Genomic DNA, 63,872 nt, shown 5'->3' on the forward strand with positions numbered 1-63,872 from the left:
TAATTTGGGATTGAGTTGGAGGAACCTTCTCAATATTTTCAACCAACTTGGTAGTTAAATAAAATTTATTCCTTTGTTGTAGGAAAAAATTGGCTTTATGCAAAAATAAACTTAGAGCTTTCCACCAGCCAAATATGCATGTAGTGATAGCTATTATTCATCATTATCCTATGGTGTGAATTTGCCAGTACATTGAATGTACTGACCTACATGGCTGCAACGTATCATGTTGCAGGAATATTATGACGAGTAAGTGATACGTTAGGGTTACGATTTCTACACTCAACTTTCCCATTGGTGTTGATGGGAATCCACAACCTTGTTGTTACTTCCGCTATTCGGATTGAGGTAATAGTATTTACGTTACTTTATACATGTGATTTAACTCTATTATAAATCCTCAAGTTCGGTGTGTGTCAGCATACCGATCCAGGGATGACACTTAAGCAGAGAGACTTGACCGTCTGAGGTCGGGTCGCTACAGCAGATGAGGAGGTAATGCAGGTGGGGGAAGCGGCGGCTGGCGGGTGTCTGTAGCGTGGCAGGCTTGCGCGCCCACGTGGAACTCGCGTGCCTCCGCGTCCACTTTGCTACATCCGCGTTCGCCTGACCCGGCGAAGGACGGGAGAATCCCGACCGGCTGAGAGGGAGGGTGTAAGAATATATGGCAATAAATACCCCAATAAATGAAAGTAAATAGGAATAATGTTTGGGATAGAAAAAGATTACTTGAGCAATAAATAATTAAAAAGAAACAAGAGGTAGTATTCGCCTCACCCACATGAAGAAGTTTCCTCTCGCACTCTCCTCTTCCATTGTATTCCAATTCCATCGACTTTCCAAATAGCTTCATTTAGCATAGTATTTGAACCAACAAACTCTAGATTGTACTGACACAACATTGCCTTTTAAAATAGCATCAATTTGTGGTAGACACACTTTTAGCATGTTATTAGAATCTCTAGATTGTATTGGTTCAATAAAAAATAAAGTGTACTTGCGGCCTCATTTCTATTTGATCATGAAGAAAGGCGATTTTTGATAAATACACTACATAATTCTATAAACACAAGGCTAACTATCCTCACAAATGCGCATGCCATGGTAATGGCTGTTACAACCATCGGAACCCAATTTGGGTCGGTGGTGTCCGGTATCCAAGGCACACTAAAAAAAGAGATATCTAGGCCGAATATCCTCTTTTAATTCTCCCTGGCTGGCAATGACGCGACGGCCGGTGGGAGAAGTGGCGGCCGGCGGGTGTATTTAGCGTGGCCGGTTTCCAGATGAAGCGCAGACCGATGCCGTGGTTGTTCGTCTTGTAGGACCTGCATGCGTGATCCTACAATAATTGTTACCATCAAAATGGTGCTTCATGTACCTAGCTGCTGTGGGTAACTAGTTTGGCATCTTCTGTTTACCCAAGCATGCTGTCATTCCTCTGCAGAACCAACCCGGGATGACTATCTTCAGGAAGATGCTCTCTGGTTCCATGCACCTTAAGTCGGATGACTGGGCTAGAAGTAACTCAGAGGGTGGCGCTAATGCGCTCACCACCTCATATAGTAAGTTCGTAGTTTCATTCCCCGTTCCTCTATTTCCTTCTTTTCTTTAGCAATGCTCCTGTCACTGACAGATCGTTTGCTGATCTACTTCTTGTCCTGGCAACTCACTTCAGGGGCTCGTCTAGCAATGATAAACCAAACACTATTGTTGACGCTTCAGCCGAGGCCATAGTTCAGTACCCTAAAAACGGAGGCAACCTGCACTGCTTCACGATGCTTAGCACTTGCGCTATTCTCGACGTGATTGGATCGGACCCCCTTACAACAGCGTTGCTGGCAGGAACTGCGTGTACTACAGCGAGTCTCGGTTCTGAAACACAGCTAGTGTGTGTTTTCTTCCACTCTTCAATTCAGCTTAGGAAGAACATCTAGATGCTTGCTTCTGCTCGCTGACGAAAATGTCATCTGGTTTCAGGAGTGGTTGGCGCACGATACTCCTGGCTATAGGAGATCCCGAACATCTTAGGGATGAAGGGTGTAACAATGCCGTTGCAATTCGTCGTCTAGGAACCTGCATGACCATTGTTACCATGATCTGAACAGTGCCCCGTCTAGCTTCATTTAGCATTGTATTTTAACCAATATACTCTAGAGAGTAGTGACACAACATTGTCTTTTCAAATAAAATAAATTAGTGGTATACACACTTTTAGCCTGTTATTAGAATCTCTAGATTTTATTGGTTCAATGAAAAATAAAGTGTACATGCGGCCTCATTTCTATTTTGATCATGAAAGAAAGGCGATTTTTGATAAATACACTACATAATTCCATAAACACAAGGCTAACTATCCTCACAAATGCGCATGCCATGGTAATGGCTGTTACAACCATCGGAACCCAATTTTGGGTCGACCCACTTGTTCCGATGGGTCGGTGGTGTCCGGTATCCAAGGCACACTAAAAAAAGAGACTCAAGTACCGATCCAGGGATGACACTTAAGCACAGAGACTTGACCGTCTGAGGTCGGGTCGCTACAGCAGATGAGGAGGTAATGCAGGTGGGAGAAGCGGTGGCTGGCGGGTGTCTGTAGCGTGGCAGGCTTGCGCGCCCACGTGGAACGCGCATGCCTCCATGTGCACTTTACTGCATGTGCATCCGCCTGACCTGGCGAATGATGGGAGAGACCCAAACGGCTGAGAGGGAGGGTGTTAGAATATATGGCAATAAATAACACAATAAATGAAAGTAAAGAGGAATAATGTATTGGATAAAAAAAGAATACTTGAGCAACAAATAATTAAAAATAAACCAGGGGAAGAAGTTTCCTCTCGTGCTCTCCTCATACATTGTGTTCCAATTCAATCGACTTTCCAAATAGCTTCATTTAGCATAGTATTTGAACCAACAAACTCTAGAGTGTAGTGACACAACATTGTCTTTTAAAATAACATCAATTAGTCGTAGACACACTTTTAGCATGTTATTAGAATCTCTAGATTTTATTGGTTCAAAGAAAAATAAGGTGTACATGCGGCCTCATTTGTATTTTGTGCATGAGGAAAGGCGATTTTTGATAAATACACTACATAATTCTATAAACACGCGCCTAACTATGCTCACAAATGCGCATGCCATGGTAATGGCTGTTGCAACCATCGGAACCCAAATTTGGGTCGACCCACCTGTTTCGATGGGACGGTGGTGTCCTGCATCCAAGGCACACTAAAAAAGGAGATATCTAGGCAGGAGATCCTCTGGCTGGCAAGGTGGTGACCGTCGGAGGGAGAAGTGGCGGCCGGCGGGTGTCTCTAGCGTGGCTAGTTTCCACATGAAGTGCAGACCGATACCGTGGCGGTTCGTCTTCTAGTACCTGGATGTGTGATCCTACAACAATTGTTACCATTTGAATGGTGCTTCATCTAACTATTTGATGTGGGTAACTAGTTTGGCATCTTCTGTTTACCAAAGCATGATGTCATTCCTCTGCACAACCAACCCGGGATGACTGTCTTCAGGAAGATGCTCTTTGGTTTCATGCACCTTAAGTCGGATGACTGGGCTAGAAGTAACTCACGGGATGGTGCTAATGCGCTCACCACCTCATATGGTAAGTTCGTAGTTTCATTCCCCGTTCCTCTATTTCCTTATTTTCTTTAGCAATGCTCATGTCGCTGACAAATTGTTTGCTGATCTACTGCTTGTCCTGACCACTCATTTCAGGGACTCGTCTAGCAATGATAAACACAAACACTGTTGTTGACGCTTCAACCGAGGCCATATTTCTGTACCTTGAAAACGGAGGCAACCTGCACTGCTTCAAGGTGATTACCACTTGCGCAATTCTCGCCGTGGTGGGACCCCCTTACAACAGCGTGGCTGGCAGGAACTACGCGTACTACAGCGAGTCTAGGTTCTGAAGCTCAGCTGGTGAGTGTTTTCTTCTAGTCTTGAATTTAGTTTATGAAGAACATCTAGATGCTTGCATCTGCTCGCTGAAGAAAATGTCCTCTAGTTTCAGGTGTGGTTGTCGCACGGTACTCCTGGCTCAAGGAGATCCCAACAACTTCTTTATGAAGGGCGTAACGATGCCATCGCACTTCATCCTCTAGGAACCTGCATGACCATTCTTACCATGATCTGAATAGCGCTCTGTCTAGCTTCATTTAGCATTGTATTTTAACCAATAGACTCTAGAGAGTAGTGACACAACATTGTATTTTCAAATACAATCAATTAGTGGTATACACACTTTTAGCATGTTACTAGAATCTCTAGATTTTATTGGTTCGAAGAAAAATAATGTGTACAAGCGGCCACATATCTATTTCGAGCATGAAGAAAGCCAATTTTTGATAAATGCACTGGATATTCTATAAACATCAGGCTAACTCTCCTCATAAATGCACATGCCATGGTAATTGTTGTTACATCCATCGGAGCCCAAATTTGGGTCAACCCTCCTTTTCTGATGGGTCGGTGGTGTCCGGCTGTCCTGACCACTCACTTTAGGGGCTCGTCTAGCAAAGATAAACACAAACACTGCTGTTGTCGCTTCATCCGAGACCATAGTTCTGTAGCCTGAAAACGAGGCAACCTGCACTGCTTCACGACGCTTACCCCTTGCACTAATCTCGACGTGATGGGACCCCTTACAACAGCGCTGCAGGCAGGGACTGCTCGTACTATAGAAAGTCCCGATTCTCAAATACAACTGGTGAGTGTTTTCTTCCAGTCTTGAATTCAGTTTATGAAGAATATCTGGATGCTTGCTTTTTCTCACTGACAAAAATGTCCTCTTGTTTCAGGTGTGGTTGACACACGGTACTCCTGGCTCAAGGAGATCCCCCAACAACTATCGGATGAAGGCGTAATGATGCCGTGGCACTTCGTCGTCTAGAACCTGCATGACCATTGTTACCAAGATCTGAACGGCGCTCCGTCTAGCTTGTTGTAGATAACGGTTGTAACCTACGAAAGGCAGGCAGTGATTCAGTCCAACCTAGCTCTGACCAGGCTAGCAAGATCTTATTTTTACCCTTATTCGTAGGGGTTGAAACTATCTCCTGTGGTGCGCGATATTCTTCTCGTGCGTTGTGGTTTTCACGTGTACAGTCTAGCATGGTCCAAAATCAGAAACATTTCTGTTTGTTTTCAAAAAATGAAAAATAGAAGAAAAATAAATATATTGGGAAGCAAAGCATTGGACAGACACATGTGATATGTGGCGGTAGATGGCCTACCCTGCCTGGCAAGGAGGCAACACGGGTGGGAGAAGCAACAACCGACAGGTGTCTACAGCGTGGTAGGATTGCTTGCCCACATGGACCACGCGCGTCTTTGCGTCCAGTTTATGGCACGCGTGTCTGCCTGACCTGGCAAATCTGGGGAGACCCAAACGACAAAGAGGGAGGGAGTAGAAATGTATGGCAATAAAGAACCAATATATGAATGTAAAGAAGGAATAATGTTGGGGATAGAAAAAAATACTTGAGCAATAAATAATCAAAAAATAAACCGGAGGTAGTATTCGCGTCACCCAGAAGAAGCAGTTTCCTCTTGCGCTCTCCTCTTCCAGTGTGTTCCAATTGCATTGTCTTTCTAAATAGCATCATTTAGCATCGTGTTCGAACCAATACACTCTAGAGTATAGTAACACAACATTGTCTTTTCAAATAGCATCATTTAGTGGTAGACACACTTTTAGCATGTTATTAGAATCTACAGATTTTATTGGTTCAAGGAAAAATAAGTTGTACATGCAGCCTCATTTCCATCTCGAGTATATAGAAAGGCAATTTTTTTAGTACATTGCATAATAAATAAATACGAGGCTAACTATCCTCATAAATTCACATGCCATGATAATGGTTGTTACAACCATCAGAACCCAATTTGGTGCTTCTAGTGTGGCTGGTTTCCAGATGTAGTGCATACCGACGCCGTGGTGGTTCGTCGTCTAGGACCTGCATGCATAATCCAACAACAATTGTGACCATCTGAATGATGCTTCGTCTAACTTGTTGATGTACATAAGTACAGTTCTAACCAGCGAAAGGCAGGCAGTAAGTGAATCCAACCTAGCTCTCACCAGGCTAGCAAACTCTTTTTTACCCTTATTTATCGGGGATGAAACTATCTCATGTGGTCCAGGATCTTCTTGTCGTGCGTCACGATATTCACATGTACAATCTAGCTTAACTAATGGGTCTAGAATCAGAAACATTTCCGTTTCTTTTCCAAAAATGAAAAAGGGAAGAAAAATAAATATATTGGGAAGCAAAACTTTGGACAGACACATGTGATGTAGCGTGATAGATGGCCTGCCCTGCCTGGTGAGGAGACAACGCAGCTGGGAGAAGCGGCGGCTGGCGGGTGCGTGTAGCGTGGCAGGCTTGCGCGCCCACATGGAACGCGCGTGCCTCCGCGTCCACTTTACTGCATACGTGTCTGCCTGAACTGGCGAAGGATGGGAGAGTCTCAAACGGCCGAGAGGAAGGGTGTAAGAATATATAGCAATAAATAACCCTATAAATGAAAGTAAAGAGGCATAATGTTTGGGATACAAAAAGAATACTTCAGCAATAAATAATTAAAAAGAAACCAAAGGTAGTATTGGCCTCACCCACATAAATAAGTTTCCTCTTGCGCTCTCCTCTTCCATTGTGTTCCAATTCCATTGACTTTCCAAATAGCTTCATTTAGCATAGTATTTGAACCAACAAACTCTAGAGAGTAGTGACACAAAATTGCCTTTTAAAATAACATCAATTAGTGGGAGACACACTTTTAGCATGTTATTAGAATCTCTAGATTTTATTGGTTCAAAGAAAAATAAAGTGTACATGCAGCCTCATTTCTATTTCGAGCATGAAGAAAGGCGATTTTTGATAAATACACTACATAATTCTATAAACACAAGGCTAGCTATCCTCACAAATGCACATGCCATTGTAATGGCTGTTGCAACCATCGGAACCATAATTTGGGTCGACCCACATGTTCCGATGGGTCGGTGGTGTCCGGCATCCAAGGCACACTAAAAAGAGAGATATCTAGGTAGGAGATCCTCTTTTAATGCTCTCTTACTGGCAAGGAGGCGACGGGCGAAGGGAGAAGTGGCGGCATGCGGGTGTCTCTAGCGTGGCTGGTTTCCAGATGAAGCGCAGACCGATGCCGTGGCAGTTCGTTTTCTATGACCTGCATGCGTGATCCTACAACAATTGTTACCATCTGAACGGTGCTTCTTCTACCTAGCTGCTGTGGGTAACTAGTTTGGCATCTTCTGTTTACCCAAGCATGCTGTCGTTCCTCTGCACAACCAACCCGGGATGATTGTCTTCAGGAAGATGCTCTTTGGTTCCATGCACCTTAAGTCGGATGGCTGGGCTAGAAGTAACTCATATGGTGGCACTAATGCGCTCACCACCTCATATGGTAAGGTCGTAGTTTCATTCCCTGTTCCTCTATTTCCTTCTTTTCTTTAGCAATGCTCCTGTCGCTGACAAATCGTTTAATGATCTACTTCTTGTCCCGACCACTCACTTCTGGGACTCGTCTAGAAATGATAAACCAAACACTATTGTTGACACTTCAGCTGAGGCCATTGTTCTATACCCTGAAAACGGAGGCAACCTGCACTGCTTCACGATGCTTAGCATTTGCACTATTCTCGATGTGATGGGACCCCCTTACAATAGCATTGCTGGCAGGAACTACGCGTACTACAGCGAGTCTCGGTTCTGAAACACAGCTGGTGAGTGTTTTCTTCCAGTCTTGAATTCAGTTTATGAAGAACATCTAGATGCTTGCTTCTGCTCGCTGACGAAAACGTCCTCTGGTTTTAGGAGTGGTTGGCGCATGGTACTCCTGGCTCAAGGAGATCCCCAACAACTTCTGGATGAAGGATGTAACGATATCGTTGTACTTCATCGTCTAGGAACCTCCATGACCATTGTTACCATGATCTGAACGGTGCTCCATCTAGCTTCATTTAGCATAGTATTTTAACCAATAGACTCTAGAGAGTAGTAACGCAACATTGTCCTTCCAAATACAACCAATTAGTGGTATACACACTTTTAGCATGTTATTAGATTCTCTAGATTTTATTGGTTCGAAGAAAAATAATGTGTACATGCGGCCTCATATCTATTTTCGAGCATGAAGAAAGGCATTTTTTGATAAATACACTACATAATTATATAAACACGAGGCTAGCTATCCTCATAAATGCACATCCATGGTAATAGTTGTTACTACCATCGGAGCCCAAATTGGGTCGACCCTGCTGTTCCGATGGGTCGGTGGTGTCCGGCTGCCATGGAACACTAAAAAAATGGGATGTCTAGGCAGGAGATCCTCTTTTAATTCTCTCCGGCTGGCGAGGAGGCGAGGGTCGAAGGTAGAAGTGCCAGCCGGTGGGTGTCTCCAACATTGTTGGTTTCCGGATGAAGTGCATATTGATGCCGTGGCGGTTCGCCATCTAGGACCTACATGCGTGATACTACAACAATGGTTACAATCTGAACGACGCTTCATCTATCTTGTTGATGTGGGTAACTAGTTTGGTATCTTCTGTTTACCCAAGCATGTTGTCATTCCTCTGCACAAGAAACCTGGGATGACCGTGTTCAGCAAGATGCTCTTTGGTTCCATCCACCTTAAGTCGTATGACTGGCCTAGAAGTAACTCAACGGGTGGAACTAATGCGCTCACCACATCAGATGGTAAGTTAGTAGTATCATTCCCTTTTCTATATTTCCTTCTTTTCTTTAGCAATGCTCCTGTTGCTGAGAAATCGTTTGCTAATCTATTTCTTGTCCTGTATGTCACTTCAGGGACTCCTCTAGCAAAGATAAACACAAACACAATTGTTGACGCTTCAGCCGCGACCATAGTTCTATACCCTGAAAAAGGAGGCAACCTGCACTACTTCACAGCGCTTACCCCTTGCGCTACTCTTGAAGTGATGGGACCCCTTACAACAGCGCTGCTGGCAAGGACTGCTCGTACTATATATAGCAAGTCCCCGTTCTCAAATACATCTGGTGAGCGTTTTCTTCCAGTCTTTATTTCAGTTTATGAAGAACATCTGGATGCTTGCTTTCTGCTCGCTAACGAAAGTGTCCTCTGGTTTCAGGTGTGGTTTACGCACGGTACTCCTGGCTCAAGGAGATCCCCAACAACTATCAGATGAAGGGTGTGACGATGACGTGGCACTTCATCGTCTAGAACCTGCATAACCATTGTTACCACGATCTGAACGGCGCTCCGTCTAGCTTCATTTAGCATAGTATTTTCTCCAATAGACTCCAGAGAGTATATAGTGACACAACATTGTCTTTTCAAATACAATCAACTAGTGGTATACACACTTTAAGCATGTTATTAGAATCTCTAGATTTTATTGGTTCGAAGAAAAATAATGTGTACATGCGGCCTCATATCTATTTCGAGCATAAAGAAAGGCGATTTTTGATAAATACACTGCATAATTCTATATACACGAGGCTAGCTATCCTCATAAATGCACATGCCATGGTAATAGCTGTTACAACCATCGGAGCCCAAATTCGGGTAGACCCTCCTGTTCCGACGGGTCGGTGGTGTCTGGTTGCCATGGCACACTCAAAAATGAGATATCTAGGCAGGAGATCCTCTTTTAACTCTGTTCGGCTGGCGAGGAGGCGAGGGTCGAAGGGAGAAGTGCTAGCCAGTGGGTGTCTCCAACATTGTTGGTTTCAGGATGAAGTGCATATTGATGCCTTGGCGGTTCGCCGTCTAGGACCTACATGTGTGACACTACAACAATTGTTACAATCTGAACGACGCTTCATCTAGCTTGTTGCTGTGAGTAACTAGCTTGGTATCATCTGTTTACCCAAGCATGTTGTCATTCCTCTGCACAACAAACCCAGGATGACCGTCTTCAGCAAGATGCTCTTCGGTTCCATGCACCTTAAGTCATATGACTAGGCTAGAAGTAACTTAGAGGGTGAAACTAACGCACCCACCACATCAGATGGTAAGTTAGTAGTTTCATTCCCTATTCCTCTATTTCCTTCTTTTCTTTAGCAATGCTGCTGTCGCTGACAAATTGTTTATTGATATATTTCTTGTCCAGACTAGTCACTTCAGGGGCTCCTCTAGCAAAGATATACACAAATACTATTGTTGGCGCTTCTGCCGAGACCATAGTTCTGTACCCTGAAAACGGAGGCAACCTGCACTACTTCGTGGCGCATATCCCTTGCGCTACTCTCGACATGATGGGACCCCTTACAATAGCGTTGCTGGCAGGGATTGCTCGTACTCCATATAGCAATTCCCCGTTCTCAAATACAGCTAGTGAGTGTTTTCTTCCAGTACTGAATTCAGTTTATGTAGAACATCTTGATGCTTGCTTCTGCTCGCTAACGAAAATGTCCTCTGGTTTCAGGTGTGGTTGACGCACGGTACTCCTGGCTCAAGGAGATCCCCAACAACTATCAGATGAAGGGCGTAACGATGACGTGGCACTTCATTGTCTAGAAACTGCATGAGTATTGTTACCATGATCTTAATGGCGCTCTCTCTAGCTTGTTGTAGATAACAGTTGTAACCTGCGAAAGGCAGGCAGGCAGTCCAACCTAGCAATGACCAGGCTAGCAAAATCTTCTTTTTAATTACCCTTATTTGTCGGGGTTGAAACTATCTCCTGTAGTCCGCGATCTTCTTGTCGTGCAACGTGGTTTTTACGTGTACAATCTAGCTTGGTCTGGAATCAGAAACCTCTTGTTTATTTTCAAAAATTGAAAAACAGAAGAAAAATAAATATATTGGGAAGCAAAGCATTGGACAGACACATGAGATATGTGGCGATAGATGGCCTACTCTACCTGGCAAGGAGGCAACTCAGGTGGGAGAACTGGCAGCCGACAGGTGTTTGTAGCTTGGCAGGATTGCGCGCCCACATGGACTGCGCGCGTCTTCGCGTCCAGTTTAATGCACGCGTGTCCGCCTGACCTGACAAAGCATGGGTGAGACCCGAACGACTGAGAGAGAGGGAGTACGAATATATGGCAATAAATAACCCAATATATGAATGTAAAGAAGAAATAATGTTAGGGATAGGAAAACAATACTTTAGCAAGAAATAATGAAAAAGAAACCGGAGGTAGTATTCACCTCGCCCAAAAGAAGCAGTTTCCTCTTGCGCTCTCCTCTTCCGTTGTGTTCCAATTCCGTCGTCTTTCCAAATAGCATCATTTAGCATCGTGTTCGAACCAATAGACTCCAACATTGTTGGTTTTCAAATGAAGTGCATACTGATGCCATGGCGGTTCACCGTCTAGGACCTACATGCGTGATACTACAACAATTGTTACAATCTTAACGACGCTTCATCTAGCTTGTTACTGTGGGTAACTAGTTTGGTATCCTTTGTTTACCCAAGCATGTTGTCATTCCTCTGCACAACAAACCCGAGATGACCGTCTTTAGCAAGATGCTCTTCGGTTCCATGCACCTTAATTCATATGACTGGGCTAGAAGTAACTCACAGGGTGGAACTGATGCGCTCACCACATTAGATGGTAAGTTAGTAGTTTCATTCCCTGTTCCTCTATTTCCTTCATTTCTTTAGCAATGCTCATGTCGCTGACAAATCGTTTGCTGATCTATATCTTGTCCTGACTAGTCACTTCAGGGCCTCGTCTAGCAAAGATAAACACAAACACTGTTGTTGACGCTTCAGCCGAGACCATAGTTCTGTACCCTGAAAAAGGAGGCAACCTGCACTACTTCACGACGCTTACCCCTTACAACAGCGCTGCTAGCAGGGACTGCTCGTACTATATATAGCAAGTCCCTGTTCTCAAATACAGCTGGTGAGTGTTTTCTTCCGGTCTTGAATTCAGTTTATGAACAACATCTAGATGCTTGCTTCTGCCCGCGAACGAAAATGTCCTCTGGTTTCAGGTGTGGTTGACCCACGGTACTCCTGGCTCAAGGAGATCCCCAACAACTATCAGATGAAGGGCGTAACAATGACGTGGCACTTCATCGTCGAGAACCTGCATGACCATTGTTACCATGATCTTAACGGTGCTTCATCTAGCTTGTTGTAGATAACAGTTGTAACCTACGAAAGGCAGGCAGGCAGTCAGTCCAACCTAGCTCTGACCAGGCTAGCAAAATCTTCGTTTTACCCGTATTCATCGGGGTTGAAACTATCTCCTGTAGTCCGACACATGAAAAACAGAAGAAAAAAATATTTGGAAGCAAAGCATTGGACCGACACATGAGATATGTGGCGATAGATGGCCTACTCTGCCTGGCAAGGAGGCAACACGGGTGGGAGAAGCGGCAGCCGACAGGTGTCTGTAGCGTGGCAGGATTGCGTGCCCACATGGACCACGCGCGTCTTTGCGTCCAGTTTACCGCACGCGTGTCCGCCTGACCTGACAAAGCATGGTTGAGACCCGAGCGACTAAGAGGGAGGGAGTACGAATTTATGGCAATAAATAACCCAATATATAAATGTAAAGAAGGAATAATCTTAGGGATATAAAAACAATACTTGAGCAATAAATAATGAAAAAGAAACCGGAGGTAGTATTCGCCTCGCCCAGAAGAAGCAGTTTTCTCTTGCGCTCTCCTCTGCCGTTGTGTTCCAACTCCATCGTCTTTCCAAATAGCATCATTTAGCATCGTGTTCGAACCAATAGACTCTAGAGAGTAGTAACACAACATTGTCTTTTCGAATGCATCATTTATTGGTAGACACACTTTTAGCATGTTATCAGAATCTCTAGATTTTATTGGTTCAAGGAACAATAAGCTGTACATGCAGCCTCATTTCCGTCTTGAGTATGAAGAAAGGCGATTTTTTAATACGTTGCATGATACAATAAATATAGGCTAACTATCCTCACAAATGCACATGCCATGGTAATGGTAGTTACAACCATCGCGACCCAATTTGGGTCGACCCGCATGTTTTGATGGGTCGGTGCTATCCGGTTGCCCTGGCACCCTCCAAATATAGAAGTGGCGGCCAGCGGGTGTCTCCAGCGTGGTTGGTTTCCAGATTTAGTGCATACCGGTGTCGTGTTGGTTCGTCGTCTAGGACCTTCATGCGTAATCCAACAACAATTGTGACCATCTGAACGATGCGTCGTCTAACTTGTTGATGTAGATAAGTATAGTTCTAACCAGCGAAAGGCAAGCAGTAAGTCAATCCAACCTAGCTCTCACCAGGCTAGCAAACTCTTTTTTACCCTTATTTATCGGGGATGAAACTATCGCATGTTGTCCGTGATCTTCTTGTAGTGCATCGCGATATTCACGTGTACAATCTAACTTAACTAATGGGTCTGGAATCACAAACATTTACGTTTCTTTTCCAAAAATGAAAAAGGGAAGAAAAATAAATGTATTGGGAAGCAAAACACTGGACAGACACATGTGATGTAGGGTGATAAATGGGCTGCCGTGCCTGGTGAGGAGGCAACACAGGTGGTAGAGACCCACGTGGAACGTGCATGCCTCCGCGTCCACTTTACTGCATGCCCATCCGTCTGACCTGGTGAAGGATGGGAGAGACCCAAATGGCTGAGAGGGAGGGTGTAAGAATATATGGCAATAATTAACCCAATAAATGAAAGTAAAGAGGAATAATGTTTTGAATAGAAAAAGAATACTTGAGCAATAAATAATTAAAAAGAAACCAGAGGTAGTATTCACCTTACCCACAGGAAGAAGTTTCCACTTGTGCTCTCCTCGTCCATTGTGTTCCAATTCCATGGACTTTCAAAATAACTTCATTTAGCATAGTATTTGAACCAACAAACTCTAGAGAGTAGTGACACAACATTGTCTTTTAAAATAGCATCAATTAGTGGTAGACACACTTTTAGCATGTTATTAGAATCTCTAGATTTTATTGGTTCAAAGAAAAATAAGGTGTACATGCGGCCTCATTTCTATTTCGAGCATGAGGAAAGGCGATTTTTAATAAATACACTACAAAATTCTATAAACACGAGGCTAACTATCCTCACAAATGCGCATGCCATGGTAATGGCTGTTACAACCATCGGGACCCAAATTTGGGTCGACCTACCTGTTCCGATGGGACGGTGGTGTCCGGCATCCTAGGCACACTAAAAATAAGATATATCTTGGAAGGAGACCCTCTTTTTATTCTCTCTAGCTGGCAAGGAGGCGACGGGCGGAGGGAGAAGTGGCGGCCGGCGGGTGTCTCTGGCGTGGCTGGTTTCCAGATGAAGTGCAGACCGATACCATGGCGGTTCGTCTTCTAGTACCTGCATGTGTGATCCTACAACGATTGTTACTATCTGAATGGTGCTTCATCTAACTAGTTGCTGTGGGTAACTAGTATGGCATCTTCTGTTTACCCAAGCATGCTCTCATTCCTCTGCACAACCAACCCGGGATGACTGTCTTCAGGAAGATGCTCTTTGGTTCCATGCACCTTAAGTCGGATGACTGGGCTAGAAGTAACTCAGAGGATGGCGCTAATGCGCTCATCACCTCATATGGTAAGTTCGTAGCTTCTTTCCCCGTTCCTCTATTTCCTTATTTTCTTTAGCAATGCTCATGTCGTTGACAAATCGTTTGCTGATCTACTACTTGTCCTGACCACTCACTTCAGGGGCTCGTCTAGCAATGATAAACACAAACACTATTGTTGACGCTTCAGCCGAGGCCATAATTATGTACCCTGAAAACAGAGGCAACCTACAGTGCTTCAAGGTGCTTAGCACTTGCGCTATTCTCGACGTGATGGGACCCCCTTACAACAGCGTTGCTGGCAGGAACTGCGCGTACTACAGCGAGTCTCGATTCTAAAGCACAGCTGGTGAGTGTTTTCTTCCAGCCTTGAATTTAGTTTATGAAGAACATCTAGATGCTTGTTTCTGGTCGCTGACGAAAACGTCCTCTAGTTTCAGGTGTGGTTGGTGCACGGTACTCCTAGCTCCAGGAGATCCCCAACAAATTCTGGATGAAGGGTGTAACGATGACATCACACTTCGTCCTCTTGGAACCTGCATGACCATTGTTACCATGATCTGTACGGCGCTCTGTCTAGCTTCATTTAGCATAGTATTTTAACCAATAGACTCTAGACAGTACTGACACAACATTGTCTCTTCAAATAAAATCAATTAGTGGCATACACACTTTTAGCACGTTATTAGAATCTCTAGATTTTATTAGAATCTCTGGATTTTATTGTCTCTTCATATCTATTTCGAGCATGAAGAAAGGCGATTTTTGATAAATACACTGCATAATTTGATGAACACGAGGCTAACTATCCTCATAAATGGACATGCCATGCTAATTGCTGTTACATCCATCGGAGCGCAAATTTGGGTCGACCCTCGTTTTCTGATGGGTCGGTGTTGTCCGGCTGCCATGGCACACTCAAAAATGAGATATATAGGCAGGAGATCCTGTTATAATTCTCTCCGGCTCGCAAGGAGGCGAGGGGCGAAGTGAGAATTGGCAGCCGACAGGTGTCAACAACATTGTTGGTTTCCGGATGAAGTGCATACTGATGCTGTCGTGGTTCACCATCTAGGACCTACATGTGTGGTAGTACAACAATTGTTACAATCTGAACGACGCTTCATCTAGCTTGTTACTGTGGGTAACTAGTTTGCTATCATTCCTCTGCACAACGAACCCGGGATGACCGTCTTTAGTAAGGTGCTCTTCGGTCCCATGCACCTTAATTCGAATGACTAGGCTAGAAGTAACTTAGAGGGTGGAACTAATGCGCTAAGCACATCAGATGGTAAGTTAGTAGTTTCATTCTTTCTTCCTCTATTTCCTTCTTTTCTTTCGCAATGCTCCTACCGCTGATAAATCGTTTGCCGATCTATTTGTTGTCCTGACCACTCACTTTAGGGGCTCGTCTAGCAAAGATAAACACAAACACTGTTGTTATTGCTTCATCCGAGACCATAGTTCTATAGCCTGAAAACGGAGGCAACCTGCACTGCTTCACGACGCTTACCCCTTGTGCTAATCTCGACGTGATGGGACCCCTTACAACAGCGCTGCTGGCAGGGACTACTCTTACTATAGAAAGTCCTCGTTCTCAAATACAGCTTGTGAGTGTTTACTTCCAGTCTTGAATTCAGTTTATGAAGAACATCTGGATGCTTGCTTTTGCTCGCTGACGAAAATGTCCTCTCATTTCAGGTGTGGTTGACACACGGTACTCCTGGCTCAAGGAGATCTCCAACAACTATCAGATGAAGGGCGTAACAATGCTGTGGCACTTCGTCGTCTAGAACCTGCAGGACCATTGTTACCATGATCTTAACGGTGCTCCGTCTGGCTTGTTGTACATAACAGTTGTAACATGCGAAAGGCAAGTAGTCAGTCAGCCCAACCTAGCTCTGACTAGGCTAGCAATATCTTCTATTTACCCTTATTCGTCGGGGTTGAAACTAACTCATGTGGTCCGCAATATTCTTCTCGTGCGTCGTGGTTTTCACGTGTACATGCTAGCTTGGTTCAGAATTAGAAACATTTCTGTTTATTTTCAAAAAATGAAAAATAGAAGAAAAATAAATATATTGGGAAGCAAAGCATTGGACAGACACATGTGATATGTGGCGGTAGATGGCCTACCCTGCTTGGCAAGGAGGCAACGCGGGTGGGAGAAGCGGCAACCGACGGGTGTCCGCAGCTTGGTAGGATTGCGCGCCCACATGGACCACGTGCGTCTTCGCGTCTAGTTTACTGCACGTGTGTCCGCCTAACCTGCAAAAGCATGGGGAGACCCAAACCACTGAGAGGAAGGGAGTACAAATATGTGGCAATAAATAACCCAATATATGAATGTAAAGAAGGAATAATGTTAGGGATAGAAAAAAATACTTGAGCAATAAATAATGAAAGAGAAACCGAGGTAGTACTTGCATCACCCAGAAAAAGCAGTTTCCTCTTGCGCTCTCCTCTTCCGTTGTGTTCCAATTCCATCGTCTTTCCAAATAGCATCATTTAGCATCGTGTTCGAACCAATAGACCCTAGAGTGTAGTAACACAACATTGTCTTTTCAAATAGCATCATTTAGTGGTAGACACACTTTTAGCATGTTATTACAATCTCTAGATTTTATTGGTTCAATGAAAAATAAGCTGTAAATGCAGCCTCATTTCCATCTCGAGTATGAAGAAAGGCGACTTTTAATACATTGCATAATACAATAAATATGAGGATAACTATCCTCACAAATGCACATGCCATCGTAATGGCTGTTACATCCATCAGAACCCAATTTGGGTCAACCCACCTATTCTGATGGGTCGATGGTGTCCGGTTGCCCTGGCACACTCAAAAAATAGAAGTGGCGGCCAGCGGGTGTTTCCAGCGTGGCTGGTTTCCAGATGTAGTGCATACCGACGCGGTGGTGGTTCGTCGTCTAGGACCTGCATGCATAATCCAACAACAATTGTGACCATCTGAACGATGCTTCGTCTAACTTATTGATGTAGATAAGTACAGTTGTAACCAGCGAGCGACAGGCAGAAGTCAATCCAACCTAGCTCTCACCAGGCTAGCAAACTCTTTTTTACCCTTATTTATTGGGGATGAAACTATCTCATGTGGTCCATGATCTTCTTGTCGTGCGTCGCGATATTCACATGTACAATCTAGGTTAACTAATGGGTCTGGAATCAGAAACATTTCTGTTTCTTTTCCAAAAATGAAAAAGGGAAGAAAAATAAATATATTGGGAAGAAAAACATTGCAGAGACGTGTGTGATGTAGGGTGATAGATGGCCTGCCCTGCCTGGTGTAACATCCCAAAATTCTAAATTTTGGAATTTTATATTAAATAAATAGATTTGATTGATTGTTCGATTGTGGTGTGGTTGCTTGTGTGAAATTGAGTGAAATTCGAAATTTGTTTTGAAAGTTAAATGAGAGGGTGTAAAAGGACTTTCCCAAACTTTCATCTTGCTTTTATGATCTCCATGAATTTAAATTCTTTTCATCACAAAACCTTGGAGTGAAGATGATATGACTTCTTCCATTCAAATAAGTGAAAAAGGGTTTTTGAAAAGATTTGAATTCCATTTGGAAATATTTTAAATTCAGAAACTTTAAGCAACTCAATGATTTCAAGAGAGAAGATAAAATGACTTCTTCAAAACATCTGAAATATGAGTTGGAAGTTTAAAAGGATCAAATTTAAAGTCCTTTTGGAAATTATTTTCAATTTGGAGTTATTTGGGTTTTATTCAAATTAGTTTTCTCAAAAAATAAAATATTTGGAAAATAGGGTAAAATTATTCCCTACATCAAAAAATGGAGAGAAATAAATTTGAATTTATTTTGTTTTTTTAATGATTTTTGTGAGGTTTTATTGCGGTAGTAGCACTGTTTCATTTATTGCAATTTTTGAAGATTTTATTTGACGCCAGAAAAATGTTCATGCTGAAGAAAATATTTTTCTGAAAATTTTGATATATAATATTTTCTTTTCTTTTCTTTTTCTCTCTGTTTTAAAAAATCTCTTCGGACTGACTGGGCCGAAGCCCAGCCAGCCCAGACGCCCGCGCCGCCTTCTTCCTCGCGTGCCCGAGCGGTACTCCCCCCGGAGTCCGGCGCCGCCACGACCTCGAAGCCCCTCGCCCAAGCCGCCGTCCGCCCCCCTGGCCTTTAAAAGGCGAGGTCCGGCCGCCCGTCTCTCCTCATAAGTCACCGCCGCCTCCCGCCGCCTTTGCCTCGCCGCCGCAGCAGATCGTGTCACCGCCGTAGCCGCCGCCACACCTCGCCGCTCGCCTGCGCCGCCGCCCGCGCCTTGCCCCGCCGCCGCGTGGAGTCGCCGCCGCCCCGCGCCACCGCCAACCGTCGCCGGAGCCGATCACCGCCGACGCCCGATCCGATCCGCAGCCAACTCGCCTGAACCGGTATAAACCACCCGGTTCGCCCGGTTTTGTTTTTAGATGTTTTAGTTTTTGGTTTTCGTTTCAAAACCAGTTTCGTTTCTTTTTAGTTAGCGAACGTTTTCCGTTTAGTAGTTTTGGCGAACAATTTTCGTTCTGTAGATCTATTTAGCGAACGTCCGTTCGGTAGAATTTTTCTTTTTCTTGTTATTTTCGTCCAGGGACCCATCCGTGAATATTTTTATTTACAGATTAGTCCCTCTATTTCACACCCTCACAACTTTTTGCTCGATTGTCCAAATCCAACGAAACCAATGCCCACTTCTTCGTCATGATCTCCTCTATCCAGATAATCAACTTGAACATATTTTTGAAAGTTTAAAATTTGATTTCAAACAGATTTGAATTCAAACTTCTTTTGTTCATAACTTGAGTTTTATAACTCCGATTTAGTTGATTCTTTTTGCAAATCGAAGCTCTTGACCTAAACTTTCTGATAAGGCCAAATTCACTTAATTTTGGTACTGTTAGAATTGTTTTCTGTTGCAAGAGTTGTTTGCTTGTTTTCGAAGTTTTCCGAGATGTTTTCTTCGATTCTTTTGCATGAGTGCTTATGTATGCAATTGCTTGCTCACGATAGATTGACCAGAGTGTGACGAGTAGAACTATCAGGAGTTATGAGTGCGAATCATCTTCATCAACAGTACAGGAAAGTTCACACTTTGAACATATCCCTTTATTACCCAGTTTTTTATGCATTAGTTTCAACCCTCAAACATTGCATGAGTAGGTTTGATAACATGTGGGTACTGGGAAGTAGTTGATGGGATAGGAACCTATTGTCTTATATTCAAACCCTTGGGTGTTACTACGTTACGCTTATACTGCTTTGCTATGCTCGTAGACGTGGTTTGGTTCGAGAGAATTCATGAAAGATGTGAGAGATATAATAATTATGGGTTAACTTAAGGTGGCTACTTTAATACACATCTGGGTGGAATGGTTGGGGCACCCTGGAGCACCCAGTGGTTTGCCCGGGCACCTGGAGAACCCAGTGCTTGCCCAAGGGGATCCTGGAGTACCCGTGTGATCATCCTATGGAATGCCACCCAGGCTCAAAGGGATCATAAGATTATTCATGCTAGAAACTTTCATGTGCAGCCACAAGCCATTATGGGCTCTGGCATAGTTGAGTATGTTGTGTGAGCTCTTTCAGTGGTAGGCTAGCAGATGTGGGGGATGTAGGTGGTACTATCTACCCAGAGTAAAGAGTTAATGCTTCTGAAAGACTGTGTCTCGGTCATCCGTTTCTCAAACACCATGTAGTGTGAGAAATTCAACGGAGGAGATCGAGTCTTGTGGGGAAAAGTGCGCAAACCTCTGCAGAGTGTATAAACTAATCATGATTAGCCGTGTCCCTGGTTATGGACGTCTTGAGTCTCTGGTACTTGGATTATCATGTTGATCTCAACACTTTACTTAATTAATTTGTTGGGTTATTAATTTTAATTTGGGATTGAGTTGGAGGAACCTTCTCAATATTTTCAACCAACTTGGTAGTTAAATAAAATATATTCCTTTGTTGTAGGGAAAAATTGGCTTTATGCAAAAAAAAACTTAGAGCTTTCCACCAGCCAAATATGCATGTAGTGATAGCTATTATTCATCATTATCCTGTGGTGTGAATTTGTCAGTACATTCAATGTACTGGCCTACATGGCTGCAACGTCTCATGTTGCAGGAATCTTACGACGAGTAAGTGATACGTTAGGGTTAGAATTTCTACAGTCAACTTTGCCGTTGGTGTTGATGGGAATCCACAACCTTGTTGTTACTTCCGCTATTCGGATTGAGGTAATAGTATTTACGTTACTTTATACATGTGATTTACATCTGTTATAAATCCTCGACTACTGTGTGTGTCAGCATACCGATCTAGGGATGATACTTAAGCACAGAGACTTGACCGTCTGAGGTTGGGTCGCTACAAGATGGTATCAGAGGACATGTTGACTATAGGACGTGACCCCTAGAAACTGGCAAGCCCATAGGAAAGATTTTCTCTAAAAACTTTATCTTCAAAAGGATCTTTTACCTCTCTTCTCTTCTAAGCTTATTCAAATACCCTTTTAGTTAGACTATACCCCTTTCCCCTTTTTGACCACACGAAGATTCAACTGATGAGACCACTCCAAGAAAGTACAAGATATCGGACAACTAAGACCACTTCGGAATGAAGAGGATTTTACCCAGCATTATAATAATGGAAACTACAACGGTGGAAGACTCCGAAGACTAGGAGAATTTGAAGGTTCTGAAGAATTTCCAGATTGATATGACCTAGGAAGGCTACCCTTAGGGAACTTGTCAGACTATTGAAGCTGTCAAGACCCGAGATCAAGGTGTGTTGGAGAAAGACCAGAACATGGAGCGTTAAAAACTCAAAGTTTTTATCAAGAAAAACCTAAGGCAGGAGATATCAACTATGGAATGATAGGTCATGGCAATAACATGGACACAAACACGGCTACCCATGATGTTATCGCCCGCTTATGCTATTGTCACCATACTGAGTTAAGCATGCATTTCGACGGAAGGATTGGATGGTAGAAGGCTAATGGAGCATTTATCAGCAAAGGATGCACTTTTAACTTTAGCTGGTATATCACCAGGATCTGGACTATTACATCAAGAATTTTAAAATAGACCTTCTGGAAGCCTTATTCAACAAGGAAGATTTTCGTGAATAACTCAGGACCAGAAGCTGAAAGTAGCCAAGCTGGAGGAGCAAAACCTCGAGATACCGGAGATTCGTCAGGAGCTGAAGGACAGTAGGACCATGGTTCATGCCAAGGAGTTTGAAACCCAGAAGTGTGGAACGCAACTCCAGAGTATTAAAGGATGTGACGAGAGACTTCGCGTCAACAGAGATGATCTGGTAAAAGAACTCTAGAAGGACAAGCACGATCGGAAGAAGCCATCGGAGACATGAACAAGACTTGAAGAGTTTGGTGACTTTGAAAGATTTATTTACCTTTAGAAGACCAAACCCCTATTATATACTTACGTTAGATGCGACGATTGTGAGCTGTCATTTGTTTGATGTTTTTTCGACAGCCACAAAATAAAATCTGTCTTTTCAAAACTATTGTTTGTATTGTGTGTATCCCTCTCTATATCTCTTATCCCACCCCAAAACCCTTGGAACCAATAGAGGATGAATGGAGATAAACTCACATTTCCGGGGCCGATAAGCCAATTGGAGACAGACCGATGGATTCAGAACATGGAAGATCACATGAAGAATAACACTATAGCCGGAAAGGTTATGACCCAGCATGCTCTTCAGTGCTTTGAAAGAGGTGCTGCTACTCGGTGGAGGAGGTACCAAAACATCAATGGATGGAAAGGAGTAACCACTTGGGAAGAATTTAAGTTGACTCTGCTAAAGTCTCGGCTTGTGTCCCAGAAGTTGAAGCCTTATGGAAATGATATGAAGAAACCTTGTGCATGCAAGCTCTGTGGAGAAATAGGACACAACCATAAAGAACACAAGGATGAATGCCCTCATTGTGAAGGAAATCACCAAGCTGAAGAATGCCCAACTAGGCAGATTACTTGTTTCTTGTGTGAAGGGACTACCCACTACCCTGCTCAGTGTCACATTTACCCCATGGTACAAAGAACCATCCAGCAGAAGAAAGAAGTAATGAAAGGAGCCCTCATGGAAATTCTAGAAGAACCTGTGATGAAGGAAGAGGTGGAGGACACACCCGAAGAAGAGCCAATTAAACCCTGCGCCAAGTCTTATTCATGTGTAGAAGAAGGACACATGTCCCAGAGTTGTCTGAATGGGGACCTAGTAGAATTCCCGGCAGAGGAAGTAGAGTATGACCCACAGGAAATAGAAGCCCTGATTGGCACGGAAAAGTCCAGGAAGAGAAATAGATTGGATCCCAGGAACAACCCAATTTCTACAAAGATGGACCTGAGGCATATCACCTGTTTCAGGTGCAAAGATTCAGGGCACTACTTCAGTAGTTGCCCAAAAAGGAAGCTGAGGACCTAAGGAGGCCTTGAAATCACAAGGAAACCTCAAGAGTTGTTAGGAGTAATATGTTTCCGTTGTAATGAAGCAGGGCACTTTGCCAGGGATTGTCCCAAAGAGAAGGAGACTTGTGATAAAGAGTTGAGTCTGTGAGAAATATAGTAGTAGTAGTGGGAACAATTCTTTTGTATTGAGGTGTTGAGTAGAGGCATGTAATGGAAATGCTGGAGAGTGTAATAATGTGAGAATCAATAAAGTTAGCATCGTTGGTACGGAGTTGGATTTTATGAGTAGTTACTCTATGAAGAAAGATTTTAACCATTTTCGAGGATATGAGAAATATGGTCTATGGAAGAATTTGTGCATTCCAAGGGTGGTAGTACCCTGTGAGAACACTTGACCCCTGGAAAAGATAATGATATTTCACTGAGTGGACGTCGAACAAAATAAATACGAGTTTTGTCTTGATATGTGGGATACCCCAAGAGTATGAAGGGATGAAGTACTATTGGATATAAAGGAGGTAGAATGTTGGTAATATGGTGCAATCGTAACTCCATGATGAGTCTGAGTAATCACGTCTTAGTTTGGAACCAATAGAAGGAAGGGAGACAGTACAATTGGATGGATTTAAGAATGCTAGGAAGCTGGATGTTGGAATAATGATCAGTTGCCCCGATGATGAGTTCAAGGTTTACAAGTGATGAGATGGGCCATAACCCACAGGCCCCAGGACCTGCCAAGAAGCAAGCACACTCTTGCTGAAGGAAAAACCCTGGAAGAAGTTACGACTTTATCAACAGACGATCTTATAGGAGTAACGCAAAACCTGAGAGTTGTGAAGAAACGATAGTTGTTTGTTTGGCTTGCAGAATCAATGGATTTATCCGAACTTAGTTCGTCGACAAGTGAAATTCTGCAATGCTTGTGAGGATGACCGAGTGTTAGAATGCGAGATTCGCTAAACCATATACAAGGTAATGATTTGGGTGGGGGATGGATTGATCACCATACCGACTTACTCTTATTATTCGCCTTGCTATATGGGATGGTAAATCTAAGTGACTTACCCATAGTAGAGAGACGATGATCAAAACCCTGTTTAAACCTTAGAATGGTATGACATTTTTCCCTTGTACTAGGCAGTTGTTGCCAATCGTAGGTCATACGGTGAGAATGAAGCCCAGACCCATTTCCTGCAGGAGAAACCATAAATTGTTGACCACCATGAGATATCGGTAGTTGTTTAGTATTGGCGCCAGACCTGTCAGCTAAGAAGACCCAGTCACATAAGAATCGTACCAAGATGAAAGGACACAAGAATTGAGGAAAAGGTTATGCCACTACCGGAAGAGCCCAGAGAAGGAATTTTTCCCGAGAATCTGAGAAAAATTGACACTGCCAACAAAAAGGATGGAGTATATGAGTTTTGATGGAACCGTAACCATGCTTCTAAGGGCGGTAGCACCCCAGAACCCTGAGACGATCGATGGATTTTTGGAAGACCCCCGAACCTAACCTATTTCTTTCTAGCCTCTCCGAATCTCGAGGACGAGATTCATTTTAAGGGTGGTAGGTTTGTAACATCCCAAAATTCGAAATTTTGGAATGTTATATTAAATAAATAGATTTGATTGATTGTGGTGTGATTGGTTGTGCGAAATTGAGTGAAATTTGAATTTTTTTGAAAGTTAAATGAGAGGGAATAAAAGCAATTTCCCAAACTTTCATCTTGCTTTTATGATCTCCATGAATTCAAATTATTTTCATCACAAAACCCTGGAGTGAAGATGATATGACTTCTTCCATTTAAATAAATCAAAAAGGGTTTTTGAAAAGATTTGAATTCCATTTGGAAATATTTAAATTTAGAAACTTTAAGCAACTCAATGATTTTCATGAGAAGATAAAATGACTTCTTCAAAACATATGAAATATGAGTTGGAAGTTTAAAAGGATCAAATTTAAAGTCCTTTGGAAATAATTTTCAATTTGGAGTTATTTGGGTTTTATTCAAATTATTTTTCTCCAAAAATAAAATATATGGAAAATAGGATAAAATGATTCCCTACATCAAAAAATTGGAGAGAAATAAATTTGAATTTATTTTGGTTTTTTTAATAATGATTTTGTGAGGTTTTATAACAGCAGTAGCACTGTTTGATTTATTGCAATTTTTGTAGATTTTATTCGATGCCAGAAAAATGTTCATGCTGAAGAAAATATTTTTCTAAAAATTATGATATATAATATTCCTATATAATATTTTATTTTATTTTATTATCTTTTTCTTTTCTTTTTCTCTCTGTTTTAAAGAAATAATCTCTTCGGACCGACTGGGCCGAAGCCCAGCTGGCCCAAACGCCCGCGCTGCCTTCTTCCTCGCGTGCCCGAGCGGGACTCCCGCCGGAGTTCGGCGCCGCCACGACCTCGGAGCCCCTCGCCCAAGCCGTCGTCCGCCCTGCGAAAAACACCATCAGATTTCAAAGTAGCCCGGTCTAATTCAAAAATTCTGGGCTTTAAAAGGTGAGGCCCGGCCGCCCCTCTCTCCTCGTCAGCCGCTGCCTCCTCCCGCCGCCTTTGCCGCGCCGCCGCCGCAGATCCTGTCGTCGCCGTAGCTGCCGCCCCACCTCGCCGCTCGCCTGCGCCGCTGCCCGCGCCTTACCCGTCGCCGCGTGAAGTCGCCGCCGCCCCGCGCCACCGCCAACCGTCGCCGGAGCCGATAGCCGCCGACGCCCGATCCGATCCGCATCCAACTCACCTAAACCGGTATAAACCGCCCGGTTCGCCCGGTTTTCTTTTTAGCTTTTTTAGTTTTTGGTTTTCGTTTCAAAACCGGTTTCGTTTCTTTTTAGTTAGCGAACGTTTTCCGTTCAGTAGTTTTAGCGAACAATTTTCATTCTGTAGATCTATTTAGCGAACGTTCGTTCGGTAGAATTTTTCTTTTTCTTGTTATTTTCGGCCAGGGACCCATCCGTGAATATTTTTATTTATAGATTAGTCCCTCTGTTTCAAACCCTCACAACTTTTTGCTCGATTGTCCAAATCCAACGAAACCAATGCCCACTTCTTCGTCATGATCTCCTCTATCCAGATAATCAACTTGAACATATTTTTGAAAGTTTAATATTTGATTTCAAACAGATTTGAATTCAAACTTCTTTTCTTCATAACTTGAGTTTTATAACTCCGATTTAGTGGATTCTTTTTGCAAATCAAAGCTCTTGACCTAAACTTTCTGATAAGGCCAAATTCACTTAATTTTGGTGCTGTTAGAAATTGTTTTCTGTTGCAAGAGTTGTTTGCTTGTTTTCGAAGTTTTCCGAGATGTTTTCTTCGATTCTTTTGCATGAGTGCTTATGTATGCAATTGCTTGCTCACGATAGATTGACTAGAGTGTGACGAGTAGAACTATCAGGAGTTATGAGTGCGAATCATCTTCATCAACAGTACAGGCAAGTTCACACTTTGAACATATCCCTTTATTACCCAGTTTTTTATGCATTAGTTTCAACCCTCAAACATTGCATGAGTAGGTTTGATAACATGTGGGTACTGGGAAGTAGTTGATGGGATAGGAACCTATTGTCTTATATTCAAACCCTTGGGTGTTACTACGTTACGCTTATACTGCTTTGCTATGCTCGTAGACGTGGTTTGGTTCGAGAGAATTCATGAAAGATGTGAGAGATATAATAATTATGGGTTAACTTAAGGTGGCTACTTTAATACACATCTGGGTGGAATGGTTGGGGCACCCTAGAGCACCCAGTGATTTGCCGGGGCACCTGGAGAACCCAGTGCTTGCCCAAGGGGATCCCGGAGTACCCGTGTGATCATCCTATGGACTGCCAAAGGGATCATAAGATTATTCATGCTAGAAACTTCCGTGTGCAGCCATAAGCCATTATGGGCTCTGGCATAGTTGAGTATTTTGTGTGACCTCTTTCAGTGGTAGGCTAGCAGATGTAGGGGATGTAGGTGTTACTGTCTACTCAGAGTAAAGAGTTAATGCTTCTGAAAGACTGTGTCTCGGTCATCCGTCTCTCAAACACCATGTAGTGCAATAAATTCAACGGAGGAGATCGAGTCTTGTGGGGAAAAGTGCGCCAACCTGTGCAGAGTGTATAAACTAATCATGATTAGCCGTGTCCCCGGTTATGGACGTCTTGAGTCTCTAGTACTTGGATTATCATATTGATCTCAACACTTTACTTAATTAATTTGTTGGCTTATTAATTTTAATTTGGGATTGAGTTGGAGGAACCTTCTATATATTTTCAACCAACTTCGTAGTTAAATAAAATATATTCCTTTGTTGTAGGAAAAAATTGGCTTTATGCAAAAATAAACTTAGAGCTTTCCACCAGCCAAATATGCATGTAGAGATAGCTATTATTCATCATTATCCTATGGTGTGAATTTGCCAGTACATTGAATGTACTGACCTACATGGGTGCAACGTATCATGTTGCAGGAATCTTATGACGAGTAAGTGATCCGTTAGGGTTATGATTGGTACACTCAACTTTACCATTGGTGTTGATGGGAATCCACAACCTTGTTGTTACTTCCGCTATTCGGATTGAGGTAATAGTATTTACGTTATTTTATACATGTGATTTAACTCTGTTATAAATCCTCAAGTACTGTGTCTGAGGTCGGGTCGCTACAGCAGATGAGGAGGTAATGTCGGTGGGAGAAGCGGCGGCTTGCGGGTGTCTGTAGCGTGGCAGGCTTGCGCGCCCACGTGGAACTCGCGTGCCTCCGCGTCCACTTTTCTACATCCGCGTCCGCCTGACCTGGCGAAGGACGGGAGAATCCCGACCGGCTGAGAGGGAGGGTGTAAGAATATATGGCAATAAATAACCCAATAAATGAAAGTAAATAGGACTAATGTTTGGGATAGAAAAAGATTACTTGAGCAATAAATAATTAAAAAGAAACAAGAGGTAGTATTCGCCTCACCCACATGAAGAAGTTTCCTCTCGCACTCTCCTCTTCCATTGTATTCCAATTCCATCGACTTTCCAAATAGTTTCATTTAGCATAGTATTTGAACCAACAAACTCTAGATTGTACTGACACAACATTGCCTTTTAAAATAGCATCAATTTGTGGTAGACACACTTTTAGCCTGTTATTAGAATCTCTAGATTTTATTGGTTCAATGAAAAATAAAGTGTACATGCGGCCTCATTTCTATTTTGATCATGAAGAAAGGCGATTTTTGATAAATACACTACATAATTCTATAAACACAAGGCTAACTATCCTCACAAATGCGCATGCCATGGTAATGGCTGTTACAACCATCGGAACCCAATTTTGGGTCAACCCACTTGTTCCGATGGGTCGGTGGTGTCCGGTATCCAAGGCACACTAAAAAAAGAGATATCTAGGTCGAATATCCTCTTTTAATTCTCTCTGGCTCGCAATGACGCGACGGCCGGTGGGAGAAGTGGTGGCCGGCGGGTGTCTCTAGCGTGGCCGGTTTCCAGATGAAGCGCAGACCGATGCCGTGGCTGTTCATCTTGTAGGACCTGCATGCGTGATCCTACAATAATTGTTACCAACAAAATGGTGCTTCATGTACCTAGCTGCTGTGGGTAACTAGTTTGGCATCTTCTGTTTACCCAAGCATGCTGTCATTCCTCTACACAACCAACCCGGGATGACTATCTTCAGGAAGATGCTCTCTGGTTCCATGCACCTTAAGTCAGATGACTGGGCTAGAAGTAACTCAGAGGGTGGCGCTAATGCGCTCACCACCTCATATGGTAAGTTCGTAGTTTCATTCCCCGTTCCTCTATTTCCTTCTTTTCTTTAGCAATGCTCCTGTCACTGACATATCGTTTGCTGATCTACTTCTTGTCCTGGCCACTCACTTCAGGGGCTCGTCTAGCAATGATAAACCAAACACTATTGTTGACGCTTCAGCCGAGGCCATAGTTCAGTACCCTGAAAACGGAGGCAACCTGCACTGCTTCACGATGCTTAGCACTTGCGCTATTCTCGACGTGATGGGATCGGACCCCCTTACAACAGCGTTGCTGGCAGGAACTGCGTGTACTACAGCGAGTCTCGGTTCTGAAACACAGCTAGTGAGTGTTTTCTTCCACTCTTGAATTCAGTTTAGGAAGAACATCTAGATGCTTGCTTCTGCTCGCTGACAAAAACGTCATCTCATTTCAGGAGTGGTTGGCGCACGATACTCCTGGCTATAGGGGATCCCGAACATCTTATGGATGAAGGGTGTAACGAGGCCGTTGCAATTCGTCGTCTAGGAACCTGCATGACCATTGTTACCATGATCTGAATAGTGCCCCATCTAGCTTCATTTAGCATAGTATTTTACCCAATATACTCTAGAGAGTAGTGACACAATATCGTCTTTTCAAATAAAATAAATTAGTGGTATACACACTTTTAGCATGTAATTAGAATCTCTAGATTTTATTGGTTCAATGAAAAATAAAGTGTACATGCGGCCTCATTTCTATTTTGATCATGAAAGAAAGGCGATTTTTGATAAATACACTACATAATTCCATAAACACAAGGCTAACTATCCTCACAAATGTGCATGCCATGGTAATGGCTGTTACAACCATCGAAAACCAATTTTGGGTCGACCCACTTGTTCCGATGGGTCGGTGGTGTCCGGTATCCAAGGCACACTAAAAAAGAGATATCTAGGCCGAATATCCTCTTTTAATTCTCTCTGGCTGGCAATGACGCGACGGCCGGCGGGAGAAGTGGCGGCCGGCGGGTGTCTCTAGGGTGGCCGGTTTCCAGATGAAGCGCAGACCGATGCCGTGGTTGTTGGTCTTGTAGGACCTGCATGTGTGATCCTACAATAATTGTTACCATCAAAATGGTGCTTCATGTACCTAGCTGCTGTGGGTAACTAGTTTGGCATCTTCTGTTTACCCAAGCATGTTGTCATTCCTCTGCACAACCAACCCGGGATGACTATCTTCAGGAAGATGCTCTCTGGTTCCATGCACCTTAAGTCGGATGACTGGGCTAGAAGTAACTCAGAGGGTGGCGCTAATGCGCTCATCACCTCATATGGTAAGTTCGTAGTTTCATTCCCCGTTCCTGTCACTGACAGATCGTTTGCTGATCTACTTCTTGTCCTGGCCACTCACTTCAGGGGCTCGTCTAGCAACGATAAACCAAACACTATTGTTGACGCTTCAGCCGAGGCCATAGTTCAGTACCCTGAAAACGGAGGCAACCTGCACTGCTTCACGATGCTTAGCACTTGCGCTATTCTCGACGTGATGGGATGAGACCCCCTTACAACAGCGTTGCTGGCAGGAACTGCGTATACTACAGCGAGTCTCGGTTCTGAAACACAGCTATTGAGTGTTTTCTTCCACTCTTGAATTCAGTTTAGGAAGAACATCTAGATGCTTGCTTCTGCTCGCTGACGAAAACGTCATCTGGTTTCAGGAGTGGTTGGCGCACGATACTCCTGGCTATAGGAGATCCCGAACATCTTATGGATGAAGGGTGTAACGATGCCATTGCAATTCGTCGTCTAGGAACCTGCATGACCATTGTTACCATGATCTGAACAGTGCCCCGTCTAGCATCATTTAGCATAGTATTTTAACCAATATACTCTAGAGAGTAGTGACACAACATTGTCTTTTCAAATAAAATAAATTAATGGTATACACACTTTTAGCATGTTATTAGAATCTCTAGATTTTATTGGTTCAATGAAAAATAATGTGTACATGCGGCCTCATATATATTTCGAGCATGAAGAAAGGCGATTTTTGAGAGGCTAGCTATCCTCATAAATGCACATGCCATGGTAATAGCTGTTACAACCATCGGAGCCCAAATTTGGGTCGACCCTCCTGTTCCGATGGGTCGGTGGTGTCCGGTTGCCATGGCACACTAAAAACTGAGATATCTAGGCAGGAGATCCTCTTTTAATTCTCTCCGGCTGGCAAGGAGGCGAGGGTCGAAGGGAGAAGTGCCAACCGGTGGGCGTCTCCAACATTGTTGGTTTCCGGGTAAAGTGCATATTGATGCCGTGGTGGTTCGCCGTCTAGGACATACATGCATGATACTTCAACAATTGTTACAATTTCAATGACGCTTCATCTAGCTTGTTGCTGTTGGTAACTAGTTTGGTATCTTCTGTTTACCCAAGGATGTTGTCATTCCTCTGCACAACAAACCCGAGATGATTGTCTTCAGCAAGATGCTCTTCGCTGCCATGCACCTTAAGTCGTATGACTGGGCTAGAAGTAACTCAGAGGGTGGAAATAACGCGCTCACCACATCAGGTGGTAAGTTAGTAGTTTCATTCCCTGTTCCTTTATTTCCTTCTTTTCTTTAGCATTGCTCCTGTCACTGACAAACTGTTTGCTGATCTATTTCTTGTCCTGACTAGTAACTTCAGGGGCTCGTCTAGCAAAGATAAACACAAACACTGTTGTTGGCGCTTCAGTCGAGACCAAAGTTCTGTACCCTGAAAACGGAAGGAACCTGCACTATTTGACGGCGCTTACCACTTGCGCTACTCTCGACGTGATGGGACCCCTTACTACAGCGCTGCTGGCAGGGACTGCTTGTACTATATATAGCAAGTCCCCGTTCTCAAATATAGCTGGTGAGTGTTTTCTTCCAGTCTTGAATTCAGTTTATGAAGAACATCTGGATGCTTGCTTCTGCTCGCTAAGGAAAATGTCCTCTGGTTTCAGGTTTGGTTGACGCACGGTACTCCTCGCTCAAGGAGATCCCCAACAACTATCGGATGAAGGGCGTAACGATGACGTGGCACTTCATCGTCCAGAACCTACATGACCATTGTTACCATGATCTTAATGGCGATCCGTCTTGCTTGTTGTAGATAACAGTTGTAACCTTCGAAAGGCAGGCAGGCAGTCAGTCCAACCTAGCTCTGACCAGGCTAGCAAAATCTTCTTTTTATCCTTATTCGTCGGGGTTGAAACTATCTCCTGTAGTCCGCGATCTTCTTGTCGCGCGTCGTGGTTTTCACGTGTACATTCTAGCTTGGTCTGGAATCAGAAACCTTTCTGTTTATTTTCAAAAAATGAAAAACAGAAGAAAAACAAATATATTGGGAAGCAAAGCATTGGACAGACACATGAGATATGTGGCGATAGATGGCCTACTCTGACTGGAAAGGAGGCAACGCGCGTGGGAGAACGGCAGCCGACAGGTGTCTATAGGGTGGCAGGATTGCGCGCCCACATGGACCGCGCGCTTCTTCGGGTCCAGATTACCGCACGCATGCCCGCCTGAGCTGCAAAGCATGGGTGAGACCCGAACGACTGAGAGGTAGGGAGAATATATGGCAATAAATAACCCAATATATGAATGTAAAGAAGGCATAATGTTAGGGATAGAAAAACAATATTTTAGCAATAAATAATGAAAAAGAAACCGGAGGTAGTATTCGCCTCGCCCAGAAGAAGCAGTTTCCTCTTGCGCTCTCCTCTACCGTTGTGTTCCAATTCCATCGTATTTCCAAATAGCATCGTGTTCGAACCAATAGACTCTAGAGAGTAGTAACACAACATTGTCTTTTCGAATAGCAGCATTTAGTGGTAGACACGCTTTTAGCATGTTATTAGAATCTCTAGATTTTATTAGTTCAAGGAAAAATAAGCTGTACATGCAGCCTCATTTCCGTCTCGAGTAAGAAGAAAGGCGTGTTTTTAATACATTGCATAATACAATAAATACGAGGATAACTATCCTCACAAATGCACATGCCATGTTAATGGTTGTTACAACCATCGGAACACAATTTGGGTCGACCCACTTGTTCTGATGGGTCGTTGGTGTTCGGTTGCCCTGGCACACTCAAAAAATAGAAGTAGCGGCCAACGGGTGTCTCCAGCATGGCTGGTTTCCAGATGTAGTGCATACCGACGCCGTGGTGGTTCGTTGTCTAGGACCTGCATGCATAATCAAACAACAATTGTGACCATCAGAACGATGCTTCGTATAACTTATTGATGTAGATAAGTACAGTTCTAACCAGCGAAAGGCAGTCAGTAAGTCAATCCAACCTAGCTCTCACCAGTCTAGCAAACTCTTTTTTACCCTTATTTATCGGGGATGAAACTATCTCATGTCGTCCGTGATCTTCTTGTCGTGCATCGCGATATTCACGTGTACAATCTAGCTTAACTAATGGGTCTAGAATCAGAAACATTTTTGTTTCTTTTCCAAAAATGAAAAAGGGGGAAGAAAAATAAATATATTGGGAAGCAAAACATTGGACAGACACATGTGATGTAGGGTGATAGACGGCCTACCCTGCCTGGTGAGGAGGCAACGCGGGTGGGAGAAGCTGCGGCTGGCGGGTGTCTGTAGCGTGGCAGGCTTGCGCGCCCACGTGGAACGCGCATGCCTCCATGTGCACTTTACTGCATGCGCATCTGCCTGACCTGGCGAAGGATGGGAGAGACCCAAACGGCTGAGAGGGAGGGTGTTAGAATATATGGCAATAAATAACCCAATAAATGAAAGTAAAGAGGAATAATGTTTTGGATAAAAAAAGAATAGTTGAGCAACAAATAATTAAAAATAAACCAGAGGAAGAAGTTTCCTCTCGTGCTCTCCTCATACATTGTGTTCCAATTCCATCGACTTTCCAAATAGCTTCATTTACCATAGTATTTGAACCAACAAACTCTAGAGTGTAGTGACACAACATTGTCTTTTAAAATAACATCAATTAGTTGTAGACACACTTTTAGCATGTTATTAGAATCTCTAGATTTTATTGGTTCAAAGAAAAATAAGGTGTACATGCGGCCTCATTTCTATTTTGCGCATGAGGAAAGGCGATTTTTGATAAATACACTACATAATTCTATAAACACGCGCCTAACTATGCTCACAAATGCGCATGCCATGGTAATGGCTGTTACAACCATCGGAACCCAAATTTGGGTCGACCCACCTGTTTCGATGGGACGGTGGTGTCCTGCATCCAAGGCACACTAAAAAAGGAGATATCTAGGCAGGAGATCCTCTGGCTGGCAAGGAGGTGACGGTCGGAGGGAGAAGTGGCGGCCGGCGAGTGTCTCTAGCGTGGCTAGTTTCCACATGAAGTGCAGACCGATACCGTGGCGGTTCGTCTTCTAGTACCTGCATGTGTGATCCTACAACAATTGTTACCATTTGAATGGTGCTTCATCTAACTATTTGATGTGGGTAACTAGTTTGGCATCTTCTGTTTACCCAAGCATGCTGTCATTAATCTGCACAACCAACCCGGGATGACTGTCTTCAGGAAGATGCTCTTTGGTTTCATGCACCTTAAGTCGGATGACTGGGCTAGAAGTAACTCACAGGATGGTGCTAATGCGCTCACCACCTCATATGGTAAGTTCGTAGTTTCATTCCCCGTTCCTCTATTTCATTATTTTCTTTAGCAATGCTCATGTCGCTGACAAATTGTTTGTTGATCTACTGCTTGTCCTGACCACTCAGTTCAGGGACTCGTCTAGCAATGATAAACACAAACACTGTTGTTGACGCTTCAACCGAGGCCATATTTCTGTACCCTAAAAACGGAGGCAACCTGCACTCCTTCAAGGTGCTTACCACTTGCGCAATTCTCGACGTGGTGGGACCCCCTTACAACAGCGTTGCTGGCAGGAACTACGCGTACTACAGCGAGTCTAGGTTCTGAAGCTCAGCTGGTGAGTGTTTTCTTCCAGTCTTGAATTCAGTTTATGAAGAACATCTAGATGCTTGCATCTACTCGCAGAAGAAAATGTCCTCTAGTTTCATGTGTGGTTGTCGCACGGTACTCCTGGCTCAAGGAGATCCCAACAACTTCTTTATGAAGGGCGTAACGATGCCATCGCACTTCGTCATCTAGGAACCTGCATGACCATTCTTACCATGATCTGAATAGCGCTCCGTCTAGCTTCATTTAGCATTGTATTTTAACCAATAGACTCTAGAGAGTAGTGACACAACATTGTATTTTCAAATACAATCAATTAGTGGCATACACACTTTTAGCATGTTATTAGAATCTCTAGATTTTACTGGTTCGAAGAAAAATAATGTGTACAAGCGGCCACATATCTATTTCGAGCATGAAGAAAGCCAATTTTTGATAAATGCACTGGATAATTCTATAAAGATGAGGCTAACTCTCCTCATAAATGCACATGCCATGGTAATTGTTGTTACATCCATCGGAGCCCAAATTTGGGTCAACCCTCCTTTTCTGATGGGTCGGTGGTGTCCGGCTGCCATGGCACACTCAAAAATGAGATATCTAGGCAGGAAATCCTCTTTTAATTCTCCCCGGCTGGCGAGGAGGCGAGGGGCGAAGGGAGAATTGGTAGCCTGCAGGTGTCTCCAACATTGTTGGTTTCCAGATGAAGTGCATACTGATGCCATGGCGGTTCGCCGTTTAGGACCTACATGTGTGATACTACAACAATTGTTACAATCTGAACGACGCTTCATCTAGCTTGTTACTGTGGGTAACTAGTTTGGTATCTTTTGTTTACCCAAGCATGTTACCATTCCTCTGCACAACAAACCCGGGATGACCGTCTTCAGCAAGATGCTCTTCGGTTCCAAGCACCTTAATTCGTATGACTGGGCTAGAAGTAACTAAGAGGGTGGAACTAATGCGCTCACCTCAGATGGTAAGTTAGTAGTTTCATTCTCTGTTGCTCTATTTCCTTCTTTTCTTTAGCAATGCTCCAGTTGCGGACAAATCGTTTGCCGATCTATTTCTTGTCCCGACCACTCACTTTAGGGGCTCGTCTAGCAAAGATAAACACAAACACTGCTGTTATCGCTTCATCCGAGACCATAATTCTGTAGCCTGAAAACGGAGGCAACCTGCACTGCTTCACGGCGCTTACCCCTTACAACAGCGCTGCTGGCAGGAACTGCTCGTACTATAGAAAGTCCCGATTCTCAAATACAGCTGGTGAGTGTTTTCTTCCAGTCTTGAATTCAGTTTATGAAGAATATCTGGATGCTTGCTTTTGCTCGCTGACGAAAATGTCCTCTGGTTTCAGGTGCGGTTGACACACGGTACTCCTGGCTCAAGGAGATCCCCAACGACTATCGGATGAAGGGCGTAATGATGCCATGGCACTTTGTCATCCAGAACCTGCATGACCATTGTTACCATGATCTTAACGGCACTCCGTCTAGCTAGTTGTATATAACAGTTGTAACCTGCGAAAGGCAGGCAGTCATTCAGTCCAACCGAGCTCTGACCAGGCTAGCAAGATCTTATTTTTACCCTTATTCGTAGGGGTTGAAACCATCTCCTGTGGTCCGCGATATTCTTCTCGTGCATTGTGGTTTTCACGTGTACAGTCTTGCTTGGTCCAAAATCAGAAACATTTCTGTTTATTTTCGAAAAATGAAAAACAGAAGAAAATTAATATATTGGGAAGCAAAGCATTGGACAGACACATGTGATATGTGGCGGTAGATGGCCTACCCTGCCTGGCAAGGAGGCAAAGCGGGTGGGAGAAGCGGCAACCGACGGGTGTCCGCAGCATGGTAGGATTGCGCGCCCACATGGACCACGCGCGTCTTCGCGTCCAGTTTATTGCAGGCGTGTCTGCCTGACCTGGCAAAGCATGGGGAGACCCAAACGACTAAGAGGGAGGGAGTAGAAATGTATGGCAATAAAGAACCTAATATATGAATGTAAAGAAGGAATAATGTTGGGGATAGAAAAAAAATACTTGAGCAATAAATAATGAAAAAGAAACCGGTGGTAGTATTCGCGTCACCCAGAAGAAACAGTTTCCTCTTGCGCTCTCCTCTTCCGTTATGTTCCAATTCCATATTCTTTCCAAATAGGATCATTTAGCATCGTGTTCGAACCAATACATTCTGGAGTATAGTAACACAACGTCTTTTCAAATAGCATCATTTAGTGGTAGACACACTTTTAGCATGTTATTAGAATCTCTAGATTTTATTGGTTCAAGGAAAATAAGCTATACATGCAGCCTCATTTCCATCTCGGGTATAAAGAAAGGCAATTTTTTAATACATTGCATAATACAATAAATACGAGGCTAACTATCCTCATAAATGCACATGCCATGGTAATGGTTGTTACAACCATCAGAACCCAATTTGGGTCGACCCACATGTTCTGATGGGTCGGTGGTGTCCGGTTGCCCTGGCACACTCAAAAAATAGAAGTGGCGGCGAGTGGGTGCTTCCAGCGTGGCTGGTTTACAGATGTAGTGCATACCGACGCCCTGGTGGTTCGTCGTCTAGGACCTGCATGCGTAATCCAACAACAATTGTGACCATCTGAATGATGCTTCGTCTAACTTGTTGATGTAGATAAGTACAGTTCTAACCAGCGAAAGGCAGGCCGTAAGTCAATCCAACCTTGCTCTCACCAGGCTAGCAAACTCTTTTTTACCCTTATTTATCGGTACGAAACTATCTCATGTGTTCCATGATCTTCTCGTCGTGCGTCGCGATATTCACATGTACAATCTAGCTTAACTAATGGGTCTGGAATCAGAATCATTTCTGTTTCTTTTCCAAAAATGAAAAAGGGGATAAAAATAAATATATTGGGAAGCAAAACATTGGACAAACACATGTGATGTAGGGTGATAGATGGCCAGCCTTGCGTGGTGAGGAGGCAACCCAGGTGGGAGAAGCGGCGGCTGGCGGGTGTCTGTAGCATGGCAGGCTTGCTCGCCCACGTGGAACGCGCGTGCCTCCGCCTCCACTTTACTGCATACGCGTCCGCCTGACCTGGCGAAGGATGGGAGAGCCTCAAACGGCTAAGAGGGAGGGTGTAAGAATATATGGCAATAAATAATCCAATAAATGAAAGTAAAGAGGCATAATGTTTGGGATACAAAAGGAATAATTCAGCAATAAATAATTAAAAATAAACCAGAGGTAGTATTCGCCTCACCCACATGAAGAAGTTTCCTCCTGCGCTCTCCTCTTCCATTGTGTTCCAATTCTATCGAGTTTCCAAATAGCTTCATTTAGCATAGTATTTGAACCAACAAACTCTAGAGAGTAGTGACACAACATTGCCTTTTAAAATAACATCAATTAGTGGTAGACACACTTTTAGCATGTTATTAAAATCTCTAGATTTTATTGGTTCAAAGAAAAATAAAGTGTACATGCAGCCTCATTTCTAATTCGAGCATGAAGAAAGTCAATTTTTGATAAATACACTACATAATTCCATATACACGAGGCTAGCCATCCTCACAAATGCACATGCCATGGTAATGGCTGTTGCAACCATCGGAACCCAAATTTGGGTCGACCCATTGTTCCGATGGGCCGGTGGTGTCTAGCATCCAAGGCACACTAAAAAAAGAGATATCTAGGTAGGAGATCCTCTTACAATTCTCTCTGGCTGGTAAGGAGGCGTCTGGCGAAGGGAGAAGTGGCGGCGTGTCTCTAGCGTGGCTGGTTTCCAGATGAAGCGCAGACCGATGCCATGGAAGTTCGTCTTCTAGGACCTGCATGCGTGATCCTACAACAATTGTTACCATCTGAGTGGTGCTTCATCTACCTAGCTGCTGTGGGTAACTAGTTTGGCATCTTCTGTTTACCCAAGCATGCTGTCGTTCCTCTACACAACCAACCCGGGATGATTGTCTTCAGGAAGATGCTCTTTGGTTCCATGCACCTTAAGTCGGATGACTAGGATAGAAGTAACTCAGAGGGTGGCACTAATGCGCTCACCACCTCATATGGTAAGGTCGTGGTTTCATTCCCTGTTCCTCTATTTCCATCTTTTCTTTAGCAATGCTCCTTTCACTGACAAATCGTTTGCTGATCTACTTCTTGTCCCAACCACTCACTTCAAGGACTCGTCTAGAAATGATAAACCAAACACAGTTGTTGACACTTCAGCCGAGGCCATAGTTCTGTACCCTGAAAACGGAGGCAACCCGCACTGCTTCACGATGCTTAGCACTTGCGCTATTCTCGATGTGATGGGACCCCCTTACAATAGCATTGCTGGCAGGAACTGCGCGTACTATAGCGAGTCTCGGTGGTGAAACACAATTGGTGAGTGTTTTCTTCCAGTATTGAATTCAGTTTATGAAGAACATCTAGATACTTGTTTCTGCTCGCTAACGAAAACGTCCTATGGTTTCAGGAGTGGTTGGCGCACGGTACTCCTGTCTCAAGGAGATCCCCAACAACTTCTGGATGAAGGGTGTAACGATGCCATCGCACTTCGTCGTCTAGGAACCTGCATGACCATTGTTACCATGATCTGAACGGTGCTCCGTCTAACTTCATTTAGCATAGTATTTTAACCAATAGACTCTAGAGAGTAGTGACACAACATTGTCTTTTCAAATACAATCAATTAGTGGTGTACACACTTTTAGCATGTTATTAGAATCTCTAGATTTTGTTGGTTCAAAGAAAAATAATGTGTACATGCGGCCTCATATCTATTTCGACCATGAAGAAAGGCATTTTTTGATAAATACACTGCACAATTCTATAAACATGAGGCTAGCTATCCTCATAAATGCACATGCCATGGTAATAGCTGCTACTACCATCGGAGCCCAAATTTGGGTCGACCCTCCTGTTCTGATGAGTCGGTGGTGTCAGGCTGCCATGGAACACTAAAAAATGAGATATCAGGCGGGAGATCCTCTTTTAATTCTCTCCGGCTGGCGAGGAGGCGAGGGTCGAAGGTAGAAGTGCCAGCTGGTGGGTGTCTCCAACATTGTTGGTTTCCGGATGAAGTGTGTATTGATGCCGTGGCGGTTCGCCATCTAGGACATACATGCATGATACTACAACAATTGTTACAACCTGAACGACGCTTCATCTATCTTGTTGCTGTGGGTAACTAGTTTGGTATCTTCTGTTTACCTAAGCATGTTGTCATTCCACTGCACAACAAACCTGGGATGACCGTCTTCAGCAAGATGCTCTTCGGTTCCATGCACCTTAAGTCGTATGACAGGGCTAGAAGTAACTCAGCGGGTGGAACTAATGCACTGACCACATCTGATGGTAAGTTAGTAGTATCATTCCCTGTTTGTCTATTTCCTTCTTTTCTTCAGCAATGCTCCTGTCGCTGAGAAATCGTTTGCTAATCTATTTCTTGTCCAAGACCAGTCACTTCAGGGGCTCCTCTAGCAAAGATAAACACAAACACTATTGTTGACGCTTGAGCCGAGACCATAGTTTTGCACCCTGAAAATGGAAGCAACCTACACTACTTCACGGCGCTTACCCCTTGCGCTACTCTTGAAGTGATGGGACCCCTTACAACAGCGCTGCTGGCAAGGACTGCTCGTACTATATATAGCAAGTCCCCATTCTCAAATACATCTGGTGAGTGTTTTCTTCCAGTCTTGAATTCGGTTTATGAAGAACATCTGGATGCTTGCTTCTGCTCGCTAACGAAAGAGTCCTCTGGTTTCAGGTGTGGTTTACGCACGGTACTCCTGGCTCAAGGAGATCCCCAACAACTATCGGATGATGGGCGTGACGATGACGTGGCACTTCATCGTCTAGAACCTATGTAACCATTGTTAGCACGATCTAAACGGCGCTCCGTCTAGCTTCATTTAGCATAGTATTTTATCCAATAGACTCCAAAGAGTGGTGACACAACATTGTCTTTTCAAATACAATCAATTAGTGGTATACACACTTTAAGCATGTTATCAAAATCTCTAGATTTTATTGGTTCAAAGAAAATAATGTGTACATGCGGCCTCATATCTATTTCGAGCATGAAGAAAGGCGATTTTTGATAAATACACTGCTTAATTCTATATACACGAGGCTAGCTGTCCTCATAAATGCACATGCCATGGTAATAGTTGTTACAACCATCGGAGCCCAAATTTGGGTAGACCCTCCTGTTCCGATGGGTCGGTGGTGTCTGGTTGCAGGCACACTCAAAAATGAGATATCTAGGCAGGAGATCCTCTTTTAATTCTCTTCGGCTGGCGAGGAGGCGAGGGTCGAAGGGAGAAGTGCCAGCCGGTGGGTGTCTCCAACATTGTTGGTTTCCGGATGAAGTGCATATTGATGCCGTGGCGGTTCGCCGTCTAGGACCTACATGCGTGATACTACAACAATTGTTACAATCTGAACGACGCTTCATCTATCTTGTTGCTGTGGGTAACTAGTTTGGTATCTTCTGTTTACCCAAGCATGTTGTCATTCCTCTGCACAACAAACCTGGGATGACCGTGTTCAGCAAGATGCTCTTCGGTTCCATGCACCTTAAGTCGTATGACTGGGCTAGAAGTAACTTAGAGATTGGAACTAACGTACTCACCACATCAGATGCTAAGTTAGTAGTTTCATTCTCTGTTCCTCTATTTCCTTCTTTTCTTTAGCAACGCTCCTGTCGCTGACAAATTGTTTGTTGATCTGTTTCTTGTCCGGACTAGTCAGTTCAGGGGCTCGTCTAGCAAAGATATACACAAATACTGTTATTGGCGCTTCTGCCGAGACCATAGTTCTGTACCCTGAAAACGGAGGCAACCTGCACTACTTCACGGCGCTTATCCCTTGCGCTACTCTCGACATGATGGGACCCCTTACAACAGCGTTGCTGGCAGGGACTGCTCGTACTATATATAGCAAGTGCCCGTTCTCAAATACAGCTGGTGAGTGTTTTCTTCCAATATTGAATTCAGTTTATGAAGAACATTTGGATGCTTGCTTCTGCTCGCTAACGAAATTGTCCTCTGGTTTCAGGTGTGGTTGACGCACGGTACTCCTGGCTCAAGGAGATCCCCAACAACTATCAGTTGAAGGGCATAACATTGACGTGGCACTTCGTCGTCTAGAACCTGCATGAATATTGTTACCATGATCTTAATGGCACTCCGTCTAGCTTGTTGTAGATAACAGTTGTAACCTGCGAAAGGCAGGCAGGCAGGCAGTGCAACCTAGCTCTAACTAGGCTAGCAAAATCTTCTTTTTAATTACCCTTATTCGTCGGGGTTGAAACTATCTCCTATAGTCCGCGATCTTCTTGTCGTGCGTCGTGGTTTTCACGTGTACAATCTAGCTTGGTCTGGAATCAGAAACCTTTCTGTTTATTTCAAAAAATTGAAAAACAGAAGAAAAATAAATATATTGGGAAGCAAAGCATTGGACAGACACATGAGATATGTGGCGATATATGGCCTACTCTGCCTGGCAAGGAGGCAACGCGGGTGGGAGAAGCGGCAGCCGACAGATGTCTGTAGCGTGGCAGGATCGCGCGCCCACATGGACTGTGCGCGTCTTCACATCCAGTTTAATGCACACGTGTCCGCCTGACCTGACAAAGCATGGGTGAGACCCGAACGACTGAGAGGGAGGGAGTACGAATATATGGCAATAAATAACCCAATAAATGAATGTAAAGAAGAAATAATGTTAGTGATAGGAAAACAATATTTTAGCAATAAATAATGAAAAAGAAACTGGCGGTAGTATTCACCTCGCCCAAAAGAAGCAGTTTCCTCTTGCGCTCTCCTCTGCCGTTGTGTTCCAATTCCATCGTCTTTCCAAATAGCATCATTTAGCATCGTGTTCGAACCAGTAGACTCTAGAGAGTAGTAACACAACATTGTCTTTTCGAATAGCATCATTTAGTGGTAGACACACTTTTAGCATGTTATTAGAATCTCTAGATTTTATTGGTTCAAGGAAAAATAAGCGTTACATGCAGCCTCATTTCCGCCTCGAGTATGAAGAAAGGCGTTTTTTTAATACATTGCATTATACAATAAATACGAGGCTAAGTATCCTCGCAAATGCACATGCCATGGTAATGGCTGTTACAGCCATCGGAACCCAATTCGGGTCGACCCACATGTTCCGATGGGTCGGTGGTGTCCGGTTGCCCTGGCACACTTATAAAATAGAAGTGGCGGCCAGCGGGTGTCTCTAGCGTGGGTGATTTGCAGATGTAGTGCGTACGGACGCCGTGGTGGTTCGCCGTCTAGGACCTGCATGCGTAATCGAACAACAATTGTGACCATCTGAACAATGCTTCGTCTAACTAGTTGATGTAGATAAGTACGGTTCTAACCAGCGAAAGGCAGGCAGTAAGTCAATCCAACCTAGCTCTCACCAGGCTAGCAAACTCTTTTTTACCCTTATTTATCGGGGATGAAACTATCTCATGTGGTCTGTGATCTTCTTGCCGTGCGTCGCGACATTCACGTGTACAATCTAGCTTAACAAATGGGTCTGGAATCAGAAACATTTCTGTTTCTTTTCCAAAAAGGAAAAAGGGAAGAAAAATAAATATATTGGGAAGCAAAACATTGGATAGACACATGTGATGTAGGGTGATAGATGGCCTGCCCTTCCTGTTGAGGTGGCAACGCGGGTGGGAGAAGCGGCAGCTGGTGGATGTCTGTAGCGTAGCAGGCTTGCGTGCCCATGTGGAACACGCATGCCTCCGCGTCCACTTTACTGCACGCGCATCGGCATGACCTGGCGAAGGATGGGAGAGACCCAAACGGCTGAGAGGTAGGGTGTAAGAACATATGGCAATAAATAACCCAATAAATGAAAGTAAAGTGGAATAATGTTTGGGATAGAAAAAGAATACTTGAGCAATAAATAATCAAAAAGAAACCAGAGGTAGTATTTGCCTCGCCCACAGGAAGAAGTTTCCTCTCGCGCTCTCCTCCTCCACTGTGTTCAAATTTCATCGAATTTCCAAATAGCTTCATTTAGCATTGTATTTGAACCAACAAACTCTAGAGAGTAGTGACACAACATTGTCTTTTAAAATAGCATCAATTAGTGATAGACACACTTTTAGCATGTTACTAGAATCTCTAGATTTTATTGTTTCAAAGAAAAATAAGGTGTACATGCTTCCTGATTTCTATTTCGAGCATGAGGAAAGGCGATTTTTGACAAATAAACTACATAATTCTATAAACACGAGGCTAACTATCCTCACAAATGCGCATGCCATGGTAATGGCTGTTACAACCATCCGAACCCAAATTTGGGTCTACCCACCTGTTTCGATGGGACGGTGGTGTCCTGCATCCAAGGCACACTAAAAAAAGAGATATCTAGGCAGCAGTTCCTCTTTTAATTCTCTCTGGCTGGCAAGGAGGCGATGGGCGGGGGGAGAAGTGGCGACCGGAGGGTGTCTCTAGCGTGTCTAGTTTCCAGATGAAGTGCAGACCGATACCGTGGAGGTTCGTCTTCTAGTACCTGCATGCGTGATCCTACAACAATTGTTACCATCTGAATGGTGCTCCGTCTAACTAGCTGTGGGTAACTAGTTTGGCATCTTCTGTTTACCCAAGCATGTTGTTATTCCTCCGCACAACCGACCTGGGATGACTGTCTTCAGGAAGATGCACTTTGGTTCCATGCACCTTAAGTCGGATGACTGGGCTAGAAGTAACTCACAGAATGGCGCTAATGCGCTCACCACCTCATATGGTAAGTTCATAGTTTCATTCCCCATTCCTCTATTTCCTTATTTTCTTGAGCAATGCTCATGCCGCTAAAAAATCGTTTGCTGATCTACTTCTTGTCCTGACCACTCACTTCAGGGGCTCGTCTAGTAATGATAAACACAAACACTGTTGTTGTCGCTTCAGCCGAGGCCATAGTTCTATACCTTGAAAACGGAGGCAAACTGCACTGCTTCATGGTGCTTACCACTTGCACTATGCTCGACCTGATTGGACCCCCTTACAACAACTTTGCTGGCAGGAACTGCACGTACTACAACGGGTCTCGGTTCTAAAACACAGCTGGTGAGTGTTTTCTTCCAGTCTTGAATTCAGTATATGAAGAACACATCTAGATGCTTGCTTCTACTCGCTGATGAAAACGTCCTTTGGTTTCAGGTGCGGTTGGCGCATGGGACTCCTCGCTCAAGGAGATCCCCAACAACTTCTGGATGAAGGGCGTAATGATGCCATCCCACTTCGTCATCTAGGAACCTGCATGACCATTGTTACCATGATCTGAACGGCGCTCCGTCTAGCTTCATTTACCATTGTATTTTAACCAATAGACTCTAGAGAGTAGTGACAAAACATTGTCTTTTCAAATACAATCAATTAGTGGTATACACACTTTAAGCATGTTATCAAAATCTCTAGATTTTATTGGTTCAAAGAAAATAATGTGTACATGCGGCCTCATATCTATTTCGAGCATGAAGAAAGGCGATTTTTGATAAATACACTGCTTAATTCTATATACACGAGGCTAGCTGTCCTCATAAATGCACATGCCATGGTAATAGTTGTTACAACCATCGGAGCCCAAATTTGGGTAGACCCTCCTGTTCCGATGGGTCGGTGGTGTCTGGTTGCAGGCACACTCAAAAATGAGATATCTAGGCAGGAGATCCTCTTTTAATTCTCTTCGGCTGGCGAGGAGGCGAGGGTCGAAGGGAGAAGTGCCAGCCGGTGGGTGTCTCCAACATTGTTGGTTTCCGGATGAAGTGCATATTGATGCCGTGGCGGTTCGCTGTCTAGGACCTACATGCGTGATACTACAACAATTGTTACAATCTGAACGACGCTTCATCTATCTTGTTGCTGTGGGTAACTAGTTTGGTATCTTCTGTTTACCCAAGCATGTTGTCATTCCTCTGCACAACAAACCTGGGATGACCGTGTTCAGCAAGATGCTCTTCGGTTCCATGCACCTTAAGTCGTATGACTGGGCTAGAAGTAACTTAGAGATTGGAACTAACGTACTCACCACATCAGATGCTAAGTTAGTAGTTTCATTCTCTGTTCCTCTATTTCCTTCTTTTCTTTAGCAACGCTCCTGTCGCTGACAAATTGTTTGTTGATCTGTTTCTTGTCCGGACTAGTCAGTTCAGGGGCTCGTCTAGCAAAGATATACACAAATACTGTTATTGGCGCTTCTGCCGAGACCATAGTTCTGTACCCTGAAAACGGAGGCAACCTGCACTACTTCACGGCGCTTATCCCTTGCGCTACTCTCGACATGATGGGACCCCTTACAACAGCGTTGCTGGCAGGGACTGCTCGTACTATATATAGCAAGTGCCCGTTCTCAAATACAGCTGGTGAGTGTTTTCTTCCAGTATTGAATTCAGTTTATGAAGAACATTTGGATGCTTGCTTCTGCTCGCTAACGAAATTGTCCTCTGGTTTCAGGTGTGGTTGACGCACGGTACTCCTGGCTCAAGGAGATCCCCAACAACTATCAGTTGAAGGGCATAACATTGACGTGGCACTTCGTCGTCTAGAACCTGCATGAATATTGTTACCATGATCTTAATGGCACTCCGTCTAGCTTGTTGTAGATAACAGTTGTAACCTGCGAAAGGCAGGCAGGCAGGCAGTGCAACCTAGCTCTAACTAGGCTAGCAAAATCTTCTTTTTAATTACCCTTATTCGTCGGGGTTGAAACTATCTCCTATAGTCCGCGATCTTCTTGTCGTGCGTCGTGGTTTTCACGTGTACAATCTAGCTTGGTCTGGAATCAGAAACCTTTCTGTTTATTTCAAAAAATTGAAAAACAGAAGAAAAATAAATATATTGGGAAGCAAAGCATTGGACAGACACATGAGATATGTGGCGATATATGGCCTACTCTGCCTGGCAAGGAGGCAACGCGGGTGGGAGAAGCGGCAGCCGACAGATGTCTGTAGCGTGGCAGGATCGCGCGCCCACATGGATTGTGCGCGTCTTCACATCCAGTTTAATGCACACGTGTCCGCCTGACCTGACAAAGCATGGGTGAGACCCGAACGACTGAGAGGGAGGGAGTACGAATATATGGCAATAAATAACCCAATAAATGAATGTAAAGAAGAAATAATGTTAGTGATAGGAAAACAATATTTTAGCAATAAATAATGAAAAAGAAACTGGCGGTAGTATTCACCTCGCCCAAAAGAAGCAGTTTCCTCTTGCGCTCTCCTCTGCCGTTGTGTTCCAATTCCATCGTCTTTCCAAATAGCATCATTTAGCATCGTGTTCGAACCAGTAGACTCTAGAGAGTAGTAACACAACATTGTCTTTTCGAATAGCATCATTTAGTGGTAGACACACTTTTAGCATGTTATTAGAATCTCTAGATTTTATTGGTTCAAGGAAAAATAAGCGTTACATGCAGCCTCATTTCCGCCTCGAGTATGAAGAAAGGCGTTTTTTAATACATTGCATTATACAATAAATACGAGGCTAAGTATCCTCGCAAATGCACATGCCATGGTAATGGCTGTTACAGCCATCGGAACCCAATTCGGGTCGACCCACATGTTCCGATGGGTCGGTGGTGTCCGGTTGCCCTGGCACACTTATAAAATAGAAGTGGCGGCCAGCGGGTGTCTCTAGCGTGGGTGATTTGCAGATGTAGTGCGTACGGACGCCGTGGTGGTTCGCCGTCTAGGACCTGCATGCGTAATCGAACAACAATTGTGACCATCTGAACAATGCTTCGTCTAACTAGTTGATGTAGATAAGTACGGTTCTAACCAGCGAAAGGCAGGCAGTAAGTCAATCCAACCTAGCTCTCACCAGGCTAGCAAACTCTTTTTTACCCTTATTTATCGGGGATGAAACTATCTCATGTGGTCTGTGATCTTCTTGCCGTGCGTCGCGACATTCACGTGTACAATCTAGCTTAACAAATGGGTCTGGAATCAGTAACATTTCTGTTTCTTTTCCCAAAAGGAAAAAGGGAAGAAAAATAAATATATTGGGAAGCAAAACATTGGATAGACACATGTGATGTAGGGTGATAGATGGCCTGCCCTTCCTGTTGAGGTGGCAACGCGGGTGGGAGAAGCGGCAGCTGGTGGATGTCTGTAGCGTAGCAGGCTTGCGTGCCCATGTGGAACACGCATGCCTCCGCGTCCACTTTACTGCACGCGCATCGGCATGACCTGGCGAAGGATGGGAGAGACCCAAACGGCTGAGAGGTAGGGTGTAAGAACATATGGCAATAAATAACCCAATAAATGAAAGTAAAGTGGAATAATGTTTGGGATAGAAAAAGAATACTTGAGCAATAAATAATCAAAAAGAAACCAGAGGTAGTATTTGCCTCGCCCACAGGAAGAAGTTTCCTCTCGCGCTCTCCTCCTCCACTGTGTTCAAATTTCATCGAATTTCCAAATAGCTTCATTTAGCATTGTATTTGAACCAACAAACTCTAGAGAGTAGTGACACAACATTGTCTTTTAAAATAGCATCAATTAGTGATAGACACACTTTTAGCATGTTACTAGAATCTCTAGATTTTATTGTTTCAAAGAAAAATAAGGTGTACATGCTTCCTGATTTCTATTTCGAGCATGAGGAAAGGCGATTTTTGACAAATAAACTACATAATTCTATAAACACGAGGCTAACTATCCTCACAAATGCGCATGCCATGGTAATGGCTGTTACAACCATCCGAACCCAAATTTGGGTCTACCCACCTGTTTCGATGGGACGGTGGTGTCCTGCATCCAAGGCACACTAAAAAAAGAGATATCTAGGCAGCAGTTCCTCTTTTGATTCTCTCTGGCTGGCAAGGAGGCGATGGGCGGGGGGAGAAGTGGCGACCGGAGGGTGTCTCTAGCGTGTCTAGTTTCCAGATGAAGTGCAGACCGATACCGTGGAGGTTCGTCTTCTAGTACCTGCATGCGTGATCCTACAACAATTGTTACCATCTGAATGGTGCTCCGTCTAACTAGCTGTGGGTAACTAGTTTGGCATCTTCTGTTTACCCAAGCATGTTGTTATTCCTCCGCACAACCGACCTGGGATGACTGTCTTCAGGAAGATGCACTTTGGTTCCATGCACCTTAAGTCGGATGACTGGGCTAGAAGTAACTCACAGAATGGCGCTAATGCGCTCACCACCTCATATGGTAAGTTCATAGTTTCATTCCCCATTCCTCTATTTCCTTATTTTCTTGAGCAATGCTCATGCCGCTAAAAAATCGTTTGCTGATCTACTTCTTGTCCTGACCACTCACTTCAGGGGCTCGTCTAGTAATGATAAACACAAACACTGTTGTTGTCGCTTCAGCCGAGGCCATAGTTCTATACCTTGAAAACGGAGGCAAACTGCACTGCTTCATGGTGCTTACCACTTGCACTATGCTCGACCTGATTGGACCCCCTTACAACAACTTTGCTGGCAGGAACTGCACGTACTACAACGGGTCTCGGTTCTAAAACACAGCTGGTGAGTGTTTTCTTCCAGTCTTGAATTCAGTATATGAAGAACACATCTAGATGCTTGCTTCTACTCGCTGATGAAAACGTCCTTTGGTTTCAGGTGCGGTTGGCGCATGGGACTCCTCGCTCAAGGAGATCCCCAACAACTTCTGGATGAAGGGCGTAATGATGCCATCCCACTTCGTCATCTAGGAACCTGCATGACCATTGTTACCATGATCTGAACGGCGCTCCGTCTAGCTTCATTTACCATTGTATTTTAACCAATAGACTCTAGAGAGTAGTGACAAAACATTGTCTTTTCAAATACAATCAATTAGTGGTATACACACTTTTAGCATGTTATTAGAGTCTCCAGATTTTATTAGTTCGAAGGAAAATAATGTGTAAATGCGGCCTCTAGATTTTATCTCTAGATTTCAGATACAATCTATTTCGAGCATGAAGAAAGGCGATTTTTGATAAATACACTTCAAAATTCTATAAACAAGAGGCTAACTATCCTCATATATGCAAATGTCATGGTAATAGATGTTACAACCATCGGAGCCCAAATTTGGGTCGATCCTCCTGTTCCGATGGGTCGGTGGTGTCCGGCTGCCATGGCACACTCAAAAAAGAGATATCTAGGCAGGAGATCCTCTTTTAATTCTCACCGGCTGGCGAGGAGGCGAGGGTCGAAGGGAGAAGTGGCAGCTGGCAAGTGTCTCCAACATTGTTGGTTTCCGGATGAAGTGCATACTGATGCCATGGCGGTTCGCCAGCTAGGACCTACATGCGTGATACTACGAGAATTGTTACAATCGGAATGACACTTCATCTAGCTTGTTGTTGTGGGTAACTAGTTTGGTATCTTTTGTTTACCCAAGCATGTTGTCACTCCTCTGCACAACAAACCCGGGATGACCGTCTTCAGCAAGATGCTCTTCGGTTCCATGCACCTTAAGTCGTATGACTGGGCTAGAAGTAACTTAGAGGGTGGAACTAATGAGCTCACCACATCAGATGGTAAGTCAATAGTTTCATTCCATGTTCCTCTATTTCCTTCTTTTTTTAGCAATGCTCCTGTCGGTGACAAATCGTTTGGTGATCTATTTCTTGTCCTGACCACTCACTTCAGGGGTCATCTAGCAAAGATAAACACAAACACTGTTGTTGACGCTTCAGCCGAGACCATAGTTTGTACCCTGAAAACGGAGGCAACATGCACTAGTCCACGGCGCTTACCCCTTGTGCTACTCTCGGCGTGATGGGACCCCTTAGAACAGCGCTGCTGGCAGGGACTGCTCGTACTATAGCATGTCCCCATTCTCAAATACAGCTGGTGAGTGTTTTCTTCCAGTCTTGAATTCAGTTTATGAAGAAAATCTGGATGCTTGCTTTTGCTCATTGACAAAAATGTCCTCTGGTATCAGGTGTGGTTGACGCACGGTACTCCTAGCTCAAGGAGATCCCCAACAATTATTGGATGAAGGGTGTAACAATGTCGTGGCAATTCGTCGTCAAGAACCTGCATGACCATTGTTACTCTTAACGGCGCTTTGTTTAGCTTGCTGTAGATAACAGTTGTCACCTGCAAAAGGCAGGCAGTCAGTCAGTCCAACCTAGCTCTGACCAGGCTAGCAAAATCTTCTTTTTACCCTTATTCGTCGGGGAAGGAACTATCTCCTGTGGTTCGCGATCTTCTTGTCGTGGGTCGTGGTTTTCACGTGTAAAGTCTAGCTTGGTTGGAATCAGAAACCTTTCTATTTATGTTCAAAAAATGAAAAACAGAAGAAAAATAAATATATTGGGAAGCAAAGCATTGGAAGGACAAATGTGATATGTGCCGATAGATGGCCTACCCTTCCTGGCAAGGAGGCAACGTGGGTGGGAGAAGCGGCAGCCGGTGGGTGTCTGTAGCGTGGAAGGATTGCGCGCCCACATGGACTGCGCCGTCTTCGCGTCCAGTTTACCGCACATGTGTCCGCCTGACCTGGCAAAGCATGGGTGAGACCCGAACGACTGAGAGGGAGGGAGTATGAATATATGGCAATAAATAACCCAATATATGAATGTAAAGAAGGAATAATGTTAGGGATACAAAAACAATACTTGAGTAATAAATAATGAAAAAGAAACCGGAGGTAGTATTCACCTCGCCCAAAAGAAGCAGCTTCCTCTTGCGCTCTCCTCTTCCATTGTGTTCCAATTCCATCGTCTTTCCAAATTGCATCATTTAACATCATGTTCGAACCAATAGACTCTAGAGAGTAGTAACACAACATTGTCTTCTCAAATAGCATCATTTACTGGTAGACACACTTTTAGCATGCTATTAGAATCTCCAGATTTTATTGGTTTAGAGAAAAGTAAGTTGTACATGCAGCCTCATTTCCATGTCGAGTAGGAATATAGGCGATTCTTTTAATACATTGCATAATACAATAAATACGAGGCTAGCTATCCACACAAATGCACACACCATGGTAACGGTTATTACAACCATCGGAACCCTATTTGTGTCGCCCCACCTTTCTCATGGGTCGGTGGTGTCCGGTTGCCCTAGCACACTCAAAAAATAGAAGAGGCGGCCAGCGGGTGTCTCCAGCGTGGATCGTTTCCAGATGTAGTGCATACCGACGCCGTGGTGGTTCGTCGTCTAGGACCTGCATGCGTAATCCAACAACAATTGTGCCCATTTTAACGATTCTTCATCTAACTTGTTGAAATAGATAAGTACAGTTCTAACTAGCGAAGGGCAGGCAGTAAGCAATCCAACCTAGCTCTCACCAGGTTAGCAAACTCTTTTTTACCCTTATTTATCGGGAATGAAACTATCTCATGTGGTCCATGAGCTTCTTGTCGTGCGTCGCGATATTCACATGTACAATCTAGCTTAACTAATGGATCTGGAATCAGAAACGTTTCTGTTTCTTTTCCAAAAATGAAAAGGGGAAGAAAAATAAATATATTGGGAAGCAAACATTGGACAGACACATTTGATGTAGGGTGATAGATGGCCTGCCCTGCCTGGCGAGGAGGCAACGCAGGTGAGAGAAGCGGCGGCTGGCGGGTGACAGTAGCGTGGCAGGCTTGCGCGCCCACGTGGAGCGCGCGTGCCTCCGCGTCCATTTTACTTCGTGCGCATCTGCCTGACCTAGCGAAGGATAGGAGAGACCCAAATGGCTGAGATGGAGGGTGTAAGAATATATGGCAATAAATGACCCAATAAATGAAAGTAAAGAGGAATAACGTTTGGGATAGAAAAAATATACTTGAGCAATAAATAATTAAACAGAAACCAGAGGTAGTATTTGCCTCACCCACAGGAAGAAGTTTCCTCTCGCGCTCTCCTCCTCCATTGTGTTCCAATTCCATCGACTTTCCAAATAGTTTCATTTAGCATAGTGTTTGAACCAACAAACTCTAGAGAGTAGTGACACAACATTGTCTTTTAAAATAGCATCAATTAGTGGTAGACAAACTTTTAGCATGTTACTAGAATCTCTAGATTTTATTGGTTCAAAGAAAAATAAGGTGTACATGCGGCCACATTTCTATTTCGAGCATCAAGAAAGGCGATTTTTGATAAATACACTACATAATTCTATAAACACGAGGCTAACTATCCTCACAAATGCGCATGCCATGGTAATGGTTGTTACAACCATCGGACCCCAAATTTGGGTCGACCCACCTGTTCAGATCGGTCGGTGGTGTCCGGCATCCAAGGCACACTTAGAAAAAGAGATATCTAGGTAGGAGATCTTCTTTTAATTCTCTCTGGCTGGCAAGGATGCGACGAGCGGAGGGAGAAGTGGCGGCCGGTGGGTGTCTCTAGCGTGGCTGGTTCCCAGATGAAGTGCAGACCGATGTCATGGCGGTTCGTCTTCTAGGACCTGCATGCGGGATCCTAAAATAATTGTTACCATCTGAATGGTGCTTCTTCTACCTAGTTGTTGTGGGTAACTAGTTTGGTGTCTTCTGTTTGCCCAAGCATGCTGTCATTCCTCTGCACAACCAACCCGGGATGACTGTCTTCAGTAAGATGCTCTTTGGTTCCATGCACCTTAAGTCGGATGACTGGGCTAGAAGTAACTCAGAGGGTGGCGCTAATGCGCTCACCACCTCATATGGTAAGTTTCATTCCCCATTCCTCTATTTCCTTATTTTCTTTAGCAATGCTCCTGTCGCTTACAAATCGTTTCTTGATCTACTTCTTGTCCTAACCACTCACTTCAGGGGCTCGTCTAGCAATGATAACCACAAACACTATTGGTGACGCTTCAGCCGAGGCCATAGTTATGTACCCTGAAAACAGAGCCAACCTGCACTCCTTCACAGTGCTTACCACTTGCGCTATTCTCGACTTGATGTGACCCCCTTACAACAACGTTGCTGGCAGGAACTGCGCGTACTACAGCGAGTCTAGGTTCTGAAACACAGCTGGTGAGTGGTTTCTTCCAGTCTTGAATTCAGTTTATGAAGAACATCTAGATGCTTGCTTCTGCTCGCTGACGAAAACATCCTCTGGTTTCAGGTGTGGTTGGCGCATAGTACTCCTGGCTCATGGAGATCCCCAACAACTTCTAGACGAAGGGCTTAACGATGCCGTCACACTTCGTCGTCTAGAAACCTGCATGACCATTGTTACCATGATTTGAACGACGCTCCGTCTAGCTTCATTTAGCATAGTATTTTAGCCAATAGACTCTAGAGAATAGTGAGACACAACATTGTCTTTTCAAATACAATCAATTAGTGGTATACACACTTTTAGCATGTTATTGGAATCTCTAGATTTTATTGGTTCGAAGGAATGTACATGCGGTCTCATATCGATTTCGAGCATGAAGAAAGGCAATTTTTGATAAATACACTGCATAATTCTATAAACATGAGGCTAACTATCCTCATAAATGCGCATGCCATGGTAATAGCTGTTACAACTATCGGAGCCCAAATTTGGGTCGACCCTTGATACGTCTCTAACGTATCTATAATTTTTTATTGTCCATGCTGTTATATTATCATTCTTGGATGTTTTATAGTCGTTTTATAGTCATTTTATATCATTTTTGGTACTAACCTATTTACATAGTGCCAAGTGCCGGTTGGTGTTTTCTGCATGTTTTTTACATCACAGGAAATCAATACCAAACGGAGTCCAATCGCAGTGAAACTTTTTGTGGATTTTTTTGGACCAGAAGACATCCGGTGAGCCGGAGAAGCACCTGGGGATGCTTCCAGGGGAGCACAACCCACCAGGGCGCGCCTAGGTGGGTTGTGCCCACCTCGAGTGCCCCCAAACCGCCTCTTTGCTCTATAAATACCCCAATATTCCAGAAACCCTAGGGGAGTCGACGAAAATCAATTCCAGCCACCCCAAGTTCCTGAAACCACAGATTCAATCTAGACACCATCTCGGAGGGGTGCATCATGTCCATTGGTGCCTCTCCGATGATGCGTGAGTATTTCTTTGTAGACCTACGGGTCCGTAGTTAGTAGCTAGATGGCTTCCTCTCTCTCGTTTGATTCTCAATACAATGGTCTCTTGGAGATCCATATGATGTAACTCTTTTTGCGGTGTGTTTGTTGGGATCCGATGAACTTTGAGTTTATGATCAGATCTACCTTTTTATTCATGAAAGTTATTTGAGTCTTCTTTGATCTCTTATATGCATGATTGCTTATAGCCTCATAGTTCTTCTCCTATATTTGGGTTTTGTTTGGCCAACTTGATATATTTATCTTGCAATGGGAAGAGGTGCTTTGTAATGGGTTCGATCTTACGATGCTTGATCCCGGTGACAGAAAGGGAAACGACACGTATCTATCGTTGCTATTAAGGATAACAAGATGGGGTCTATTTTTAAATAAATAGATCTTGTCTACATCATGTCATCGTTCTTATCGTATTACTCCGTTTTTCCATGAACTTGATACATTAGATGCATGCTGGATAGCAGTCGATGTGTGGAGTAATAGTACTAGATGCAGGCAGGAGTCGGTCTACTAATCTTGGACGTGATGCCTATATAGTGATCATTTCCTGGATATCGTCATGATTATTTGAAGTTCTATCAATTTCCCAAAAGTAATTTGTTCACCTACCGTTTGCTACTTTTCTCGAGAGAAGCCACTAGTGAAACCTACGGCCCCTAGGTCTCTTCTTTATTATATTTGCCTTTGCGATCTATTTTCCTTTGCTTTTATTTTCAGATCTATTAGACCCTTCTGTTTCGAGGGGTCGGTGGTGTCCGGCTGCCATGGCACACTCAAAAATGAGATATCTAGGCAGGAGATCCTCTTTAAAGTCTCCCCGGCTGGCGAGGAGGCGAGGGTCGAAGGGAGAAGTGGCAGCCGGCGAGTGTCTCTAACATTGTTGGTTTCCGTATGAAGTGCATACTGATACCGTGGCGGTTCGCCATCTAGGACCTACATACATGATACTACAATAATTGTTACAATTCGAATGACGCTTCATCTAGCTTGGTTCCGTGGGTAACTAGTTTGGTATCTTCTGTTTACCCAAGCATGTTGTCATTCCACTGCACAACAAAACCGGGATGACCGTCTTTAGCAAGATGCTCTTCGGTTCCATGAACCTTAAGTCGTATGACTAGGCTAGAAGTAACTCAGAGGGTGGAACTAATGGGCTCACCACATCAGATGGTAAGTTAGTAGTTTCATTCCCTGTTCCTCTATTTCCTTCTTTTCTTTAGTAATGCTCCTGTCACAGACAAATCGTTTGCCGATCTATTTCTTGTCCTGACCACTCACTTCAGGGGCTCGTCTAGCAAACATAAACACAAACACTGTTTTTGATGCTTCAGCCGAGACCATAGTTTTGTACCCAGAAAACGGAGGCAACCTGCACTACTTCACGACGCTTACCCCTTGCGCTACTCTCGACGTGATGGGACCCCTTACAACAGCGTTGCTGGCAGGGAGTGCTCGTACTATAGCAAGTCCCCATTCTCAAATACAGCTGGTGAGTGTTTTCTTCCAATCTTGAATTCATCTTATGAAGAACATCTGGATGCTTGCTTCTGCTCGCTAACAAAAATGTCCTCTGGTTTTAGGTGTGGTTGACGCACGGTGCTCCTGGCTCAAGGAGATACCCAATAACTATCGGATGAATGGTGTAATGATGTCGTGGCACTTCGTCGTCTAGAACCTGCATGACCATTGTTACCCTGATCTTAACGGCACTCCGTCTAGCTTGTTGTAGATAATAGTTGTAACCTACGAAAGGCAGGCAGTCAGTCAGTCCAACCTAGCTCTGACAAGGCTAGCAAAATCTTGTTTTTACCCTTATTCGTCGGGGTTCAAATTATCTCCTGTGGTTCGCGATCTTCTTGTCGTGCGCCATGGTTTTGACGTGTATAGTCTAGCTTGGTCAAGAATCAGCAACCTTTCTATTGGGAAGAACAATAAATATATTGGGAAGTAAATCATTGGATAGACACATGTGATATGTGGCGATATATGGCCTACCCTGCCTGGCAAGGAGGCAACGTGGGTGGGAGAAGCGGCAGCCGACAGGTGTCTGTAGCGTGGCAGGATTGCGCGCTCACATGGACCGCACCGTCTTCGCGTTCAGTTTACCGCGCGCGTGTCCGCCTGACCTGGCAAAGCATGGGTGGGACCCGAACGACTGAGAGGGAGGGAGTACGAATATATGGCAAATAACCCAATATATGAATGTAAAGAAGGAATAATGTTAGGGATAGAAAAACAATACTTGAGTAATAAATAATGAAAAAGAAACCAGAGGTAGTATTCGCCTCGCCCGGAAGAAGCAGTTTCCTCTTGCGCTCTCCTCTTCCATTGTGTTCCAATTCCAAATAGCATCATTTAGCATCTTGTTCGAACCAATAGACTCTAGAGAGTACTCACACAACATTGTCTTCTCAAATAGCATCTTTTAGTGGTAGACGCACTTTTAGCATGTTATTAGAATCTCTAGATTTTATTGGTTCAAAAAAATAAGCTATACATGCAGCCTCATTTCCATCTCGATTATGAAGAAAGGCGATTTTTTTAATACATTGTATAATAAAATAAATACGAGGATAACTATCCTTACAAATGCACATGCCATGGTAATGGTTACTACAACCCTCGGAACCCTATTTGGGTCGACCCACCTATTCTGATGGGTCGGTGGCGTCCGGTTGCCCTATCACACTCAAAAAATAGAAGTGGTGGCCATCGGGTGTCTCCAGCGTGGCTGCTTTCCAGATGTAGTGCATACCAACGCCGTGGTGGTTCGTCGTCTATGACCTGCATGCATAATCCAACAACAATTATGACCATCTGAATGATGCTTCATCTAACTTGTTAATATAGATAAGTACAGTTCTAACTGGCGAAAGGTTGGCTGTAAGTCAATCCAACCTAGCTCTCACCAGGCTAGCAAACTCTTTTTACCCTTATTTATCAGGCATGAAACTACCTCATGTGGTCTGTGATCTTCTTGTCGTGTGTCGCGATATTCACGTGTACAATCTAGCTTAACTAATGGGTCTGGAATCAAAAACATTTCTGTTTCTTTTCCAAAAATGAAAAAGGGAAGAAAAATAAATATATTGGGAAGCAAAACATTGGACAGACACATGTGATGTAGGGTGATAGATGGCCTGCCCTGCCTGGTGAGGAGTCCACGCGGGTGGGAGAAGCGGCGGCTGGCGGGTGTCTGTAGCGTGGCAGGCTTGCGCGCCCACCTGGAACGCGTGTGCCTCCGCGTCCACTTTACTGCATGTGCGTCCTCCTGACCTGGCGAAGCATGGGAAAGACCCAAGCGGCTGAGAGTGAGGATGTAAGAATATATGGCAATGAATAACCCAATAAATGAAAGAAAATAAGAAATAATGTTTGGGATAGAAAAAGAATACTTGAGCAAAAAATAATTAAAAGGAAACCAGAGGTAGTATTCGCGTCACCCACAGGAAGAAGTTTCCTCTCGCACTCTCCTCCTCCATTGTGTTCCAATTCCATCGACTTTCCAAATAGCTTCATTTTAAGCAAAGTATTTGAACCAACAGACTCTAGAGAGTACTGACACAACATTGTCTTTTAAAATTGCATCAATTAGTGGTATACACACTTTTAGCATGTTATTAGAATCTTTAGATTTTTTGTGTTCAAAAAAAATAAGGTGTACATGCGGCCTCATTTATATTTCGAGCACGAAGAAAGGTGATTTTTGATAAATACATTTCATAATTCAATAAATACGAGGCTAACTATCCTCACAAATGCACATGCCATGGTAATGGCTATTACAACAATCGGAACCCAAATTTGGGTCGACCCACCTGTTCCGATGGGTCGGTGACGTCCGGCATCCAAAGCACACTTAAAAAAAGAGATATCTAGGTAGAAGATCCTCTTTAATTCTCTCTGTCTGGCAAGGAGGCGACGGGCGGAGGGAGAAGTGGCGGCCGGTGGGTGTCTCTAGCGTGGCTGGTTTCCAGATGAAGTGCAGACCGATGCCGTGGCGGTTCGTCTTGTAGGACCTGCATGCGTGATCCTACAACAATTGTTACCATCTGAATGGTGCTTCATCTACCTAGTTGCTGTGGGTAACTAGTTTGGTATCTTCTGTTTACCCAAGCATGCTGTCATTCCTCTACACAACCAACCCGGGGTGACTGTCTTCAGGAAGATGCTCTTTGGTCCATGCACCTTAAGTCGGATGAGTGGGCTAGAAGTAACTCAGAGGGTGGCGCTAATGCGCTCACCACATCATATGATAAATTCATAGTTTCATTCCCCGTTCCTCTATTTCCTTCGTTTCTTTAGCAATGCTCCAGTCGCTGACAAATCGTTTGCTGATCTACTTCTTATCCTGACCACTCACTTCAGGGGCTCATCTAGCAATGATAAGCACAAACACTGTTGTTGATGCTTCAGCCGAGGCCATAGTTCTGTACCCTGAAAACAGAGGCAACCTGCACTTCTTCATGGTGCTTACCACTTGCGCTATTCTCGACGTGATGGGACCCCCTTAGAACAGCGTTGCTGGCAGGAACTGCGCGTACTACAGCGAGTCTCAGTTCTGAAACACAACTGGTGAGTGTTTTCTTCCAGTCTTGAATTCAGTTTATGAAGAACGTCTAGATGCTTGCTTATGCTCGTTGATGAAAACGACCACTGGTTTCAGGGTTTGGTTGGCTCACAGTACTCCTGGCTCAAGGAGAAAACCAACAACTTCTGGATGAAGAGTGTAACGATGCCGTGGCACTTCGTCGTCTAGGAAGCTGCATGACCATTGTTACCATGATCTGAACAGCGCTCCGTCTAGCTTCATTTAGCATAGTCTTTGAACTAATAGACACTAGAGAGTACTAACACAACATTGTCTTTTCAAATAGCATCATTTAGTGATAGACACACTTTAGCATGTTATTAGAATCTCTAGATTTTATTGGTTGGAAGAAAAATAAGGTGTACATGCGGCCTCATATCTATTTCGTGCATAAGAAAGGCAATTTTTGATAAATACATTTCATAATTCAATAAATACGAGGCTAACAATCCTCACAAATGTGCAAGCTATGATAATGGCTGTTACAACCATCGGCTCCCAAATTTGGGTCGACCCTCCTGTTCCGACGGGTCGGTGGTGTCTGGCGGCCATGGCACACTCAAAAATGAGATATCTAGGCAGGAGATCCTCTTTTAATTCTCTCCGGCTGGAGAGGAGGCGAGGGCGAAGGGAGAACTGGCAGCCGACGTGTGTCTCCAACATTGTTTGTTTCCAGATGAAGTGCATATTGATGCCGTGTCGGTTCGCCGTCTAGGACCTACATGCGTGATACTACAACAATTGTTACAATCTGAACGACGCTTCATCTAGCTTGTCGCTATGGGTAACTAGTTTGGTATATTCGTTTCACCAAGCAAGTTGTCATTCCTCTGCACAACAAACCTGGGATGACCATCTTCAGCAAGATGCTCTTCGGTTCCATGCACCTTAAGTCATACAACTGGGCTAGAAGTAACTCAGAGGGTGGCACTAAGAGCATCTCCACCCGTCCCCCCAGGAAGGCCCCCAAGAGCACTTTTCCAGCGCCGGCGGTCAAAAAAGTTTCCACTCGCGCCCCCAGGAGCACAAATATTGCCGGATTTGGCCAAAACTATGACCGGCGCTCTCATCCCATTCCTAGGATCTCGGGGGGCAGCTGGGGGAGGAGAGAGAGTGTTTTGCATGCGGTTGGGCCCGCCGTCAGCCTCCCACTCCCTCTCTCCTCACCTTTTTCTCCGGGGCCCACCCACGTGCCTTCCCACGAACTCGCCTCGCTCTCCCCAACCTCTCTCTCTCGCCGCAGCCCTCCCCAACCTCTCTCCCTCGCTGCGGCCCTCCCCAACCTCACCGGCAACTGCCTCTCCGGCCGGATCCCACGGGCACTCCCCATGATGCTCGTCGCGCGCCGCCGCCCTGCTCTTCTCGTCATCCAGGTAGTAGTCTCGCGCTGGAACAGCGCCGGGCCGCGGCGGGAGGCGGTGTCAGAGCCGGCCAGGCCCCTGAAGTGCTCGTCCTCGACTCCACCAGCGGCACCGGGTCTAGCCCCGTCCGCTCACCGGCTCGCCGCCCGTCCGCCTCCTCGCCCCCGCCGGCTCCTCCCTCTGCCGAGGTGCCGCGACTAGCTCCACCTGCCCCGTGTAACGACTCCGCCCGCTCACAGCCTCGTCCGTGCTCCCCACCTCGCACATCGCCCTGACCTGCGGCTGCGCGTCCCCTTGCCGGCCGCTCCTCACGCTCGTCCCCGCCCCTCCTCACGCTCGTGCCCGCCCCTGCCGGCCCGGCCGGCCTCGACCCGGCCGCGCGCCGCGCCCGCGAGCGCTGCCTCTCTTGCGCCGTGCCTCGGCCCGGGCGGCCGCGTGCCGCGACTGGAACACCGGGCACGGGGGACACGAGGACGGGGCGTCGGCGGTCGAGCTCGGACCGCGGCGATGGACAGCACGGCGATTTACAGTAGCGCCGAGGCCGCGGACGGCGTGGTTGTATTGGCTGGCGATCCTGGCGGCGAGGGGGGCTTGGTCGGGGACGTTGGTGACTCCGCGGTCTACCTGTGGGGGGGCAACGACTGGAAGAGATTTGAGCCCCGGAGTAAAATTCTCGCCGGCAGCCCCCAGGCGGCGAGAAAAATGCCTCCTGGGGAGGCCAACGGCTGGAGATGCTCTAATAGTTCGTAGTTTCATTCCCTGTTCCCCTATTTCCTTTTTTTTAGCAACGCTCGTATCACTGACAAACCGATTGCTGATGTATTTCTTGTCCTGACCACTCACTTCAGGGGCTCGTCTAGCAAAGATAAACACAAACAATGTTGTTGATGCTTCAGCTGAGACCATAGTTCTGTACCCCGAAAACAGAGGCAACCTGCACTGCTTCATGGCGCTTACCCCTTGTGCTATATTCTCGACGTGATGGGACCCCCTTACAACACCGCTGCTGGCAGGGACTGCACGTACTATAGCGAGTCCCCGTTCTCAAATACAGCTGGTGTGTGTTTTCTTGTAGTCTTGAATTCAGTTTATGAAGAACATCTGGAGGATTGCTTCTGCTCGCTGAAGAGAATGTCCTCTCGTTTCAGGTGTGATTGGCGCACGGTACTACTAGCTCAAGGAGATCCCCAACAACTACCGGATGAAGGGCGTAACGATGCCATGGCTCTTCGTCGTATAGAACCTGCATGACCATTGTTACCATGATCTGAACGGCGCTCTGTCTAGCTTGTTGTAGATAACATTTGTGACCTGCGACAGGCAGGAAGTCAGTCAGTCTTGTTTTTACCCTTATTCGTCGGGGTTAAAACTATCTCCTGTGTTCCGTTATCTTCTTGTTGTGCGACATGGTTTTCACGTGTAGAGTCTAGCTTGGCCTGGAAACAGAAATATTCTGTTTATTTTCAAAAAATGAAAAACAGAAGAAAAATAAATATATTGGGAAGCAAAGCATTGGCAACACATGTGATACGCGAGTGGGAGAAGCGGCAGCCAACGGGTGTCTGCAGCGTGGCAGGGTTACGCATCCACATGGACCGCGCGTGTCTTTGCGTCCAGTTTACCGCACATACGTCCGCCTAACCTAGCAAAGCTTGGGTGAGACCTGAACGGCTGAGAGGGAGGGAGTATGAATATATGGCAATAAATAACCCAATATATGAATGTAAAGAAGGAATAATGTTAGGGATATAAAAACAATACTAGAGTAATAAATAATGAAAAAGAAACCGGAGGTAGTATTCGCCTTGCCCAGAAGAAGCAGTTTCCTCTTGCGCTCTCCTCTTCCATTGTGTTCCAATTCCATCGTCTTTCCAAATAGCATCATTTAGCATCATGTTCGAACCAATAGACTCTAGAGAGTAGTGACACAACATTGTCTTCTCGAATAGCATCATTTAGTGGTAGACACACTTTTAGCATGTTATTAGAATCTCTAGATTTTATTGGTTCAAAGAAAAATAAGTTGTACATGCAGCCTCATTTCCATCTCGATTATGAAGAAAGGCGATTTTTTTAATACATTGCATAATACAATAAATACGAGGCCAACTATCCTCACAAATGCACATGCCATGGTAATGGTTATTAGAACCATCGGAACCCTATTTGGGTCGACCCACCTGTTCTGATGGGTCGGTGGTGTCCGGTGGCCCTGGCACACTAAAAAAATAGAAGTGGCGGCCAGCGGGTGTCTCCATCATGACTGGTTTCTAGATGTAGTGCATACCAACGCCATCACTTGTAGAAAAAGGGCCTATTGTCCCGGTTGGTAAGGGCCTTTTGTCCTGGTTTTTGAACCGGGACTAAAGGGTCGTTACTAATGCCCTAACCCTTTAGTCCCGGTTCTTACACGAACCGGGACAGATGGGCCTCCACGTGTCCGGTGCGGCGAGCCCAGGCAGGAGGGCCTTTGGTCCCGGTTGGTGGCACTAACCGGGACCAATAGGCATCCACGCGTCAGAATTTCAGCGGATGGGGTTTTTGTTTTTTTGAAAGGGGGGTTGGGGGTTTTGGGGGGTTAATTTAGGTGTTTCATATATTGTGTTAGCTAGCTAATTAATAGAGAGAAGTGTCCTCTCTTATCTCCGTGCTTGGTCGACGCTACGTACTATATACGTATGGAGAGGACTAGACACGCTAGCTAGTAATCAAATGAAGGAAACAGAAGATCGTCATGAACATGTGCATATAGAGAGAAGTGATATCGACCACCTCTCCTTCTCCGAGAGATTGGTCGAACAACAAGTTCTATCTATCCGACACTACCGGCTACATATATACAATAATTATCTCTTACAATATAATCTCCTAATTAAATTGTAAGAACACAGGGTCCACATGGTATTCTTAGTTTTCAGCGATCACGTGGTCAAGGAAGAATGCCTCCAATTCCTCTTGAATTGCTCGCATACGATCTGGTGCTAGGAGTTCATCCCGCTTCCGAAACATCTAATATGAAGAAGGGGGTCAATACATATATATATATATGACTAAATGAAACTCAACACAAATGATGGTAATAAAAAAATTTGTGAATATTATTGCTTACGCACTTCATATTGTTCGTCAGAGTAGCCCCGCTCATAGGTCGTGTAGCAGATGGACTCGCAAACATAGCATCCACAGTAATTATTCCCGGGTTCCTGCCACAACCACTTTACCAGAAATAGAGGTCAATCAAACTGATAAGCAAGCATGCTAAA

The 63,872-nt window shown here is 44.4% G+C and overlaps 10 pseudogenes; all 10 read left to right on the forward strand.

The window, feature by feature from the left end:
* The first annotated feature begins 8,629 nt into the window (after positions 1-8,629).
* On the forward strand, positions 8,630-10,539 carry LOC120972892 (plant cysteine oxidase 3-like; annotated as a pseudogene).
* A 937-nt stretch (positions 10,540-11,476) lies between these two features.
* On the forward strand, positions 11,477-12,116 carry LOC109764418 (plant cysteine oxidase 2-like; annotated as a pseudogene).
* A 2,177-nt stretch (positions 12,117-14,293) lies between these two features.
* On the forward strand, positions 14,294-16,660 carry LOC123493433 (plant cysteine oxidase 2-like; annotated as a pseudogene).
* A 14,521-nt stretch (positions 16,661-31,181) lies between these two features.
* LOC109764416 (uncharacterized) lies at positions 31,182-34,865 on the forward strand (annotated as a pseudogene).
* A 733-nt stretch (positions 34,866-35,598) lies between these two features.
* Positions 35,599-39,423, forward strand: LOC109764414 (plant cysteine oxidase 5-like; annotated as a pseudogene).
* A 79-nt stretch (positions 39,424-39,502) lies between these two features.
* Positions 39,503-40,528, forward strand: LOC120961935 (plant cysteine oxidase 2-like; annotated as a pseudogene).
* Positions 40,529-41,139: 611 nt separating this feature from the next.
* Positions 41,140-42,639, forward strand: LOC109764413 (plant cysteine oxidase 2-like; annotated as a pseudogene).
* A 1,695-nt stretch (positions 42,640-44,334) lies between these two features.
* On the forward strand, positions 44,335-44,945 carry LOC120972895 (plant cysteine oxidase 2-like; annotated as a pseudogene).
* A 681-nt stretch (positions 44,946-45,626) lies between these two features.
* On the forward strand, positions 45,627-47,057 carry LOC123496925 (plant cysteine oxidase 2-like; annotated as a pseudogene).
* Positions 47,058-48,751: 1,694 nt separating this feature from the next.
* On the forward strand, positions 48,752-49,362 carry LOC109764410 (plant cysteine oxidase 2-like; annotated as a pseudogene).
* The last annotated feature ends 14,510 nt before the right edge of the window (positions 49,363-63,872 follow it).

The sequence above is a fragment of the Aegilops tauschii genome, chromosome 1, assembly GCF_002575655.3.
Source record: "Aegilops tauschii subsp. strangulata cultivar AL8/78 chromosome 1, Aet v6.0, whole genome shotgun sequence".
In the NCBI taxonomy this organism is placed as follows: Eukaryota; Viridiplantae; Streptophyta; class Magnoliopsida; order Poales; family Poaceae; genus Aegilops; species Aegilops tauschii.